The sequence below is a fragment of the Calliphora vicina genome, chromosome 1 (assembly GCF_958450345.1).
Source record: "Calliphora vicina chromosome 1, idCalVici1.1, whole genome shotgun sequence".
Lineage (NCBI taxonomy): Eukaryota > Metazoa > Arthropoda > Insecta > Diptera > Calliphoridae > Calliphora > Calliphora vicina.
Genome location: NC_088780.1, coordinates 62365435 through 62437523, shown reverse-complemented (window position 1 = coordinate 62437523; position 72089 = coordinate 62365435). Strand labels below are relative to the sequence as shown.

At 31.2% G+C, this 72089-nt stretch overlaps 1 protein-coding gene and 2 long non-coding RNA genes across 4 annotated transcripts; 2 read left to right on the top strand and 1 right to left on the bottom strand.

Moving 5' to 3' along the window:
* The first annotated feature begins 19298 nt into the window (after positions 1-19298).
* On the top strand, positions 19299-22346 carry LOC135963038 (uncharacterized). Of its 2 annotated transcripts, XR_010576812.1 has the most exons (5): positions 19299-19502; positions 19664-19767; positions 19825-19917; positions 19978-21046; positions 21156-22346. It is a non-coding gene; the product is annotated as an uncharacterized LOC135963038 (long non-coding RNA). The 2 variants fall into 2 exon arrangements; XR_010576811.1 differs by having other exon boundaries at positions 19825-21046.
* Positions 22347-29689: 7343 nt separating this feature from the next.
* LOC135963028 (rabankyrin-5) lies at positions 29690-61026 on the top strand. The gene is made up of 6 exons (XM_065514812.1): positions 29690-29828; positions 29943-30682; positions 54108-54242; positions 54297-54391; positions 54458-56773; positions 60295-61026. The coding sequence occupies exons 1-6, from the start codon at positions 29825-29827 to the stop codon at positions 60431-60433; spliced, it is 3429 nt and encodes a 1142-aa protein (XP_065370884.1). The 5' UTR covers positions 29690-29824; the 3' UTR covers positions 60434-61026.
* LOC135949200 (uncharacterized) lies at positions 39067-39933 on the bottom strand. Its single transcript, XR_010575855.1, has 3 exons — positions 39808-39933; positions 39500-39735; positions 39067-39437 (listed from the first exon to the last, which is right to left on the bottom strand). It is a non-coding gene; the product is annotated as an uncharacterized LOC135949200 (long non-coding RNA).
* Positions 61027-72089: the final 11063 nt, after the last annotated feature.

Here is a 72089-nt window from a genome sequence, read left to right as displayed (position 1 = left end):
AACATGGTGTGAACATACGATGGCGAAATATTAGCAGAATTAACAATCAAAATATTAACTTAGATTTAAGTGGTGTTAAAGTGATGGCGAATGTGATTTTGAAACGGTCGTCGAATGTGATATTGAGGATGACATTTATAATGATTACGTTGAAATAGACGAAGGCTATGATCTTATTAACCGCGTACAAAAATATTTAATGTATCTAATGATAAACACAAAACATTGAACATTTTCGTTTTGTTGCAAGAAAAACATGGAGTCCGTCTTATACATGATGTTATACATCGTAGTGCCAAATTGATGTATAAATATTGCCAAAAATATTTTTCACAAAATAAACCGAGTTTGCGTCTCCTTTTGACACAATTTGTTAAAAAGTAGTGGTAATTCAATTGAAACATACTGCTTCATTTGCTATTAAAATTATTTGCAAATGGCATAATGTGATTATGGTGGCCTCAGGCGGTTTTTTTGTTTTTTATTTGCTAATTTAAGCTTCCAATATTTGCGGATTAATATCTGCAATAAATCCGAAAGTACAAATAGCTGATAAAAATGTGTGTAGGAAAACATAAAAAAATTTATCATTCCAGTGCTAAGGAAGATTTAAGTGACTTGAAAACATATTATTCAAATAGATTTTAATTAGCTTTTTAGATTATCTTGATCATTAATAATGATTAATGATCCAGATGAAAATTATTATATTGTTCAAACTGTATCTGGTCGGATTGATAAATTCGATTTTTCATATTTTACTAAAGTAGATTATAATTGTATTTTAAATGTTCTAAAAAATTAGCAGAGCCTTATATTCAATTAGTTTAAGTTAATTTTGCATTTTAAAATTAATTAGGAAATAACAACAAAGTTTAACAAAAAATATAAATTCAAAGAGCCTACAACGGTTTTTCTTGTATATTTTGTGATAATCACAGAGAATATTAAAAAATATTAAAATACTTATGGTCCTCTTCACGGACGAAAGCAAATTTAATTTGTTTGGGTCCGATGGTCGGCGTTTTGTATGGCGTAAGCGCAATGAGGAATTTTGTTATAAAAACACAAAGAAAACGGTGAAGCACGTGGGCTTATCAGTGATGGTATGGGGTTGTATGGCAGCTTTAGGTGTGGGAAATCTTCATTTTATTGAAGGTATAATGGATAAGCACATTTATCTCGACATCCTGAAGACTCACGTAAAGGAAAGTAGGAGCAAGTTGGGTATTGCTGATAATTTTAAATTTTATCAAGTCAATGACCCTAAGCACACATCACTTGTAGCCAAAAACTGGCTATTGTACAATTGCCCAAAGGTCATAAAACGCCTGCCCAAAGATCTGATCTGAATGTAATCGAGCATTTGTAGGATGAGCTAGGGCGTAGAATGCAAAATCGATTGTGCTCCAATAGAGAACTACTAAAAGATGCATTACAGGAAGAATGGAGTAAAATAAGTCCAGAGGTTCGCAAAAATTAGTTGACTCCATCTCAAAAAGACTTTAAGCTGTAGAAAATCGAATAGGATACGCAACAAAATATTGGTTATTCAATGATAAATTGAGTTTTTGAGTTTGCCCGACTTTCGATGTGAGCATAGATATAGGTGTTGTTAATATTTTTTTGTTTTTTTGGGTTCTTTTTAATAAATCTGAAATATATAATTTTTGTTTTTTAATGTTCCTTAATAAATTCTTTATTAAATGTATTAAACATTTTTTGGAATCACCTACGCGGTTTTTTTATTTCAGGCGTTAAAGATTTTTTAAAAAATAAATTTTATATATACGTAGTGTTAACCGAAAAACCAGTTTTTCTTCGAAATCTCCGGTTAATCATTTTCGGTTAACCGGTTTTTAAAAATTAGGTCTAAAATTAAGAAATCTCATGGTTTTGTGCATTTTTTATATTCATTGTACACACATTATTGGTCTGATTTGAAACCTAAACTGCTGATTTACAATAGTAGAGGACGATGAATTTACTTAAAAACTGTTTCAGAATAAATTTCACATAATGAAACTATTAAAAATTAAATTACGCATAATTCTAGAAGGTAAGCTAAATCTTAATAATGATTCATTATAAAATTAAGGTACGGTCACACATGACAAATATTTACTCAAAAAAACGTAACCAATTTTTTTAGCACAAATTTGTTTGACGTGTTTACTCTTACAAGTGTTTTGTAAGATCAAACAGCATCAAATAAAATAAAACAAAATATTTGTTTTGAATTGTCTTAAGTAAATGGAGTTTTTGACAATAAATAAAAGAATTAAAATTGTTTTATTTAGCGGTTACGTCTTTTTCGTCAAATATTTGTCATGTGTGACCCTACCTTTAGTGACGATTTTACCAAATGTTAAATTAGATTTCATGATTCTTTCAATCAATTTATCTTCAATAGAGTGTTTTGTTCTTAAAATTTTGTTTTATTAATCATTTCGTTATTTATCATAGTGTTCAAAGTCCTTTTCAGAAATATTACAGGAGAGACAAAAAACGTTCTAAAATCAACGATTTGAAATATTTATGAAATCTGATAATGGAGTTTTATTACATACATATTTGGTATGATTTATAATGACAAATATGCACAGCTAAGAAAAGTGCGTTTGCGTCTTATATGTAGGTCCTTTTTTGGGACTTGTAACATTTTCTGTTTCACATCCGAAAGTCGAGGTGATAATAAATTTCAAAATTATCAAATATTTAATTAAAAAATTGATTTACATTTTTTGGTTGAAATTTAATGAATAAACCAATAATTAAAACGAGTATTATATATTTAGTAACATATTTATCCACAATTCCATTTGAATGAGATAATAATTTTGCAATTTTTACAAAATAAAATGGACTTAGCACTTTTGTATATTCATAGTTATTTAATATTAACCATTCCTGACTACTAAATACTACAAATTTTAAAGCTGTGTATACTTTATTGGACATTTTATGTTTTCTACACATAAATGACGGTTAACCGGTTTTTTCGATGTCGGTTAACCGAAACCCCGTTTTTTTGGATGTCGGTTAACCGAAAAACCGGTTTTTAAAAATGGTCAATTTTCGGTTAACCGACAAACCGGGTTTTTATAAACTCTATACATATATACGTCAATAATGCACTGTCTGACTTCATATTAGCCACGTTCACTGACTATGATATCGAACTTTGGACAGATTTGTGTAATTTCCTAAGACCACTTGATTAACAAAGATTTGGCAACGTTGATAGAGCTTGCGGGTATAATACAATCTATATATTATACAAAGTGATAATAGCACACCAATAATTACAGAAGAGCTAGCACAAAATCAATCGACTGTAATTTAAATAATTTAAATATAAAGTATGATACAATAATGTCTCCAAAAAATGTATGGCTGTATAAAAAAACAATTCAAAGCAAAAAATTTTGGATAACAAATAATTAACAAAATCTATTTTTTTACACCTTGACAATTACAATTCCTTATTATTAATAATGCAATGTTTTTTTACTATTTTCCATTGCATTATCAATTATATACGTTTGATTTGTAAAACTCAAATAAATTTATACATTTTTGTAAAAACAAACATTATTATATTAATAATACTAGAGAGTTCCATTGTATATCTAAGTTAATATTCCTTACTATTGTTTATTGTAGTTTAAATATAAGTTTTTTCATTCAATAGACGGAGAAAAAAAAAACAATCTATATAACAATTAAGAGAGCTGTATTCGGCTGTACCGAATCTTATATACCCTTCACCAAATTATACTTCAAAATACAAATTTTAAATATTTTTAGGTGAACAAATTTTTTTTTTTTCAAAATTGCTTTTTGATTTTTTTTTTTTTTCGAATTGTTAATTTAAATTTTCAAATTTTTTTTGGTGATTTTAAATAGCATGTCTGACAGAATTATTGAAGATTTGAATCCAGAAGATATCTGGGGTCTTCAGAAAATTGAAGTTGAAGGGTATAAAAATGGTGTAAAAAATGTATAGTAATTCATAAAATGAGAACGGCTGGGCCGATTTCTGTAAAATTTTTTGTTAGTTCGTTTGGAAAAAATTGGAAAAATCGAAAATCGAGTTTTTGTATGAAATTTTGAAATTATTAATTACACTGTGCTAGTTGAAAAAACTGTCAAGCGGGGACCCGGTGAATTAAACTAATTCGGGTACGCTGAATTTAGTGGTGCTAAACGTTTTTTTAGGTTAGCTCGTATTTCGAAAATGGAGGAGGTTGCATAACATACATATATTCGCGTAACTCTAAAACTGTTTAGTTTATTGTAAAGAAAAAATTCGAAATTCCTTTAAGAAACGCTTAACAGGTTTTGGCAAACAAAAAATTATTTTTTATCAAATTTTTGTTAATTTTTTCTAAGCATATAGAAAATAAAGTTCCAAACAAAACAAGCTCTAAATGATTAAAATCTGTGTACAACTTTTGATTTTATAAACAATATATGAAGCAAATATCGCCTAATAACATTTTAACATTTTTCCCACATTTTTACAAAATGTTTTCTATAAATTTTTTAATTTTTAAAAATTGTATACATTTTTGAAAAGAAGACACAATTTCCTATACGGTGATATATAATATATCTTATCTTTTCCACTAGTCAAATTTATGGATTCAAATTCAACAACAAACAGAAATGTTACAGAATCTTGCCGTTTTGTAAAAACGGCATTGCATTGCCGACTATTGCAGTACTAAACATAGAAAACAGTGCACGATGTAGCTAATTACCAGGGAAACCAAAATATGCAAATGCATGTTTTTTCTGGTGAGTCTAATAAGCGCATTGATAAGATATTTACACGTTTCAGAACTATTTAAGAATTTTGGCATCGATTTGTTAGTGCATATTTTACCCTTAAATGCATATTTTTGCATATATTTGTTTTAAGAGCATATTTATGTTATATTTTTGCGTTTTTAGAGCATATTTTACTGTTTAATAGCATATTTTGACTTTATCAAAAACAAATTTTGTCTTACTTATTATACCCTTCACCATGATTGGCAAGGGTATATATAAGTTTGTCATTCCGTTTGTAATTTCTACAATTTTCATTTGCGACCCCACAAAGTATATATATTCTGAATCGTTATATATAGCGGAGTCGATATAATCATGTCCGTCAGTCCGTCTGTATAAAATAACTTACATACACGAATGATACATCAATATCTCCGGCTCGGTTGCTATTTAAAATCGAGAAAATCGGTCCACAAATGGCTGAGATATAAGGAAAAAACCACGACACCTCGATTTTTGACATATTTTTGACCCATATCTGGATTACTAAATCATTAATATAGACAATATGGATATCTAATGATAGATATTTCAAAGACCTGTGCAACGACGTATATAAGACCATAGTAAGTTGTACTCCATCTAAATATCAAATTTTAGTTCTAATTCAAACTTAACCGTTCTAAGTGTTCAAGAAATATTGTATTTTAAATTTGCTCCTGTAACATCAGTTGATGTCGAAAGAACATTTCCTATGTATAAAAATCTTTTCATATCCAAAAGACAACGATTTTTAATTGAAAATTTAAGTCAACATTTTGTAATTTATTGTAATAATAACCTTAATTGAAGAAGTGACTTTATATTTATATAAAATATCATCAAAAAATACCTCTCGAGGCCTTTTCAAGCTTACTATTTTTATGTTGTATTTATTTTTTGTTATACTTGTTTTAGTTCATGTTATTTTTGTTTATTTTATGTTACTTTATCTTTTTAGAAATGAATTGTATTGATTTTTTTAAATAAAAGTATATTTTTTGGTTAAAAATTATATAAAAGTTTGTTTTTTTAAGAGCATATTTTTTAAATTTTAAGAGCATATTTTAAAGTTTTTACTGCATATTTAAAGCGCTTAAAACGTTTTTTTAGAGCATATTTCCGGTTTCCCTGCTAATTACTATGAGTTATGTATCATACACATGCAAGTAACAGTTGCAAAAACTCTACACATTCATATTTTTGCACTAAAACAATTCTGTAAATTTACACATGCATAGTGATTGGGTTAGTGCAAACGTATGAATGTGTTCATCACTGTTACTTGCATGAGTAAACGCCAGGTTATATTTTGTGAATAAAATTAATTAAGTTGTGGGCAGATATTAATCATTAAGGGCTTGTTTTATTCCGAACTTCGTTTTCTATATGCGTATATGAATTTTCCAATTTTTAACGCGGTTTTAAAAACCAAAAATTTCGAAATTTTTCTAAAAAAAATTTTTTTTTTGTCAAACAAATTTACATTTCTAAAACGTCTGCGAAGATTTAAAAGGTGTTAAGCTTTAAGCTTAAAAGTAATTTTATTGCGGTTTTTTCAGTTTATTCAAGAAACTAAACCGTTTTTGAGTTACGCGAATATATGTTATGCAACCTCCTCCATTTTCGAAATAACGGTATATCTCGAAAATACGAGCTAACCTAAAAAAACGGTTAGCACCATTGAATTCAGCGTACCCGAATTAGTTTAAACCACTAGGTGCCCTTTTTGACATAAAAATAGTGTAAATTTTGACCACAGTGTTATTATTCCTTAATGGCTTTCCAATTCAAACAATAGAAAGTTCTTAGTGTAAATCATGGAAAATTGCGAAAAATGTGAAATGTTGTATTATTACTCTATTATTAGTTTGTTATAAATAATTTAGAAAAGCGAATAATTAATTTATTAAAGAATTAGTTACTCATTCTAAAACTAGAATTAATGAACGACGTAAAAAAGATCTTAATACGTTTGTATTGTACTTGAATTCTGGATCATGTCCAAGTAGCTTAATTTTTTTAAAGCATAGCTCGATAACGGAAACTAAAGAGTTTTCTAGTCAGCTCCTTTTTTGTCGATTGTGCAGAAGGGAATCTCAGAATATTTCTGATGAAAATTTAATGATGGCTTTTGAATTGTTAACTTTAACGTTATTTTTGTTTTGCTTTACCAATAAAATATTAAAAAACCTACATCAAAACTTAATTTTTACTTTTTAAAAAAAAATAAAATTATTCGAATAATTCAATTAATTTTTAACATGTGATCGAAATATTCGAACTAGTTAAAAAAAGCGAATAATTTGAATACCCTAATGACGCGCCATGACGATCAACTATTCGGTTATGCAGAAAAAGGGTTTTCTTCTTGGCGGCCTTCGTTCGCTCTTAGGAACTTTCTCCTCCATTGAACGTGGCAGGCTGCTTCGCTAAATGAAGACTTTCTTGCAAATGATTATAAAATATTTGTTTCGTCGCGGCACTGCCTGTCTCGCTAAAATAACTATACATACATATGTATGTAATTATAACAAGCAATTTTACACTGATATAGCTATTTATACACGGTTGTCAGACCTTACAACTAGAGTTTCAAAATTCCCGGCCTTTTTTGATTCCCGGGAATCGGGAATAAAAATATCGTATTCCCGAGAAATAAAAAAATCCATTTCAACGGTTTTTTTTTCAAAATTTTATTGAATTTTTTAACAAAAATGAAATATATAGTAAGTTATAATATCAGGTAACTCAGAAATATTATAATTAAAATAAAGTAAATAAAATAAAATCAGGTAATTCATAGATATTAATTTTAAAATAACATGTAAATGATAAATTTAATTAATAAAAAATTTGTTTGTAGTCTTGGGTAAAATTGATAGATAAAAAATACTATTTAATTTTGCATATTAGTTTTTATTATTTTCAATAAAATAATATTTTAAAATCACCAATGCGTTAATAGATTTATCAGACAAACGGTTTCTAATTTTGTTAACAATATTTCCAGAAACAGAAAAAACACGCTCACTCTCTATGGAAGTAGGTCTTATTGTCAATAAAGCATTAAATAAATTATCTAAATTTTCAGTTCTAGTGCCAGTTACTTCCAACATTAAAAAATCTTTTTTTAATAGTTGATTATATTATGATGACTTTGACCTTTTACCTTCAGACATTACATTTTCGATAGCTCGGTTAAGCTTATCTTGAAATGGTTCCATTTTATCATCAAATTCAATTTCAGAGTCTGATTCTGTATTTGGTACTAAATTATTTTGGAATAATCTATTATACAAATTTTCCCCAAAAGATAATGTAGTTGCTTTCTATGAGTTTTTAAAAATTACATTTTCGTTTTGGATGCTTTTAAATAACTCGGATTTTTTTAAATATTTTAATAGCGTTATGATTTCCACGTTCCTACGTTCCGAAATTCGTTTCGTAAGAGCATCAATTATTTTTTTTGATATAAGATTATTTTCTGCAATTAATTTTTTAAAAAGCTGCTCTATAATCGCATCTTTTTTTAAAATATTCGCATCACGACGACTTAAAGCATCTACGGATATTTTAATTGGGTATAAAACATTGTACAATGATTTTAAATTGTCGAAGTTATCATCCCACATATGAGCTAAATTATAATCTATCAACGTCTTTTTAATACAATTTTTAATTTTTAGAAATGAATCCATCACTGCTAACAGCGAATTATAATCTATCAACGTCTTTTTAATACAATTTTTAATTTTTAGAAATGAATCCATCACTGCTAACAGCGAGTTCCACCGTGTTTTTATATCTAGACAGAGTTGTAATTCTTTAACAAATTCCGCTTTAACATAAGTTTGCAACGTTCCGTTTTTTAAAGGACTTCGTTTAATACATTTTATAATTTTTCTCACATTGTTTTCTTCAGTTTCGTCGAAATTGACAGTGTCGCTTTCATTACTGGAACTAGAACATTCAGCTTTAGTGTTTTTTTTTTGGTAAAGAACGTCCAAAATAGCTAAATGGATACAGTGATTGAGACAAAGTATTCCACATGCTGGACTTTCACTAATGAACTTTTTCATTACGTTTGGTCCATCTGAAATTGTAAAAACAATATGTTCTTTTAGGGTTAAATTGTATTCATCAAGTTTTGTTTCGACCATTTTTCTTAATTCCAATGCGCCGCATTTTCCTTCTATGTTAATCATGCCGAGATTGAATAGCTTTTTATTTGGTCCATATAAAATTATATTCAGATAACGTCTATTTTTCAAGCTAGTCCATTCATCCAAAACTAAACTAAATCGTCCATTGTTTTTTACTATACTATTAATACTTGCGATCATACCATTATTTATTTGTTCGAAATAATTCAAAATGAATTTCATTAGTGTAGTCTCACATTTCGGAACAATAAACCCTTTTCTTGCTAATGATTCTCGGATGAATGAACTTCGTGTTCTTACTGAAATTCTCAGTTCTACATAAACAACAATTGGTCTTAACAAATGCCAAAAAACAAAAATGAAAAATTAAACAAATATTTATTAAAACTTAATATAGTGCAGATAATTGAATAGTGAGAGCTTTACTTATTTATGCAAAATATAAATATTTTGTTAATTAGCTTAGAATATGTAGATATTGAAGTATAAAAACAAGCTTTGAGAGGTATTAGAACCAAACAAGCGAAAAAAGAGTAATCAGCTGATTGACTGACTCCACCTTGTATAAATTCGCCTTGCTTACAACGTTTTCAAAAAATGGTTGTTAACCATTTACTGAACTGAACCAACCCTGTGAACAAAAGTTCACAGGTTTGGTTAACCATTTTTTGATAATGTTTTAAGATCTGGCTTTATTTCCACTTTGACCAATAATTGAATATGACTTTATTTCACTCCCTCGGTGGTAATAAAGTCATATGGTCTTATTTCTCAACACAATTGTTCAATTCACAAAGTCTCCTATTATGTCATATTGTCATGATGCCCTAATATTTCAGGACTCGGCATAACCGACTCTTGGCGTTCTGCGTAGGTCTCTGCTGGTTGGTTACGATGGTGCCTTGAAATAAGGCCATATGGGTCTATTGCTCAAGGAGTTGGGAAATAAGACCATATGACCTTATTTCCCATGGAAAAGTGCAATAAAGTCATTATGGCATTATTGCACTGTATTTTTTTTTTTTTTTTTGCTTAAATGATTTATGTATGTATTTTATATGACAAAAAAATAAAGTTCAATCAAAAATTAAATAATACTCGAAAAATATATTTTCAATCATTTATTTACAAGAAAGGCTTTATTTAGCGAAGCCGCCTACCGCGTTATATGGAGGAGAAAGTCCCTAAAAGCGGCCGCAGGGAGCCACACAGGAAAACTTTATTTGTGAAGACAAGTTTTTTTGTACTCAGCAGCATGGCGAACAACTATTCGGTTTCGCAGAAAAATGTTTTTTACTGGCGGCCTGTGGCCGCACTAAGGGGCTTTTTCCTCAAATGAATATATTTACATTTTTTGTTTTTTATATACTACGATCGTAACATACCATATATCAGTGTTTGTGGCTTGACGGCAGCTATATTTCACTCTTAGACGATTTTTTAATTCGTCATATTCTATGCGCGACTTCTGATATCTCGGATCCTTCCCCAAAATCAGTAATTGTGGCTATTCAAAAATAAAGAGCATTTAATTGTATGAAATATGTGCTTTTAAAATGTTCACTTTTATGCATTAACAGCTATTTTACAGATATTTCAAATGTTCTAATATCAAAAACAATAAAGTCCATTTATTCATTCGAAAGCGGCACCCTTGGCTAAATTATATAAGGATAGTGAACCTGATAGACTAAACAATGAAAATCGTTTTTCTATTCTGGAATATGAAACAGATGAACCAGTAAATAAAATCCACTCTACAAAACCACACCCATTTACTTGAGAGAAAATAATTCGAATTCACTGGTTCATAGCCTGATCTCATTAATAGGAGAGAACTCTTTTTACGTTATTCCAATCAAGAAAAGCACGATTCACGAAACTAAAATACAGGTCAATAGCGAAAATTATTATAGAAAGGTTGTAACATATTTTGAAACTCAAAAGAAACGTTTTTACACTTATCAGCTGAAAGGCACAGCCGAATCTTAAATACCCTTATAGAATACCATGTATAGAATCTCCTCGTCAAACACTACAAAAAACCTTGTCTTAGCTATCCATTAACTCTTTTTACCCACCCTACTTCAGTTTTTTGATAACAGCGTGTCCAAATATTTCCCGATTTTCTCCATTTGTCTTTTATTGCATTCTCAATAAAAAGTCTTAAAAATCCCAAAAATGGGATTTTTTAGTTTTTTGTCTATATTATCCATAATAGGGGTGGGGAGATCGAAACCCTTTTACAGAACATATTGGGCCATCTAAAATGGACTACTATATTTTAATACCGACTATGCGATTTGAGAATTTTTGCCATAAATTTGAATTTTACATAAAAAATAGGCGTATTTTGGATGGACCTGGTTCCCTCGGTATAGAAAATTTTATTTTTTTTTTTCATTTATGATATTTGGTGTAAAGTAAACTTTTCAAAAAGTATAAATTTGTTATACATCTTTAATACAAAACTTTAATTCGACAATACTTCCTCTTTTCGCATGTCAAATTTCATTAAAATCGGACCAACCGTTTAGAAGTTAGAGATTTATTTCGCTCTTTATTTATTTAGAGGGCACTGCACAACGGTCCAGCGCCCTCTAGCGTGAGTTTTAGGTAAAAATAAATATCAAAACTGGATTTCCCGACCCCAAAAATAGTAAGATACCACAACTTTCCGGGATAATAAAAATAAATAGGCATTGTTTTAAATTTTTAATGATTTTTTCTTGTTAGCCAGCGTTCCAAAATCATTAACTTCAAATGCGTGTAAAAAAATCTTGAACCCGGTGACATAAACCTGAAAAAAAAAATTAAACACATCCCATATATAACCTGAAGTACTTATTGCATCGTAAAATTACGGTAGAAGAACCACATAAACTATTTGGCCCCGTCCAATGTATGAATTGCCAAGAATATGGACACACCAAAGCATATTGCAAATTGCCACCAGTATGTGTTATTTGCGGGGAGTTGCATAACACATCCTAATGTAACAAATCCAAAGATGATCCTAAAATAAAAACATGCAGCAAACTACAGGGGTTGTCCTGTCTACTCAATTGTTAAAAAATCACAAAGCCAGAAACCAAAGATTTTCCCCGCTCAGCCATTAAATAACATCAATTTGAACTACCCCCGTTGCAACATATATATGACAACAAAGTAACATATGCAAATGTACTTATAGTGCATTTACACCGAGGCGAAATCTAGTGGATTTTAATTGAAATCTTGTTCAAAATCTATACCGTTTACACCGCTGTTTTCTGACATTTAGCAAGATTTCATTTAATAACAAAAACAGCTGACTAACAAAACCCACAGTAAATAAGTAAATTTTTAGTATTATAATTTATAAATTTAACTTTTATTCATATTTGCATCCATTGAAAATATTTATCAAACGCTAAAATTATTCCTCACTTTTTATATTATTTTTTTTATTTGTATCTGTCAAATTTTACTGGTACAGTGCTGTATTTTTTAGTCAGTTATGAAGAAATTCACGGTTGCATCACTTGGTACTGAGTAGATTTGAGGAGATTTCCCCAAAATCTAGTCACGAAGTAGATTTCATTTTGTATGGGAAATCTCGTCAAAATAACTAGATTTGGCTCGAAATCTCATATGTACTAGATTTCGCTTCAGTGTAAATGCACTATTAGAAACAACCAAACTCAGACGCAAGTCAGTCAACTCCAAAACGAAAATATGAATGCATACGCCAAAACAAAAACGAACTCGAATATTTTTTAAGAAACCTACAAATTGATGTAATGCTGGATTCTGAATGACTCATTTGACGTCCAGAAGTTCATTTCAAATAAATGGATATGTAATATATGACACCAAAGATCCCAGAGGTAGAGCAGCGGAGGCTCGGCAATTTTAATAAAAGCTCGAATCAAACACTACTTAATGTGTGGTTTTTGCGAAGATTATCTTCAAGCTACTACAATCTGTCTTGAATATTTTCATCGAAACTTACTGATTTCATCGATATACTCACCCCCTAGATTTTCAATTACAGAAAGTCAATATAATAGATTTTTAAATCACTGGGCCTCGTTTCCTGGCTGCTGGCGATTATAATGCTAAGCACACATTCTGGGGATCACGACTGTTCGATACCATTTCTAAAATGGATTTGAATTTGCTTTCGAGCGGCCAACCTACTTACTGGCCTACTAACCCACGAAAAATACCGGATGTTATTGATTTTAGCGTGATGGAAAATATCTCCCCAGAGAAATGATTCAAATTGAATCCTCGATGAAACTATCTTCAGATCACTCCCCACTATTGTTACCTTATTGAGCCCCCTAGAAATTGTATCCCCGACTGGTAATTTAGCGATGGCAGGCACAAGAATAAATTGGCTCAAATATAAAAAATACCTCAGTACACATTGCTCGGAAAACATACCGCTAAGAACACCAGAAAACATCGATCACTCTCTTATCAATTTCGATCAAAATCACAATCTGGCTGCTCAACATGCTACCCAAACCCCCCGACAAATCAGATATAATAGAATTAATTCTGCAGATGTCGAACGGCTCTTAAATGAAAAAAGAAGATTTCGAAGAGAGTGGCAATTGCACAGATCCCCCCAACTAAAATCGAAGCTTAAAGATTGTATAAAAAGACTTAAAAAGTTCTTGAAATTTCGAAAAATGGAATCATTGAATAAATATTTAGAAAGCCTGGACGCAACCCCGCAATCGGATTACAGGTCTTAAAAGACCCGTTATATGTAAGTCCCCCTTGCGAAATTCAAGTGGTGGTTGGGCAAGAAATGATACTGAAAAAGGGAATCAGTTTGTTAATCATTTAAAAAAAGTATTTACACATCATTATAAAAAAGTATTTTAATGCTATATTACGACTTGAATATTATCCTCCAGAATGGAAGGTTTCACTGGTTACCATGATACCCAAGCCGGGAAAAGATCACACAAAGGTGGAATCATACAGACCCATCAGCCTATTGTCTAATATATCAAAGCTGTACCCGATGTTAACTGAAAACAATTATATTCCGAATCATCAATTTGGATTTAGAAGAAAACACAGTACTATCGAACAAACCCATAGACTTATAAATATGGTGAGAAAAGCGTTTGAAGAAAAGAAATACTGTTCCGCACTCTTCATCGACATCTCTCAAGCGTTTGATAAGGTATGGCATGCTGGATTAATATACAAATTGAGTCAAAATTTACCCGCAAACACACATAAGCAGTTGGAAAGGTATTTAACTGGTCGAACATTTAAGGTTAAAGAGGGAAACTTTTTAAGTACTGCACAACCCATTGAAGCTGGAGTCCCCCAAGGCAGTGTCCTGGGACCTTTTTTATATTTGATATATTCGTCTGATATGCCAACTAACAATCGCACTCATACATCAATATTTGCTGATGATACTGCTATTCTAAGCATCCATGAAAACCCTCAAGAAGCGTCTCGTTAGTTACAAAACCACATATTTGAATTAGAAAAATGGTTATAACAATGGAAAATTAAAGTCAACGAGCAAAAATGTACACACATAACATTTACATTGCGTAGAGAATCATGCCCCCCTATTCATATCAATAACCAAACAATAATTCAACAATCGGAAGTGAAATACCTCGGAATACATCTCGATCGTCGCCTTACATGGAAAAGTCATATAGATGCAAAGTTGACTCAAATGAAATTGAAATCAATTCAAATTAATTGGCTTATTGGCAGAAACTCTACGCTTAGTTTAGATTGTAAACTTCTATTTTATAACATGATCATAAAACCGATATGGTGTTATACAGTTATGGGGCACGGCCTCAGCGTCAAATGTAGAAAAGATCCAAAGACGCCAAAACAAGTTTCTAAGAATGATCACAGTTGCCCCCTGGTATATCAAAAACGCGAATATACACAAAGATCTAAACGTGCCCATTGTAAAAACTGAAATCTCGAAAAATGTACAAAAATATTTAAAAAAATTTTAAGTTCACCCAAACCCGCAACATATTAGATAACCGAGGCCACACTCGATTAAGAAGGAGGGACACAGCAGACCCAATCTAGAAGGAAGAATGCCAATTTAACCAAAACAACCATGAATACAAAATTTTTCGTCCGGCACTGGCTGGACTTATTAAATAATAATTATTAGATATAAGATTTGTACCACTTATTGTTAGTTCATTAAATAATGAAGATACAATAAATAAATGATGAAAAAAAAAATATTATCCATCAACAATTAAGCCCATTTTAGTCTGTTGTAGTTGTTAATAAGTAAGAACAATTTTATTAATAAATATTTAAAAACAAAATTCATTTGTTTAAATTATTGCATGAACTGCTTTTAAAAAAAGTAACTAAAAGAAAAGTAAATTTATCGTAATAGAAATTTAGCAAATTTATAATTATTATTAAAATATTTAAACAATACAGAGAACTGTCTTAAACTATGCGTTGTATACTTTGATAGATTCGAGCTGTTGGTATTGCTCACGACTTATTAATTTTGCAAATATGTAGCCAACACGCCTATCATCTGTTACTTTACTAGCAGATTCACTTACAACTCGTACAAAACGTTCGGTATTTTGAGAGTGACAAGGAAATTTTAGAATTATAATTTGTATAGTTATCAATTACATATAATTTATAATAATTAGATAAATTTAGAAGAATATTGGTATTGAACCAGTTGTTCATCTGTGTGGTTCGTCACAGGAACCATTATTCACTGCTAATACCATCACGAATTTTCCAATCAGCTATATTGTCAGGCATAGTTCCCATCAAAATGGGCTGAAAATCATTAACGCTGTGCTGAATCTTATATACTACCTTTCACCAAATTATACTTTAAAATAAAAATTTTAATATTTTTTTATTTTTTATTTTCGAAAGTTATTTCCAATTTTTTTTTTAAATTTATTATTTATTAAAAAATTTTTTTGTCATAATTGGTTTATATGACAAAAAAAATTTTTTGGTGAAAAAAACTTTCGGGTTAAAAAATATTTTCATTTTGGTCCCACTTACATCGCCTTATATACAGCGTTACAATGGACTTTGAAATATCTATCATTGGATATTCATATGACTTAGTAATCTAGATATAGATGTTCACAATAATATGTTGAAGGTCTAAATACAAAAAACACTAAAAATAGTAACAAAATCACCAAGATGGTTTTTTGGTTATTATTTTAAAAACAGCTGATACGATCTTACGGAAAAACTAACTACAATATAACAGCATTCAGAACGGCACAGAACAGAAACGTTACAGAACGCAAAGACTAATGGAGCCTTCACTCACTTTTCAATGTCAGTGAGCGAAAGTATGTTACAGAATTGACGAGTAAAGTGAAACATGTGAAACATTGAAACAAGTGCTTGTGCAGCTCTTTCATGAGTACTGAAAGAAACATCAGCATAAAACAAAACCGCTCAGTTCAAAGTAAATTAATAAAGTAGCGACAGCACTACAACAAATACAACATTTACAAAAACCACAAGCAATTTTGTTTTTGGTTTAAGGTCTGAGCTGTCAAAGTTGCCTGTTGTTGTTTTTGCTTTTGGTCTTATTTTATTTTTCGCCAAAAAATTTTTTGGTGAAAAAAACTTTCGGGTTAAAAAATATTTTCATTTTGGTCCCACTTATCTATCATTGGATATTCATATGACTTAGTAATCTAGATATAGATCAAAAATAGGCAAAAAAAACGAGGTTATCCCGATTTTTTCCTTATATCTCAGCCATTTTGTCGATTTTAAATAGCAACAATATACTATCGGTATATTGATGTATGAATCATGTATGTATGTAAGTTTTTTGGGGGCTACGGAAAGTTGATTTCAACATACAGACGGACCGACAGACATGGCTATATAGACTTCGCTATCAATAACGATCCAGAATATATATACTTTGATAAATGTAGAAATTACAAACGGTATGACAAACTTATACACTGAATCAATTAAGTCTCCGTAAAGAAATATTCATAATATAAACTAGCAATTTGTGGTCACTTTTCAATACATATTTTAACATTTTTTTAATTCATTTTATAAAAAATCTTATAAACTAGAAATCAACATAAAAAATAGAAACATTTTCATTAAAAACATAAAAATTTACATAAATTCATTAATTTTACAAAAAGTCTCCGTACAGTTAACCATTTTAATGCAAGGAATCCCAATATTAAACTTAATTGCATTTAATATTTGGTAGGTAGTCCTTTCTGAGCAATTGCAGCATTAAATGGCTGTGCATGGAATGGTCCAGCTTTGTTGTTGTTTGTGTGGATTCAACACCAGGGTTGAATTTATTAGAACCCTTTACAAAATAATTAAGAACATATTAGGTCATCTAAAATGGGTTACTTTACTTCAACCTAAAGTTAAATTTTACATATTCAAAAATTTTAAATTTTTCAAAAAGAATAAATTCCTTATACACTTCTTAGAAATTGTTTATATAACTTAATGTATTTTTTTTCCAAAAAACTAGTGAAAAATCGCCTTTTTAAATTCAAATGCATGGAGTCAGTCATTATTTATAAACAATTATTTTTTTATTTGACATATACATTTTTTGTTAGTCCAATCAAGGAAAAATTGAGAAAATCGGGTAATATGGGCCTTCTTATCAGAGTGGGGTGGGTACAAATTTTGAAATTTAAATTTTCAAATTCGAATATCTTTGATATCTTGACGAGGAGATTATATATGCAGTAGCCCAATAATGTCTACATACAGGTGAGCCTCCATTTACGCGTTACTTTATTTACATGAATTCGATATAACGCAAACTCAAATTAGCAACCATTTTTTCAAATACGCGACTTTTTTTACGCGATTTTTATATAATGTGGCAACAAACAACAAGAAATTAAAAAAACCAGAGACCAAAAATAACTGTTATTAAATTTTTTGAGACTGAAAAAGTTAGGCATAAATCAATGAATAATTTTTACGTTTTCAAATAAGAGTTATTCATAATAAATATTTTTTTCGTTGTTCATAACTTTTATTTTCGATTTATATTTTTTTACGTTGCCTAATAGGTGTTATTCATAATATATATTTTTTTACGTTGCTCATAACTTTTATTTTCGATTTATATTTTTTTACGTTGCTCATAACTTTTTTTTTCAATTTGTATGTTTTTAAGTTGCCTAATAAGAGTTATTCTAAAGAATATATTTTTTTCGTTGCTCATAACTCAAAAGAAGTTTCATTCACCATCTTGGTTACATTTTATTAGTACATACATTGAATTTAACCTTTAAAGTCGCAAAAAATAAGCTTGGTATGAGATTGATGTTTTTTATTGTGTGTTTTTTAATTATGAAGAATTTTGTTTCACAATCAATGTTTTAGCATACGCATTGTCTGCCAAGTTGCACCTTTTCTCAGTCAACATAATACGCAAAGCTGAAAATGCTCTTTCAACAGAAAGCCGTTTAGCCGGCAGTGCATAGACAATATGAACCAATTTATTTAAAAATTGCAAAAGTATCCTTTTTCTCTTCCTAATATTGCAAACAAATCGGCTTCTACGTCCAGTCTCATAGGTTTAAAGCTCTCTATTTCAGCTATAGTTGCTAATAACTCTCGCGATGTATTGCCTTTGTCATCTTCTGAAGATAAATCCACTTCAAGTTCTCTAATTGATGTTCCGAACAACGATGACGTATTTAGATTCGTCGATTCGTCAATCAGAAAATCGGATATTGGTTGAAGTTAGAGTTGTGTAGCTCATGAATGACCTAGTTCAATTGAGCTATTCACTCAACTGAGCGAAGTGAATCATTCATCATACTGAGCGTTTTCAGCTCAGCACTGAGCGTATTCAACTGAGCCAAAGTAAATTAATAAAGTAGACTCAGTAGAACAGCTGACTATTTTTTTTATTCAGTCTGAACTGTCAATTCACTTGTGGTTGTTGTGGCGAAAAATAAAACAAGACCAAAAGCAAAAACAACAACAGGCAACTTTGACAGCTCAGACCTTAAACCAAAAACAAAATTGCTTGTGGTTTTTGTAAATGTTGTATTTGTTGTAGTGCTGTCGCTACTTTATTAATTTACTTTGAACTGAGCGGTTTTGTTTTATGCTCATGTTTCTTTCAGTACTCATGAAAGAGCTGCACAAGCACTTGTAAGTAAGTAAGTAAACACTTTATTGAGACTTTTTTTTTTTTAATATGAGATACAAACGACCGTATAACAAAATATAATCTTAGAACTATTATTGTCTTATTCTAATACACTATGTGTGAGGCAAAAGCAACTTGCTTAAAAAAATGAATAAGTAAAAGCGAACAGCTCAATATATGAAAAAAAATGCTTGCTCCCGGCATTAGGTGTGACGAACAGAGCGATAGTCTGTAAACAAAATAAATAAACATAAAACTAAATAACACTTAAACTAAACAGCTGTTAATAACAATAACAAACAGAGAACATTTATATCACAGAATGTTAACGAATTGTAAATATTACAAAGTGTAAAAAGTTCATAAATTGGAATAATTAAAATTAATTATAATAATATAAAATAGACAATCATTAGTATTCGAAAATACAAATTGTATAATAAAATAAATGTATAAATAAAATATCACATTTTCTTTCTTATTTCCTTCCTTTCAGCCCCTATGGGAGCCTGGGAGTGTTTCCCTGTAGAAATCCGGTAGTATAAGCTGAACGGGATCGTCGTTGTCAATTAATTGGTTCAAAATACCTATTGGAGACAGGTAAGTACATCTTGACCACTCTATTTCCTTCTCAAACTCATACATATCGTTCATCAGTGTATTTTCATGGAGAGCTAAATTATCAGCAAATTTCCTCTGGAGCCGTAAGGCGTATTTGCAGAGTGGTACCACAGCAGATTGTCCATAAATGTATGTATTAGAAAATCGTTTTGTATAGCTTTGAAAATTCCTGCCAATACATTTCCTTAGTATTCTTCGCTCAAAAATTTCCAATTCCCTGGCCACCGTTGGAGAGATAGAGAACCATATGGGGAATGCATATATGAGTGTCGGCCTGATAGCTACTTTATAAAGAAGAAGTTTTGTCGCCTGTGGAAGATATTTGCTGTTCATTAAACCGGAAAACATACCCGATATTCTCTTGGCCCTCGTTAAGAACAATCTGGCATGATTATTAAATTTCATTAACTTGTTAAAATTAACGCCCAGGTACTTAATGGTGTCCTTAAATGGAATATCCATACCGTCAAGAGAGAGCTGCAAAAGTTTGCTCTCTGGAACCACAAATCTGGCACATTTACCAGAAGCATTTCTCAGGCAGATGGCTTCAGATTTGGCTGCATTAATCCTGATTCCCCAAGATTTGTAAAAAGAATTTACAACACCAAGATGGAACGCCGCGTTAGTAAGCGCTTGTATTGGAGATTCATTATGTGAGTAGATTAAACAATCGTCTGCATACAATATAGCCTTTGAGTTCTCAGTTGAATGCGGAAAATCGTGGAGAAATAAATTGAATAGAAAGGGTGCCAAAACACTACCCTGGGGGACACCACTCTTTACGCTATCGAAACTGGAGGATGAACCGTTTATTTGAACACAAAATTTACGGTCGGAGAAATAACTTTGAAATAGCTTTATAAGATAAGGATCAACTCCTAGCTCCACCAGTTTATACAATATTCCCTTATGCCAAGCGGAATCGAATGCTTTTTCAATGTCTAACGATAAAGCTACCGTACATATTTTATCTCTCAGTTTTTTTGTGATGTCACCGTGGAATTTCAGAAGAGCATGTTGAGTCGAGTGAAATTGTTTGAAGCCAAATTGAAATGCAGATATCGGACTAACTATGAATTCTCCTTCCAGTTTATCCTTCAAGACGTGTTCAAATATCTTTCCAATGTTTGAGAGCATTGAAATAGGGCGAAAATCTTCGATATTGTTGCTGTTCTCCTTTTTCCTCAACGGAATTATCTTAGCCGATTTCCACACAGCTGGAAAATAGTAATTGTTAATACAATTATTAAAGATGATGGTAAGTAGCTTTATTGCCGTATCAGGTAGCTTTTTTATAAGGAAATTTGAAATTTCATCCATGCCGCTTGATTTTTTGTTGTTAATTTCACGTATAATATCTTTTACAGACCCAACATTAGTAAAGTGGTATGCATCTTGGTTTTCAACAGAGTTAAATAATCCATCGAACGAGTAAATATGCTGGGGAATGACATCAACACAAGACGAAATACGGGCATCTATATCCGCAATGGCTCCTTCCGGAATACTTTCGCTGTATACTGTTGCATAGTATTCTCGGAAGTGCTCCGAAATTTCAGATTCATTGGAGATAATGGTGTTGTTGACACAAACTGATTTGCAAAATGTTGACTTTCTTTTTCCCATTAGTTTATATACTTCCTTGAACGCAGATGGGCCTGGTTTAATTTTCTCAAGTTTTCTATTAAAACTCTTCGCTTGTTCGATAATTACTAGTTCTTTTATAATCGTCCTTAAAAGCTGGACTTGCTTCGATAGTATAATATACTCCTGACTCAGCCTGTTTCCGGTGCGATGATAAATCCTTTTTAACTCTTTTTGCCATCTATGCTTTACTTTGAAGAATTTTCTTATATTCTCAGAAAGTGGTAATTTGTTGTTCTTTATTTCAATTTTTTCCGTGTGGTTGTTATGAGCAGTTATTAAGTTGGTATTAAACACATTTATCAATCGGTCAATTTCATGATTCTCAATATTTCTATTCTCAGAAGGTAACAGACTGCAAGAGACATTTTCCATTTCGCGCTGAAAAAGGTTCCAATTGGTATTCTTGTAGGATGTATAACGGCGAGGTATTTGTAAAATGAATTCACAGGATTCTAATCTTAATTCCACTTTGATGGGATAATGGTCTGAGAACGAAGAAAGACTTGATGTTCTAAAATTATCAGAGCTGGTGTTAATTACATGAGGACTTAGTAAAAAGTGGTCAAGAAAAGATGAGCCATTCGGATACGAAGGCGTAATGTCGCAAAGCCGAACCACATCTAAAGCGTTATCAAGGAGCCAACTTTTGAGTACCTTTCCGTTGCCATTTTCAATTAAATCGCCCCAAACCGGATTCTTGGCATTTAGGTCACCACCTAATATAAAACCATCAAATCCACTGGCCATATCTAAAATTTTACTTAGTCCATCGGAGAGAGAAGAAGTATAGTTGCACGGAATATATATGGAACCAATTAAAAACTTTTTACGTATTTCATTTATGTTAAAATCCACTTGAATAAAAATTCCATTGAATCCAATGTTGGAAATATCTATAAGATTGTAAGAAATTGTGTTCTTTATTGCTATAGCCACTCCAATATGTGAGCCGTCATATATGAAACTATAACCATTAAGTCTTACATTACCAGTTCTGCGTAGATGGCACTCTTGGATGAATGCGATGTCAATTTGGTTATGAAAAAGAGTATTCAAGAGATCAATTTGTCTACTTGTATCAACAAGAGATCTGACATTGAAGGTAAGAAAATTTATGTGTCTAGGGCCCATAAACGCTTTTAACTTTGTTAAGGAGGCTCAAAAATAAAGATTTGGCCTCAGGTTTTGACATAGATTTATATTCACATAGAAATTTATTTATCTCACGATCCAATGACTGTTCTTCTGGTTCCATAAAAAATTCAGCAAGCTTTAAAAATTCGTCTATAATGGTCGATTTTTGTTTCTGAGGATTTACGATATTCCTCTGACTATGGTGGAATAAACTCGCAAAAGACTTTCCTGGAGAAATTAGAGGGGAGTTGATAGCCCTATGGACGTTTTTCTTAGCAATAGTTTTTACCTCCCGAGCTTTATTAATCCGTTCATTTCTTCCCGACACAAACTTCTTATAGGCTGAACAACCTCTCCAATTTGCTGGGTGGCCAGATTCGCCACAGTTGACACAAGTGGGCTCAGTGTCATCATTAAGTTGATTGCGGGGGCAAGCACCAGGATCATGTGTCGCATCACATTTTACACATTTAAAAGCAGAGTTGCAGTTTCGGGAAATGTGACCCCAATGCTGGCACCTGTGACATTGTATTTCCTTTTCCTTCCTTTTCGGTTTTTCCCACCCTATGCATTGGTTTAGTAAAAATTTTATTGATGAGACATCACCCAATTTTTTACCGGGTACCAGTGTAATAAGAAAAAGACCTGTGTCCAAATTATTTTTTTTGGAATAAGTTGTCGTAAATTTAGTTACTTTAGAAACTATGCCAGGAAATGTTTCATCCAATGCGGCTTTTATGTCATCTACTTCGGTACTGTAATATAGACCACGGAGAACCAGCGACACTTGTTTCATTTCTTTTGGGGTAAATGAATAAGAATTAATTTTCTTTTCCCTCAATAAATTCATCATTTCAGCATGAACGGATGCATCTGAAAGATAAAGTTTGGCTTTATGATTATTAACATTCTTTATCTTAAAACAAATTTTAGGTGTTTTTGCTTCCAGCTGCTGACACAAAAGTCCAACGTTCACATTATATAGAAAGATAGGCGGGCAAAAAGGTTTATCAGCAGGTTTCACAGGCTGCGCCTTTGCAATGTTGTTGCGTTTAGCAGTTGTGGCAGTGTTGTTGCATTCAAATTCTAAGTCTGCAAGAATAGAAAATCTGTTTTGCGATGTCGGGAACCTTCCGTTCAAACTTGAAACGTCAATACTAGTTGGTGGAGTCGCATCCAGTCTCTTCCTCTTCACACATATGTCCTCCAAACCATTCTCGTCATCAGTGGCTAAAGGTAAATTAACGGCAGGGCCATTTTCCTCACATTCAGCATCCATCCCAAGAGAAGAAAAACACTTCTCCATACAATTACGGTTGTTGCCAATACAGGTTTACTGATCGTAATCTCCAATAAATTAAATTCAGGTAAAAAAATACCAAAATTCGCAAAAAAAAAAAAATTAAATATATAAAACAAAATTTTGTTATAAGCACGTCTATCCAGCTCAACGTCAAGCTTGCAATCCAGTACTGCTACAGTTTGTAAGTAAATTTCATAAAATAATAATGAAAAAGGGAAATACATAATAGCGGAGTTCGATTGGCGAGGGTATGGGAATTGCCGGGTTAAGTGCGAATGGTCTAGCATCATTGCAAAATTTTACCGTAATCCAATAACAAAATACACACAAAAACCTTTACAATTTCGCATTTGCACTGATGCAATACCATTCGCACTTAATACTGAACTCCGCTAATAATTAAAATAATAAATGTAATTGAAAGTCATAGCTGTAAATTGTGAATATTTTTATTCAAAATATTTCCAAAAACTTAATTATTTTTGAATTTTAGTTATATTTAAAAAAATAAATTTATATAGAAATCATTCTATATTATTGAAAATAGGATACTAATTAATATACATCTATTTAGAATATAAAGCATTAAATATTATTTGATTTCAATAGAATACGATATTAAATAAATTATACTTAAAAGTTTTTAATAAACTTTTATAAAATTATACTAATAGTATTTGTATTTTAGTAACAATAAGTTGTATTTTATTTTTTATATAATGAATAGATTTTAAAATATTCTAATCAATATGAAAACATGTAATTATTTTCAAATTATATTTTTATAGTATAAATTAAATATTAAATTAGTTTATTCAACTAGTTATGAATAAAATATTATTTTACTTATTCGAAAATTTGTTGATAGATTTTATTCAAAGCAATTTTCTTTGAATAATTTTATTTCTCCAAAAAAAAGAAAAATATTTAAATATTCAACTAAAAATTTTAGAATACTCTTTTATTCATAGAAATTTTCTTTGAATAATTTTATTTGTGAAAATAAAGTCAAATATTTTAAGAAAAAATTTTTCAAAAATTTTATAAAAAAATATTTTTGTTTGTGAAAATGAGCTCGGACGATAAAGATTTTTCTTCCGAGGATTATGAAAAAGATCCTTCGGTCCTTCGAACAAAAACAATGCTCAAAAATAATTCAACGATATTTTGAACGTCTAATTTCACTTAGACCTAGGAGGAATGCCATGTAAGACGATCATTTTGAACAACTAGTTACAGTTAAAAACAGTTTTTAAAAATAATTCATGAATTTTGTTCTTCACAATTTAAATTTTATTATTAAACCTCCAATTGAAACCATTAATCTGTGTCCATATTCTAGTGATAATCAATGATTAAGTAGTAGTTTTTAAAAATAGAATATTAGATATCAGAGAACTAACTTTTTCAACTCAGAATGCAATCAGAAGATATTTTACATCAGTATTATTGTATTAAGTATCAATGATTAAGTAGTAGTTTTTAAAAATAGAATATTAGATATCAGAGAACTAACTTTTTCAACTCAGAATGCAATCAGATGATATTTTACATCAGTATTATTGTGAAATAAAAATAAATTTATTTGTTTCAAATTTGTGATAAATAAAAATATTTCTAAAGTTTTATTAGAATTATTTCTATTCAATAATTTTTTGTTTGAATAATTTTAGTTTTTTGTGTTTTGTTTGAATAAATATTCCAAAGAAATTAGTTGATGTTATTTGTATATAAATGAAATAAATTTAAATTTTATTCAACTTTGTTTTATTTGAATATACAAAATTTTACTATTTTCTAAAAAATATCAATATAATTTAGTTAAACTAATATAAAATGATTTTATTTATAATTTATTTGGTTTTAAAAGATATAAATATGCATAAATTTAACTGTAAATATTATTAATAAATTAGACAAATACTTTATTTAACTAATAAATAATTTGGAAAATAAATAATTATAATTGCAAACAAAAACTATAATAATATAAAAAATATTTATATTTTGTATTTTATTCACAAGTTACAGCTATGTTGAAAGTATATAATTAGTAAAAAATACTATTTCAAAAATACATTAGTGGGATTATATCTAACAAAACACATAGTTAAAAAAATACAAAGTACTGATATTCTTAATTAAATTAGCAATATTATTTCAATCACTTTTTTTAGAAAACATATATCTTATGCACTTTTTTACTATACTGCTACATCAACAGAACATTTGTCAGTTGCCATTAGCGACCTATCGTGGGTTTTTCGCTGTTTTTTGGAATGACAGTTTAGAATTTCTGAATTTAAGGAATAAGATTTATAAAATCTTATTCCTTAAATTCAGAAATTCTATTTATATATTGTTATATCATAAAATAATTAAGTAAATTTTGAAAATATACAAATTGTATCACAAAACTATTTTTCTGTCGTATTTTTAGTAGAAATTTTATTGATCATACATGTATATATAAGTAGTAAAAGTCAGGTAAAAAATATATATTTTGCCAATTGATAACTAACATTATGTAAATGGGAAAACACCCAAAAAAATTGCAACAATATTCATTTTGGTTTAGTTATTGTCACATTTTTATTTTGGATCACAATTATCAGATCATCAAAATATTTTTCCTTCTTCAAATTCCAGTTAATATCTTGAGTTTTTTGGTAATTTTATTATTTTGTGGTAAAAGAATACCTTATAGTTAGTGAATGTTCTGCTTAACAAATATTGTCTAAACATTTGGTTAGCATCGGAAATTAGAAATAATAAAAAATTAACTCTTTTCCGCAAAAATATTAGCTTAAATAAAATTTTATTTTTTAAAATTTTAATCAAACGCATAAATCTCTAATTGTCAAAAGACTGTGTGTTTTTACAACTAACAACAGAAATAATTGATTTAATTCACTACAAGCAATTCTCAAAATGAAATGGTCATTATACAACATACTGAGCTAATGAGCTAAAAGAGCGACCTAGTTCATTTCAGTGAGCTGAGCTGAAAAGGGCGGTCACTTCACTGAGCTAATAAACCCAACTTCAACGTTTTAACTTCAGGTGAAGTTAAAACGAAAATAAAAGTTATGAGTAACGAAAAAAAATATTTATTATAAATAACTCTTATTAGGCAACGTAAAAATATAAAAATCAAAAATAAAAGTTATGAGCAACGAAAAAAATATTTATTATGAATAACACTTATTGAAAAGCAAAACTTATTTTCATTGAGAATAACTATTATTTAAAGAAACAAATTTTTTTAGATATTTCTTATAACAGTTATGTCTCTGAAAAAAACACAAGCGAATAACAGATTTCTTTTTTGAAAACTGAATTTTATGTTATGTTTTGATCTCTTTTATGTATTAGAATATTTTGTTTTTTTAATTGAAAATTTTTCCTTAATTTTCGATAAGAAATATTTTTTTTAGTTGAGTTTTTTTTACTTTACTTTTGTTTTAAGTAAGTTTTTAGAAATACAAATAAAATAAGTATACTTAAATTATATATCGTCGCCTTAAATGCAAACGGACGTAACTACATTTTTATTGTTTTTACAGGATACGTTATAAAATCAATAATAATAGAGTATTCTTGGCAATTGTTTAATCAATCAAAAACTCGATTTTATCAAAAACTAAATTTTTGTGTAGTTACGTCCGCTTTCATTTAATGTGACGATATGTATGTATGTTCATTTGTGTTTTCTATTTAACGCGATTTTTATGTCCCAATTTCTTTTTTGTTATGTGACTGACGTATTGTTTTACGCGAAATAAAAAATTATTGACCCCTCAAAAGCATTTCGTTCTAAATTAGAACCTCGTTTTACGCGAATTTGATTTACACGCTATTTTTTTTGGGCCCAACAAACCGCGTAAATGGAGGCCTACCTGTACAGGAATTCAAATTAAATTTCTTTCATTGAAAGCTGTATTTGTTAGGCTGCGTTTACACATGCAAGTATATTGATGAAAGTAGAGAATACGTATTATTATCGAAAATGTCGAAAATACATCGAAATGTCTACAAGTTGCAAGAGCGTTTACACATGCAAGTAAAAGTTCATTTTGTAAATGTTAGCGAAGGAGAATGATGTCTTCAAAATGCCACAAATATAAGAAAATTACAGCTAATTTGATAAATAAACCTTTAAGCTAGGTACTCTGTTCAAAATTTCGTGCGAAATGCTGTCAAACTACATATAAAATATTTGGAATGAAATATATGCGAAATAATTTCGCAAAAGTTGTACTCTGTTTTTACTGTTTATATTGTAAACATGTGAAATACATCTGGCAACCTTATTTTTCCACACGAAATAACATACGCAGCACTTCTTTCGCACGAAATTAAAAGCAACAGCGAGCTGTCAAGCTGCATATAAAATGTTTCGCATGAAAAAACCATGATTTTTCGCAAATACGAACAGAGTACTAGGCTTTAGCTTGAAACCAAATTTTATTATTTTTATTAATAACAATAAAGTGTTACCATGGTATTCAAATACAAAAATTTCTGTTGAAAATGTTAGGTTAACAATTTTTATAGATATTAGTAACAATTTTATTTATTAAAACTAATGAAATTGCTATTTTTACGAAAACGATAAGCATTAGTGGCAATTTGTACTATTTTCTTTTACAAAAATACATAAAATAAGTTAAAAATATAATTATTATTTTACCACCTTCTGGTAAATTTTTCAAAAAATATTTATTGGCAACTCTATTTGTCTTCACTTGTATGAAAGCAAGATGTATTAACAAGGTGGCTTCGTAACTACAACAATACAAGAACAATAGTCATTTTTGTTTATGTAAAACCGTGTAAACTGTCAAAAAAAATTCACAAAAACACACTTTTATAAATGAAATAGTTTTTTTTAACACTTTTAAATATTTTATGCACTTAAAGCGATGACAAATGCTCACTTTTTTAAATATAAAATAATCGTTTGAATCTTATAACAAATTTAAAAATGTTTGTAAACAAGTTTTTGACATTTCACAAGGCAAATCATGAGTAGAGCAAAAAATAGTCAGCTGGCGTTACGCTGCCACCTGGTTAAATATGCCTTGTATGAAAGTGTCGAAAACCACTGTCCACAAAAATTCAGTAGGCAGTGAGCTGCAAGTGGCTGCATGTGTGATTGGGTTAGTGCAAAAGTGTGGATGTATTGTGTTTTTCGAACTGTTATTTGCACGTGTAAACGCTAGGTTAGTTAAAAGTAATGAAATATAGTTGTTAAAAAATAAATTATACTAAAAAAATTAAAACAACATCACTTAAGTCGAGTTTAGCTACATTTCCTATCACGTCCAAAATTTCACCGTTATTAGAATTATTGATTCTGAGTCAAATAACGAAATAGTTTTTTGGATTTTTGGACTTTAATGTTCAAAATATTATGAAACTTAAATAAATTTTTCGTTATATTACTCAGAATCAATAACTCTAATAACGGTGACTTTCTCGCGTTATTTGATTTTTTTTGCTAAAATCGACATAAGACGTATATTATTACATATTTCATTAAAAAAACTTAAAAAACTGCTTTAAATTATAGTAACACAATTATTTTTCCTGTATGTGGACTTTGTTGGCTACTGCATGTAATTTTTTTTGAAATCGGAACACAAACGAAGAAATATGATCGTTTTTAAAAATAAATTTAACAAAATTACCGTTAATACAGTAACGTTTACTTTTGATATGAAAAATGACACATAGTTGTATAACTTCGCAACAAATGCATTTCGTGGGAAAAACGGCAACACTGTTCTAATTGTTGACATTTATTTGACAAATAGAAACTGTGTAATGAATGAATGCATATTATACTTCGTAAAAAAGAAAACAGAAAAAAACAAAAATAGTTCATCACCTGAAAACAAATCTGATAATATATAATTTCCATCATTAATTCGATTCAATTGCAAAGAAATGGGTAAAATAAGAATAATATTGTGAATGTGAATTTAATTTCGTTGGAATTAACTATAAACTAAAACTCCGCTTTGTGGGCGTTGCTCTGACGTTTCTGTTCTTGACTTCCGTTTAGGTTCTACAGATGCAGCTACAATGCAAAAACTGGAAAAGCACTTGATGTTGCTAAAAGAGGAGTATACAAAATTGCAGAGAGGCTATGCTGAATTGGAACGTAAATATAGCAAGGCGATAGCCTCCAGCGATAGTGATGCGGCAGGCGAATTTAGTAGCTTTGTATCACGATTAGTGTTAACAGTGGCATCATTATATGGTCGCACGGTTTACTCCGATCTAACCATTAAAATGACTTCAAAATCTATGCCGGCTCATAAATTTGTTTTGCATGCTCGTTCCGAGGAATGGCGGGAGGAAATTTTGGCAGATGTCAGCGAGTTAGACTGGAGCGATATGGAAGAGGACATATCGATGGCTCTGCTGCGATGGATATACATAGATGTGGTTGATCTGCAGCATGATCGGCTTGCTTTGGGTTTATTACGAGCTTCACATCGCTTTCATTTACCAGGACTACTGGGTCTATGTGAAAGGGCGTTAGTAGCTTCAGTTGGAGTACGTTCGTGTGTGCGCTTTTATTGCGTAGCGGAAGAAGTGGGTGCCGGTAGTCTACTTGACTACTGCTCTGGCTTGATATCGACACATTGGGATGATTTAACACCACAAGATTTTGAACATATGTCGGGTCCACTTCTATTTAAAATGTTAAAGAGTAAAACCAAACACCCATTGCATGCTGCCGTGCGCTTATTACGTGAAGATGTAGTATTCTTGTGTTTGGTAGAAAATGATGGAATGGTAAGTAAAATCTTAATATTTCAAGAAAATTTGTTACAAGTGAAGGATATGAAAAGCTAAGTTTTATGATGTTTCCATAACATTTTGAGTCTAGGTGTAATCGTTCGTTAGCTGGAGTCTTTAATAAAATATTTCTTTTAGTTTTTTTTTTTAAATTATTATATGTAATATGCGGTATAATTTGATAGGTTTATTCCAAAGAATCATATATGGGGGTAGTGCAGTTTGCACTAATACTTAGTGATAGTGCAAAATTAGTGCAATCATTTTGTTCATATTTAGTGCTGAGTTGAAAATTAGCAGCCTCACTAAACATTAGTGATAGTGAGTTAAAAAATTTTGCACTCAAAATTAAATTAGTTGATTTAAAAAATGCAATCATCAGTTTATTGCAACTTTTTTGTATGCACTAATTTGAGTGCAACTTCAAATTGTGCACTAAATTTTTACATCCATTTGTCGTGCTCAAGATTGCCATTTATATTGTTATATTTCATAATTTATATTTTACTAGCTTAACCCGGTGCGCTTCCCTATTCCTATCATAGTAAAATAAAAATGTGATTTTATAAAAAAACTAGCATGCAACCCGCTACTTCGTTAGCGAAAAAATGTGGAAATAACAAAACAACTACGTAAATTATTTTAAAATGTTTATTATAGAAATTTTAATTATTGCGTAAAGTAAATACACCTTACAATTGTTTGTAGTCCATGATATTTTGAAGTATTAAAGCATCTCAAAACTGCTTGCGTAATTGAAAATTCATAATAATAATTGCAAATATTAATAGTAGATAGATAAAGATATACTAATTTAATAATGTGTGTGAAGTTAAATTTCGAAATTTATAACCCTAGACACAAACCAGTTGAGTTAACAGAGTTATGTTTAAAAGTTTACATGACACCGTTAAACATTGTAAATCAAGGAAAGTGTATTCAAAATGGAATAATAACCACACGGTTGAACCTAATGTACCACTAATGATTGAAACGGGAACTAATCTCCCGTTTTTTCCAAAAACTAAGTCAAATCATAAATGTCAAACATAGTTTTATACTTTTGCGGAATTTTTAAAATTTAATTATTATGGATGGACGAATCTAAATTCATGGAAAACGGGAGAAGATGGGCAGATGGAACTTGCTGGAATTTATAGCCAAGGTGTTTTTCTATCATAACCCATGGTCATAACCCTTAACAGTGCGAGTTTTGATAGAGAAATTAAAATTTTTCGGAAATTTAAATTTCTTGGGAGGATGATCTAAATTTCTTGGAAATGGGAGAAGATGGGCGGATGAATCTTGCTGGAATATTTAGGTAGGGTGTTGGTCTATCATGGTCCGTGGTCATAACCTTTAACAGTGCGAGTTCTGCTAGAGAAATTTAAATTTTTCGAAAATTTAAATTTTTTTGAGGATGATTCTAAATTCTTTTATAACGGGAGAAGATGGGCAGAAGGAACTTTCTTGAATTTATAGCCAAGTTGTTTTTCTATCATCGAAGCGAGTATGACTCAATCTGTGGAATTCTGCATTTATTCTATAATTCAAAAATATATTTGAAAAAGCACAAAATATTTTTCTGATCTTCTTAGGAAAATTAATTTCAACTAACAGTCGGACAAATAAGTGTTCACCAATTACCAATAAATATTCTTACTTTAATCATATATGTATATTTACAACTGTCTCAATTTACATCCATTGTTTAAGCCAAAATAAAAATTACAGCCAGAAGATAGATAATTAATAGTAGTAGTAATTGGTTTTTAAGTCTCATAGAAACTCACATTCTAACTTTTAGAATTTTCTATATTTATGAAAATCAAAAATACTATTAAATAACTGTTAGTTCAAGCGTCATTTCGGAAATGCTAAATCGCTTTTCAAGGTATCTGTCTTCGATTCGTATGGTACCCAATTTGCCTTTTTTTTTTGACAAATCCTGCTGCTTGCAAACGTTTTGCTTCTTGAGTATCTCCCTATGATATTGCAAGCTCATGTTGAGTTTGACAACAACATTCACTGATTAATGCCTCCAAATCTTGGTCTTCAAATTGTTTGGTTGTCCTGGGCCTTCCGTTTCAAAATCATCACTTCTGAACATGCACCATCTCTTGCACGTTGAAACCGATGGAACACGTTCACCATAAGCTTTGGTGATCTATGTGTACTTCTGCGGCACGTTTTTCAAATGAAAGAAGTAAAGCAAAACTTTCCACATATGACGCTTTGTTGTTTACACTTAATGTTCAATAACTAAGCGAGGATGAATGACAGATATATACCCTTTAGAGTGATATAAAAGTTATTCAAAATTAAAAAAGGGGTTCAAAAGATACGCCACCTATAGCAAATCCCACATTTTTAAGTCATATACCCAATAGTTGAAATCAAATTTCAGTAAAAATATTTTTTTAAACACACTTTCAACATATTTGGGGTATTCAAACGGTCTGATTGTCCTAATATGTATATTATGATAGTTTAAACAAATTGTTGTTGTGCTTCAAAAAAAGTGTTATTTTATGACAAAACAATGAACATAGTTCAAAGAGTCTTATTAGTTTAGAACATTATTGTTTGAAACACAACAAAAATTGTTTAAACTATCATAATATATTAGGACATTATGACAATAAGGACATTATGACAATATGACCTAATAGCATATCATTTTTTAAAATTTTAAAAATTGTGGTGTGAATGTATGTACATATACATTTTATTTACACGATAAAAACGTAATAAAACTTAAGGAAGATTAATATATACAGCCATAGTCGTATATATTTACACACACTAAAAAAATTAAGTAAGCTAGGATAAAATCAAAATTTTGCGGCCTTGTAAATAAAATTGGAAAAAAAAAGATTTCTATCACAATCCATAGACTTTATAGATAATGATAGCTAAGAAATTTTATAAATAAATCTACCAATTAGAGCTAGTTTCTGGGATAGAGATAATCTACATTCTTCGCTTAAACCTAAATTAAACTAAAAATTGTGTTTCTCACTTATTGTTTATATGCTATATAATCTAGGTTTAACTGAGCATCATTGGTGAGTTAAACCTAGGTATAAAATGCCAAAGCACAAACAGATGGAAAATAAAATAAACAATTCAGCACAGCAGCTCTTTGTTTTTATTTGCTTTATTAACATCAATATAATTTTTAATATACATTTTATATACTTTTATGTCGCTTTTTCTTTTAGAAAGTTAAAATTTACAAAAAAGTTATGTAACGCGGTTGCTTTTTCTTATAAAATGTATAGTATTGCCATATTTATATGAAAAAAATTGAAGAATAAACATGTGATTTGACTGAAAAGTATGGCAATGCTAACAAAATTAATCCACTAGTGAGAAACACAATCATTGGTTAAATTCCGGCAAAATATGTTTCAGGATTAATATAACAGCGTGTTAAGCTGAGTTTAACTGACAAGTAAGAAACTAGCTCTTAGTGGTTCAAATCGAAAAAGAAGTTCATACCATTAGTTTTCAAAATTATTTACTCATATTTATTTCCTTTCAAAATTATTTACACATCATTAAAAATAAGATAAAACAACAAAAAAGTAACGTTTTTTTTTAATAACCAGATAAATTTCCATCCGCGTCTATAACAGCTTGTAGTCTATCTGGAATTGAATCAACTAATTTTCGCACAAAGTCAATTTCCAGGCTATTCCATATACATTTCACTTCTTCAATTGTTTCCTCTCGTTTACGGCCATTTTTCAATGTTCTCCTCCTTTTTATGGCTGCCCAGACATTCTCAATTATATTTAGGTCAGGACTCTGTGGTGGCCACGGAAGAACATCTTGTCCAACCCTATTTAAAAAGGTAGTTGGTAACCATGCTTTGTGGCATGGAGCATTATCATGCTGAAGAATCCAATTTTCACTAGCAAACAGTCTTCGTGCGGATGGAAACACATGGTCATTTAATATATCCAGGTATCCCGATTGGTTTAGTGTCTCTTTAATTGGTATTAGATCCCTAATTTTCTAATTTTATAAAACGAAACGACAAACGTTAAAATAAAATTCTATGGAAATAAGTTTTAAACTTTTTTCCCAGTATTCTTCATACAAATTGCTTACGCTTCCAAACGTTTTGTTTTATAAAATGAGGACCTTAATTTACTGAAATTGTTATTAAATTTTGCGAGAACAAAATTCTTATTTTAGCGAATAGGAATAAACACGTGATTTTTTTTTGAGAAATGCTTTAATGAATATATTTTTATGAATATTTTTTGTTTTGTTTCACATTTCAACAAAATAATTTGTTTTGTAGTTTTTTATCAAATAAAACTATAACATTTCAAATAGCATTAAACCAACTATATTTACAACACTGTTATTAATATTTTCCCTCATAAATTCCCATATACATTTCATATAACTGTATGTTGAATAAATTTTAAATTTATTGAATAAGGTGAAAATAATAATTTTTACAAAAAAGGTTAAGGTTTGTGTCTGTACTATTGGAATTTTCAACACCATTAGAATTCAACTAATGGTGAATAGGGTGAAAAACTATATATTTTAAAATAAAATTAGTATTCTAAACATGAAAATAAACATTCTGGTGTAGGCTAAGGGTTTAGACTACTGAACTGTAGCCGAACTACATCGGTTCGAATCTCAGTGGAGGCAAAACAATTTTATTGAAAAAAAAAATAAAACTACTTGAATAGAATAGTAGAAATGAATTTCAAAAAAGTACCAATATAAGTGTACTGAAATTTGGCCCTTTTTACCCATTTGTATTTGACTTCCGAATAGCATGTTGTGGATTCTTTTTTGTGTGGTTGGAAGAATATTTTATCTTTTTTTTATTTTTAAATTGAATAAATAATATCAAATCTCCGTTTTTATCCCGTTTTTTGTCCCCTTTTTGTCCCCCGTGAAGAAATAATTTTCAAAAAAGTACCTAGTAATACGTACTATTTGAAAATAATAGTTCATGGAATTGTTAGTGAGAAAATACATTTTGATAAAAAAGTACCAAAAAAGAAAACAATTTTGAGGCCTTAGGAATTCGAATTTCAAAAAAGTACCAAAAAGATTTCTAGTTTTTATTGATCTGAGCCAGATACATTCAATATAATATTTCTATGTTTATTTATGTAGGAGATATACATGTTAACAGAGGGTTCTACGGGGACTATTTTAACCCCATATGGCCACTTGAATTTTGAATTTCAAAAAAGTACCAAACACCTGTCGGCTCTTTTTTTGATTACAGGCGGACGCATTTAAAATATTATTTCTAAGTTTATTTGTTTTGGAGATATAGAGGTACAGGTTTTACCCGTTTTTGCCCCATTTGTCCCCCTTAACGACCGAATTTCCAAAAATCCCTTCTTAGTGGATCTACATATTGTAAAAGGAACCCATTACCCGAATTTCAAGTTTCTAGCTTTAGCGGTTTGGGCTGTGCGATGATGAATGAATCAGTCAGTCAGTCAGTCACGTTACTCTTTTATATATATAGATATATGAATATAATTAATATCGGATTTTCTTGTTTGTGTTTAATTGCATGAGATCTACGTTCAATGGCAACAAAATTACTCACGCATAGTTTTGAGAATTTCGTTATTATAGATATTCGATAATTAATATTTACTTTGTATGGGAGGGGGCACGACACTCATAAATACATTCACTTGATGTTCGATAATTACAATATGTATGGTATGGAAGATACCACTCCACTGTTCAGTTCGTACCTATTTTTATAACTTTTATGTACAATGGTAACAAAATAAATCATTTGAAGCATTACTTCACCTATTATAATTCTCCAGATTTGCAATTATAACTGTTTTCTATATATGAGAGGGGTCATTCATACTAATTCATAATTTTCTTTGTAATGGATTTCCCACACCTACTGCTCCGATCTCGTCCATTTTAGCTAAAGAATTTTTCTCCAAATATTCGATAATAACTACGTACCATGGCGACGAAATAAATTCTTCAAAGTTTTACGGCTTTTTCTAATTCAGTTCAGCTGATAATAAAAATTTGTGAAGGTACCAATTTCCTCATTTTTATAATTTGTATCCCTTTACGGTCCAAGTTATCCGTTTAGTATTGATTACGAACTGAAGGTATCAATTTTACCGGTTTCCCCCTGTTTATCCCTTTCTGGTCTATGTATTAAACAAATGTTTAGCCTATTGACGGATCTATCCATGTTCAAAATTTCAATAAAATCGGATCGGCCGTTTAGGCGTGATTGCGGAACAAGTAAAATTTACAAACCGATTTATATATTTATATGGGTCTAAAATCAAATTCCCGCTTTTAAGGCGAAACATTTTGTTGAGCATTTTAAGAAACTTGACTATGTTTGAGCTTGTTCGAAACGTAAGAAAGGCAGAAAAGATGGATCTTTGCAAATGTTGCAGATTTACAATTAACTTCACCCGAGAGTGGTTAAAAAATCTCATATCGTGGTTGTGCGAGAACCTAGCATATTTAAACAAAAATATTAGAATTCGTCTTAAGGTAGGGTCACACATGGCAAATATTTGCTCAAAAAAGCGTAACCATATTTTTTAGCACAAATTTGTTTGACGTGTTTACTCTTACAAGTGTTTTGTAAGATCAAACGGCATCAAATAAAACAAAACTAAATTTTTTGTTTTCAATCATCCTAAGCAAAATAAGTTTTTGAAATAAATAAATGAATTTAAATGTATTTTATTTAGTGGTTACGTCTTTTTCGTCAAATATTTGTCATGTGTGACCCTACCTTTAGATTACGATTTTGGTAAATTTTTTTTAATGCATATGAATTGACCCACTCTGATATACATACAATGAAAAAGTTGATATAAAAATTGGTTTTCTTTCGTTCCTTAACATATTTTTTAACATCCCCATAAATGTAGAAGTCTGGGAACTGAGCAGGCCCGGTGTTGACCCGAAACAACTCCTTTGTCAATTTCCTCGTATGTTTCGTGTCATTTTCTTTTTGGAAGGCCCATTTAAGTTCCATATCCAATCTTACATTTTTGGGTCTATGACTTTGTACCAACGCCGTTCTATGAAAAGCATCCCCATATCAATTTTTCCGCGCCACCTTGTTTAACTGCCGATCAAGGAACACATCGTCATGTTGACGCAACAGTTCCTTCTGGAATGTCATCCATACTTCAACATCACACAGTCGGAGTCTCCCCCGAGGCATCTCAGACAGGACCTACGGAAATACGAGGAGAGCAGAACCCCCAGAACTCCCAGATTGATTATTGTAAAATTGTTTATGTTGCTACAGCAACAACAACTGCCTTTCTTGTGTACCTAATTTGTGTTTTAACTTTCTGTGTTCGAAAAGTTGTGTTTTTTAAAATAGAGAGTTTTGAATATAGGCCTCGATATACTTTATTTGTTAATTTTTATTGTTATTCAATATATGGGCAAGTCCCAGAAACAGTCTAGCAACAAAAAAAATTTTAAATGAATCAAACTTGAAATTTTTAATTGTAATATTAGACTAGATATGTATATTATATTTTATATATAAACAAAATTTATTTCGATCATCATTCATACAAAAATGATTACCAAATCCAACACTAGCTCAGATATCATAATTTTATACAAACAAAATTATTTTTTTAATGTGTTTTTATTATTACTTAAGTGTTAACAAGATGCTTCGATTGACAGCTATATTTTTGACCATACAATTTAAATACAAATTAATTTTGAGTAATTTCACTTTGAATAAAATTTTTAACAACTTCTCATGGAAAAGGAAATAATTTTCAAGCATCTGGATAATTTGTAACGAGCGTCACGTAACGTGCGTCACAAAATGTTCTCGGATTTTTATGAAAACGGCAAATGTTTGTTCATGTAAATATGTTATATTAGAATTCTCTTTCATTCATCTTTCTTTTAGGAATAAGATTTTGTGTGCTTTATTATGCAAAATTCGCTAAAATTACAAAAAAACACTTCAACTTTTAATGTTACTTCCATTTTTTGTAACGTGCGTCACAAAACTTTGCAATCAATTATTTCGCAAGAAATGGTAATTAAAAGGTAATATCTTATGTCATTTGGAATTGCACTTAAATCACACTATAGCACGTTGGAGGTATCTTATTTGAAAAACCACAAAATATTCATATTTAAATATGAAAACGTGTACGAATGAAACGTTCGTCACGCAGGATTTGCCCATATATTAAAAATGGTACTGTGAAGGTCTAAAGAATATATTTATATAGTGATACCAAATTCAAAAAAGCTATTTTTTCTTCCCTGATAATGATAACTATCCCCAACAATTCTACCAGGTTGATTGTACCATGAATAATAATAATAAAATAACATTTAATTTATTTAAAAAAATAATTTACTTTAAGATTTATTTTGGTATGTTCATTCATATATTACAATGTAACTTAAATTTAAACCCTGAATTATTAATTATTTGTAATCGTTTGACCTAAAAAAATAATTTTATTATAAGGAATGGCAGTAAGAGATTGTAAGCATTGATAAAGGCATGTCGTTGATGTGCAGAATTGATCAGACTGGCAGAGGCATGTCGGTGATGTTCAGAATTGCACAGATCACCACGACAATAACAGTACGTTTTTGTTGCACCTACTAAATTATTATTATCATACATCGCCTTACAGTCTTCGGAATAAATTTCTTCCACAGAATATTCTGGCATCCACTTGCCCTTGTGCAACACCTGAAACAAATTAGAATAAATATGAATATTGTTGGGAAGAACATATTGTATTGCAATCGTACGTGGCGTAATCGTTTTTGTTGAGCACACCCAAGAGTTGTAGTTTTTTGTTCGTAACCATTTTGCAAGTGCCTTGTGGAAATAATTCGAGAACACATTGTTGAATATGGGCAGTCGATAATGTATTTTGGAGATTCATCAAAATTAAAGCAGGACGGTATAACAATTTGATCATATCCAATAGATAAAACTTCTGGTGTTACAGCACAGCTAAAACACTTGATGCCAGTCGCTAGATCTATAATTTTAATTTCAAACATAATTTATTTCAAATTGAAATTATTTTTGAATTAAAAACAAACATACTTACTAAGTGTACTAATGATGGTACATGCAATAAAAATGCCAGCCCAAGCCATACTTTATAATGTATCTAAGCAAATTTCGGCCTTCTCAATGTAAATATATATAAGAAAATATTTCTTCCTTGTAATATTAAAAGCGAAAACTTGCGCGTAGAACTGCTTACTCTTCAAGTTTCCAAATTGTAATCAAAGAATGCCATCCGTTGCTGAAGCGATTTCAAAATTTTAAAATGTATGTATGCGTCTTGTTGTGCGGGTATGGTGGTGACGCATATTCTGTGATATTCTTATCCGGTTAGTCGTTGTTATTTAATTCACATTGTGTTACATTTACCTCCTAAGTAATGTATGGCTATAAGAATACATTTGCTTTAAATAAATTAATATATTTAAAACCACAATTATTTAAATGTGAATTTTAATATTTAGTTTCCACCATTTTAGTATTATTTAGAAATTTATTTTAAAAACTTATAGTGAAACTTTACCACAAATTCTTTTATCTAATGTCATTTGAAATATATTTGTTTTCTATTGAATACGATATATTTCATTAAATAAATATAATTTCATAGAGGATTGATATGATCATATATGAGTTTAAATCTTTATTTAATGAATACAGTAAGTTAATAGTTGCAATGTTTTTTCCACCATGTCATGTCATTCTTTAGAAATTTATATTAAAGACTAAGCGGGAAACTTTACCAAAAATTATTTTATCTAATGTCATCTGAAATATACTTCTATTGAATATGATATATTTCATTAAATTTCCCTGTCCTTTCTATTTGGAAAGACTTAAATGACTTTCTTACAGAAAGGATTGACACACTAGACTGTCTTCACGAATTTAATTCTGCTTTTAAATCTACTGACCAGAATGATTCTGTCCATTCTGAAGATATTACTTCTTATAGTATTTAAAGTATTTTATGCCCAATGGCCATAGATATTAGAATGTTATTTCTGAATAATTATGGAAAAGATTTGATATCCCAACGTTTTCTAAAAATGTTCAAGTCTCCGGCATAAACAACGATGTTTCTGCTGTTTCGAAGAGGGTTTTTTCTGTCGTAATAGGGTCTAATATCGATTCCACTATTTTATTAACTACAACGGCACTCGTTTTGCAACGCATATCAGGGAATTTGCCGTCGATTTCGATCGATACTGACATTGCAGGATCTTCATTTAGCAGATTCCAGTTCTTTCTGCAGTAGACCTGTCGAACTATTACTATGAACTGATTTGTACCCTCAGATTATTTTAACTGAACATATTTGTATCATTACTGGCCCAGAAAATAAATATTGAATACTCACCGGTCCTGTAAATACTATAGAATTCTGTTCACATTATACGAAAACGAAATTTTCTACTTCGTGGAAAATTCCCCATTTGACACAATCATCAATTTCCTATGCAAATCGAACACATTTGAATTGTAAGTCCCGGTCCACATTGTGAAACATTTGCTGTTTCACAGGATGGATGGGGGCTAATGAACAAAAACACAAATGATTTTAATTGATACCTTTTTTGAATAATCTTAAAAAATGCCCATGAAATATATTTACATTTAAACATATAACCTTATTTTAACGACAATGTCTTATCGGTGTTTTGAGCCGCACAGAAGTCCTTAAAGACCTATTCAACAGGGGGTCCTTTATGACTCTCATAACATTATAACAAGTCATCAGGAGTCCTTACTGGCTCAATTAGATTCACTCATTAAATTTGTTATTTAATAATTGCAACATGATTTAGTGCTGCAAGGGGGCCGGCAATGTTAAGTTAGAATTGTTGTGAGTTCCTTTTTGCGAATAACTTCTTTAAATAAATTATACTATTTTAATCATCGTTAGAACATGATATTGCTTCCCTTATTTATGCAACTTTGTTGGAAATTTTGACACATATTCTAGCGAGTAAACCGTTAACGGTATCTTAAATGGTGTTTGCCTCCAACTTAGGTTGTTTGTAAGCCATTTAATTACATATAAATTCATCTGCAACTCGTCTAGGCACTACGTGCGTTTATATGTTTTTTATAACAACACACTACGTGTGCACCTTCTTCGGGGTAATATTTTCTTTTAAATAAAGAGATCTACTTCTCACTAAAATTTTAATATATAATGAAAAATAATTTTGACTTAAAAAACTAAATAAAAATAATGACTTGAAGAAATTATAGGACATTACAAGATTTAATTTGTTAAAAGATACATATCGCCATCTAAAATGCAAATTAACGTAACATCACTTTTCATAGGTTTATAGTAGAAGCAAAAAACGGTACAAAATGAAAACTACTTTAGATATTGAAACCAAATTTTCAAATCTGAATTACATTGAAACTAGAATTATAATGTATACAAAAAAACTAGTTTTTTCAATGTACACTTTCTGAAACAATAAAACGTATCATCAATACAAATTTTTATGAAAAAATAAAAAGTTAAATAAAAATATTTTTTATTTTAAATAAAAGCAGTTATATGTATATACATTATTAAATTTATTAGGTTTTTTTATTTTAATTACTAACAACTACTTTTTTAAACTAAAAAAGGTTCTTCATTAAATTTTCATAAAGACTGCAAAAAATATTCAATTGCAACAAATTTAATAATAAAAAATTAGGATACTACCTAAAATAAGGTAAAAGCGATTTATTAATTAATTACTAAAAGTGTATACGTTATTTTGTTTAAGAAAATCATATACTTGAATATACTTTAGATTCAATTTTTGTTATAACTTGGTCATTTTTGATAGTAAAAGTTTAAAATTTTGTACACATATGTAATATGATGTAGTGAAACTTAATCAATAATAAAATCGATTTCCAATTTTTTGATGATACGTTGTTTTGCATTTTAGGTGACGATATATTAAAAATGGAAAATACAGTCTCAACAAATCCAATAATAAATTTAACACGCCTTTGGCTTCTGCTCCAGTAGAGCGTTTATTTTCTTTTAGTGGAATGGTGGATTCTAATCGGAGAAATAAATTAAGTGATTCGAATTTGGAAAAGCTTATTTTACTTAAAGCCAATATTCGCTAATTATTTTCTGTGTTATGCATTGCTTATTTCTCTTTTTATTGTAATTTGTGTATTTATATACCGCTTTTACGTTTTTTCCTAAAATATACAGTTTGTCAAAAATATCTTTGCACAGTAAACAAATTTTTAAAATTTTATTTTCATTTAAGAATTCCAAGAATAAATTCATTACATTTTTGTTTTTTTTCACACATTCCGTTATTGGACCTCTTACGACTATCTGACACCACCAACATATTTAAAATTGACAAACGCGTTACAACACCAACAACAAAAATATATGTTTTTTTCAATATGAATGGTGTCAAAAAAATCTTTGCATACTGAGTGAATAAAACAAAAAATTGGTTAAATATACTCGAATTTTGTGCAAATAGGCCTTTTTATGGATTTTGGATAAAATATTGACGAAATAAGTTTATCTTGATGTTTTAAAAACCGATTTAACCGCTATCATTCTGAAATTCGGTTTTGTTGACCCGGTAAATTCAAACAAGTTTTAATACAAATATTATTAGACAATGATCCCAAACATAACTCTTATTTATTTGGTCGTGGTTACTATATAACTGTACAAAAGTTATTGATACCCCTGCCCGAAGTCCTGATATTAACCATATCGAAAATTTGTGGGTACATTTAAAGAAAAAAGTGGGAAAAATATCGCCAAAGAATCAAAACGAATAAATTAAAGAAGAGTGGGACAAAATACCCTTGGAATATGATATCCCTAAGCTAATTAACTCAATGGGCAGCCGTAATTGATGCTCAAGTTGGACACACAATATATTAGAAGCTAAAACCCTGGAAATGTATCACAAACTTAATATTTTATCGAATGTGCAAACAATTATTTGACAGTATAAAAATTGATTTTTTTGTCCTTTTAAATTATAAATATGAATGGTTTTATTGAAATTGATTTTTTTGTTATCTATTATATTAATAAACATATGTTTATAAAAAATGTGTTGAAAATAATAAAGAAGTTGATTATTTATATTAGTAAATATAGGTTTCGGCTACACCATTATAAGTTGAAATTGATAAAATACCAATTGTTATTGAGAAAATCAAATTAATATTGAGAAAATAAAAATTTAAATCAAGAAATCGAAATTAATGCTGAGAAATAACAAATTGAAATTCAGAAAAACAAGTTAATATTGAGAAAAAACAAATTGGAATTGAGAAATACAATTTGATTTGAGCAAATACAAATTAAAATGAATAAATCAATTTAATATTGAGAAAAATACAATTGAAATTTAGAAATCGAAATTAATATTCAGAAAATGAAAATTTAAATTCATAAAATACAAATTGATGTTGAGAAAAACTAAATTCGAGAGCATTATTCAGAGATTATAAAGATACAAAATGGTATTGAGAAAGAACTTTACCACTTATAGAAACAATGATTCTTAAATATAGAAAATAAAAAGTGTCGAATTTACACTTCTTCTCATACGCCGTCTGTCGAACAAAAACAAAACGAAATGCATGCATCTCACGTCCCTTAAAACTAATGTGTAAATTTATGTCCAATTTTGTGCAGTAGTTCTGGAGTTTATCGTTATTTATAAACATATTATTATTTTATTAATAATATTAAAAACTTAAGCTACCATTTTTACCATAACCAAAATGTGAATTTATATTTGTTGTGATTGTGCGAATGTTCGCATTTTCGGAAAGGTAAAAACATGAATTACCTTAATATACAGTGGAGAGCTCAAATGAGTACATGTTTCTATTTTGTGCACAGAAAAAATGTTTGGATTTGCTTTATTAGTTTTATTTGTATTCCATAAGAAGTGCACATAATAGAAACATGTACTCATTTGAGCTCCTCACTGTATAAGGAGCAAATATATGTATGATAAATATGGAGTAGCGTAGTAAAACTTTTGAATTTATGACCAGTTTTGTTTTACACCATGTTATTCAGTGAAAAAATTACGCATTTGTATTTGAATCTTGGAATATAATTCTATTTAAAAAAATAGGGCCAATAAATAAATTTTTAACAAACAAAAATACCAAAGCCTTAATCCATACTGCATTGCCATAGTAATAAGATATAATTAAAATAATCTGTTCTTAAATATTTAAGTTACACATTTCCATTGTTAAGACAGTTTCAATGTACTAATTTCGGATTTTTTTTTATTTTATTGAAAATATTTTTTTAAATTTTGATTGTTAAAGTCTCATATCTTTCTTGCACAAACCGAACTAGCTATTTGGTGGTTTTCAAAAAACTTTTTATCAATTGGTTGTAAACATTCGGAAACATTGCACTAATATATGAACATTATACGCTGTTAAGTCAATCTGATTACGATTGATTCAATTAATTTTTTGTATCTATATAAATAAAAATCAAATGTGGTTCGTTGGTAATTGCATCAGTTGAGAACGGCTGGACCGATTTGGACAATTTTTTTTGTCAAATGTTCGTGATAGTCCAACTTAGGACCAAAATTGACCATGCCTACTCTTACGACCACTTTTTTCGATTTATCTAAAATTGGAAAACGGCTGCACCCATATGGCTAAATTTTTTTTAAATGTTCGTATTAATCCAATTTAAGTTTTTATTGAAAGAAAAATTGACCACGCCTACTTTTTACGATTTATCGGAAAACGGCTGCACCAATTTTGCTAATTTTTGTTAAATAATCGTAGTAATACAATTTAAGTTTTTACTAAAACAAAAATTGACGACGCCCACTTTTTCGATACATCTAAAATCGCAGAACGCCTGGACGGATTTGGGTAATTTTTTGTTTAATTGTTCGCAATAGTACACACAAATGTTTTACAGAAAGAAAAATTGTACACGCCCACTTATCAAAGACATTTGTTAATTTTGTTATTTACCATTAAAAGAATATTGTGGTATTAATTTTAAACGATTTTATTAATTAATACAATAAAGTAACTTAGGATTTAAAGAAATATAAAAGATGAGTGAGATCGTGTACACGGCTTATGAGCGAAGGAATAAAGTAAAAGGCAAAAGTAAAAAGTAGTAATTAAAGAGAATAAGAAAGTTATAAAATGAGTTAACGAAAATATTATAAATGATGACAGGGTGCCACAGTACTCCCCGGCTAGATGAAAGCTACCGGGATTGGAGAGTTGCACTGTGGGAGAAATCAACAATTTAGTGGCGCAAAATAAAAAAAAAACTTTCACATATTTGATTTATTGTTATGTAGTTTCAATCTATAGTTGTTGCTGTACTTAAAAATATTTAACATTTATTAATAACTTCAGTGGTTTGGTATTGACAACTATTTAAATGTAAAAAATATTTCAGAAATTTTTTTTATGAAGAATTGGTTTCAAAGTTGTTGTTAAGCTGGATATACAAGGTTTTCTTTAAGTTGTATTTTTACTTTTTTTTATGTAGATGGAATATGAGGCTTGGTAAATCAGAAAAATAAAAATATATTTTCCGCTATTTGTGATAACCAGGGAAACCAAAATATGCAAATGCATGTTTTTTCTGGTGAGTCTAATGAACACATGGATAAGATAATTACACGTTTTAGAACTATTTAAGAATTTTGGCATTGATTTGTTAGTGCATATTTTTGCATATTTTACCCTTAAATACATATTTTTGCATATATTTGTTTTAGGAGCATATTTATGTCATATTTTGCGTTTTTAGAGCATATTTTACTGTTTAATAGCATATTTTGAGTTTATCAAAAACAAATTTTGTCTTACTTATTTTTCGCTGTTGTGTTACAGGTTTTTACTTCCTTTGTTTAAAATTCAAAATTGAAAACAGAATTTTTTTTTTTAAATTTAAAATAACAATTCGAAAAATTTTTTTATCCAAAAAATGAAAAAACTGAAAAAAAAATTTTGTTCACCTAAAAATAATTAAATTTTTTATTTTGAAGTATAATTAGGTAAATATAGCTCTCTTACTTGTTTTAATATAAAATAAGCACTATTTTAATAATAGCTCCATCTAAATATCAAATTTTAGTTCCAATTCAAACTTAACCGTTCTAAGTGTTAAAGAAATATTGTCTTTTAAATTTGCTCCTGTAACATTAGTTGATGTCGAAAGAATATTTTCTATGTTTAAAAATGTTTTCAGATCCAATAGACAACGATTTTTATTTGAAAATTTAAGTAAATTTTTTTTGGTTAAAAATTATGTAAAAGTTTGTTTTTTTAAGAGCATATTTTTTAAATTTTAAGAGCATATTTTAAAGTTTTTACTGCATATTTAAAGCGCCTAAAACGCTTTTTTTAGAGCATATTTCCGGTTTCCCTGGTGATAACCAATGGCCATATTCTTATAGAATTTTATTTTTTTACTTTTTGAATTTTCGGAAGGTTGCCAGTTACTAATGCTGTGAGATGCAGTCCTAATTTTTTTTACCAATATCAAGGCCATATTACAGACTACATATGGTAAAAAATTTAGCTGCGAAAAAGTGCGAGGTGAATTTATATAATTTTTTTAAGAAATTATTATCGTTGGGACGACGTAAAATCTCGTACTAAATTTGTTCCTTATTTTTTTAAGATTGTATATAAGAAGTGTTATTGGTAATTACATTATATAAAAATGAAATTTATGTAATTCTAACTACTTACAAGTTGCTAAAAACAAATGCCCATATACCAAATTTGACTTAAAATTATGAGTCCTTTTGCTTTATTTAGATTAAAAATATAACATTTGCGTATTTCGCCTTTTATCCAATAAAAAAATACTGAAATATCATTGGATAAAAGACGAAATGCGTAAAATAGGATTTGATTTGATTGACCTATCGTTTCTTTGTTTTTTTTTCGTCAAAAAAATCGACCCACCGTAATGTACATACTTTATTGTTATTTGTTCTTATATAATGTACTCATGCAAGTATGCAGCCTCTCCCGCTCATTCTACTGAAGTAGCAGTACCCATTTTGCATTACTTTATTAGCTTACCTCCTTGCCTGCAATATTTCCATATAAATGAAATTAATTTGGCCAAGCGTTTAGAAGATACGAATTTAGTTCCACTAAATTAGGGTTTTCTCCCACTGTGAGTTGTGTTGATTTGATGACGGTTGATTCGCTTGCAATGGATTGCTTTGTGCCGGTGTTGAAAGCTGAGGAGTTTGTGGTCGTTGGTTTTCGTTAACATTCGGTTGTGTCGTTTGATGTTGATTTGTTTGGTTTAAAATGTTTGTATTGGAACACTCGATAAAAGCTGGTTTGAGTCTGTCGATGTTAATGTTGACGTGACGGGTACCCATAATGATAGTGAAATACTTTGCTGTTTTTCGCACAATGCTGAATGGGCCATCATAGGGATGCGTTAACGAAGGGCGTATTGAATCGTTCCGTACAAAAACATGAGACGACGAACTTAGCGAAGGACTCACGAATGTTTTCGGTTCCACATGGTGTGATATGTCTGTTGGACGAAGCTTTTGCATTGCTGCACGAAACTGAGCGACGACTTCATTTGTTGCTACCGACGGTTTGGTGTTGCAGGAAAATTCGCCGGGAATTCTTAAATTCGTCCCATATACGAGTTCGGCTGGGGAGGCGTTAATGTCGGGCTTAAAAACTACGCGTAGACCAAGTAATATCGATGGAAGGCTATGAACCCATTTTGCTGGATCGCTGCAAAGGATTGCGGCCTTTAATACGCGGTGCCACCTCTCTACTATACCATTCGACTCAGGATGATACGGCGTCGTACGGAGATGAGAAGCACCAATTAAAGTTGTTAACTTAGCAAAAAAATGCGATTCAAATTGTCTTCCTCGATCGGATGTAATTTTTGCGGGGACGCCAAACCTGGCAATCCAGCTATGCAAAATTGCTTTCGCGATAGTTTCGGCTGCCATGTCAGACATTGGTACAGGCTCAGGCCATCTCGTAAACCGGTCGATAATTGTCAAACAATATCGTTGGCCATCGCACAACGGAAATGGTCCTACAATGTCCACATTGATGTGTGAGAACCGTTGCTTTGACGGATCGTACTTTGATGTATGAGATCTTGTATGGCGCTGGAAATTTTGCCGTATCTTTACGCATCGATGGCCAGACAACACGGGCAGTTAATAATTTTGTCGTTGCTCGAATTCCAGGGTGAGACAGACCATGAACGATAGATAAAATCTTCTTACGAAACGATTTTGGAATGAAAGGACGGACGTTTTTTGTTGAAGTATCACAAACCAAATTTTGCTCTGAATCTGAAAAATCAAAAGATGATAATTTGAGAGAGTTAGTGGTTCTACCTGATTGTAAATTCTTTAACTCTTCGTCATCTCTCTGCGCTGCGGCAATTCTGGAGAAGTCGACGCTTTGATTTAATAACTGGATACGAGATAGAAAATCCGCTGTTGCATTTTGTTCACCCGGAATGTAGCGAATATCCGTGGTGAATTGCCCGATGTAGTCTAATTGCCGAGCCCTGTCTGGCGATGCTTTTTCAGATTTTTGATGAAATGCGTAGACTAATGGTCGGTGATCAGTTACAATGTAACACTTTCTTCCTTCCAGCATGTATCGAAAATGGCTAATACCTTGATACATCGCAGTTAGCTCACTGTCGTAAGTGCTATATTTTTGTTGGTAGTTCGTCAATTTTTTTGAATAAAATCCAAGGGGCTGAAGTGCTCCATTTAAACTCTGATGAAGAGCAGCGCCAACTGCGGTGTTAGATGCATCCACATACAGTGCCAAGTCTGCATTTTTCGCTGGGTGTGTCAAGAGTGCAGCGTTGCCTAATTCTTTGCATTTTATGAAGGCAGCCTCAGTTTCAGGTGTCCATTCAAGTACTGTGCAATCATTTTTAACATTGCCTTTTATCAGTGCTTGAAGTTTCGCTAGATTTATAGTTGCGTTTGGCAAGAACCGTTTGTAAAAAGTGTTGCGATAAATCGTTTTAATTCCTTAGCCAGTGTAGGTTTTGGAAAGCTGTGGATCGCTTCAACTCGCTCGGGAAGTGGTCGTATACCATCTCCGGTAACATAATGACCTAGAAATTTTAGCTCGGTTATACCAAACTCGCACTTATCAACGTTTATGGCTAAATTGTTAGCTCGTAATCTTTTAAAAACTTCTATTAGGTCGTTTCGGTGTTGTTCGACTGATGTTGACGCTACACAGATGTCGTCAATGTATGCGAAAGCAAAATCCAAACCCCGCAGCACCTCGTTAATGAGTCTTTGAAAGGTCTGCGCCGCGTTGCAGAGTCCAAAAGTGTTGTTATGGCGGTTTTGGCAACGTCTTCAGGGTGGACCGGGACCTGATGGAAGGCCTTTTGAGGTCTATTTTTGAAAAAACTTTCTTACCGTAGAGGTTACTAGTAAAATTCGACAAGTACGGGAGCGGGTATCGGTCACAGATGGTTTGTGCATTTAATGCCCTGTAATCGCCACATGGTCTCCATGTGCCATTGGCTTTTTGCACCAAGTGCAACGGACTAGACCAGTTATTGCTAGACGGTTGGCAAATTCCAGCTTTTGTAATTACGTCGAATTCAGCTCGTGCTGCAGACAATTTTTCGGGAGATAAACGTCGTGCTCGGGAATGTACCGGCTGGCCTGTCGTGTCGATTCGATGAAAGATTGTGGATTTGGTAGTAGTTCCATACGGAGCGATCTTCGTAATGTCGGCAAAATCACGTAAAATATCATGAAACGTATCAGATGTATTAATCTCTGCAGTCCTCAACTCGGAGAAGGCTACTGGAGTCGGATTGTTCTCCGTCATTGTTTCGATTAGACGATTGCGGCGCAAATCAATTAACAGATCGTAAAATCGCATAAAATCTGCACCTATGATTGGAGTCGTGACGTCTACGATTAAAAACAAGTAAGAAAGTATGGTCGGTCAAGCCCGACCATATAATACCCTACACCAAGTAAATGAGTAAAAATATTTTTCTTTTAAAATATCAATAATTTATATTCGTGAGTGATTTTCGGAAGTGGGCTTTATATGGGAGCTATGACCAATTATGGACCGATCACCATAAAATTAGGTCGTGTGATTTATGTCTATATTAAAGTTAACTATGTTGAATTTTGTGTGTATACCAACATTTTTAAGCGATTTATGCACGTTAAAGTGATTTTCGGAAGCGGGACTATATGGGAGCTATGACTAATTATGGACCGATCGTAACAAAATTTGGTGACATGAATTTTGTATATATAAAAGTTATTTGGAGCGAAATTTGTGTAGATACATATATAAATTAAACATTTATGACCGATAAAGTCCAATTTCGAGGGGACATTTGTATGGGGGCTAGGTGAAATAATGGACCGATTTTAGCCAGTTTCAATAGGCTTGGTCCTTGGGCCGAAAAAGTAATATGTACCAAATTTGATCGAAATATCTTCAAAATTGCGACCTGTACTCTGCGCACAAGGTTTACATGGACAGCCAGCCAGCCAGCCAGCCAACCAGACGGACGGACGGACGGACGGACATCGTTTAATCGACTCAGAAAGTGATTCTATGTCGATCGGTATACTTTAAGGTGGGTGTTAGACTAATATTTTTGGGCGTTACAAAAATCTGCACAAACGCATAATACCCTCCCCACTATGGTGGTATAGGGTATAAAGACCACTCGAAAGTTCGCTTCAGTCTAAGATTTAAAACAATTCGCTTCTGCCCGAGAACTTTGATAGGTAAGCCGTTTGCTGTGTAGAGTTTCGTGGCGGTAGGCTTAATATCGGCAGATTTTAAAGCGAGGGGTAGGACGGACACGTCCGCACCTGTATCAACTAAAAACGTTGGTTTAGTTTGTAGGTCTTTTACCTGTAGGCGGAAAAGTGTTTTCGTAGTAGAATCTCCGCTGCTTTCTACCACGATCTTCTGGGTTCAGGCTGACTGTTGAACGGCACTGGATGTTACAGTGCTGACAGAACCACGTTTGTGGCGGCATGGAGATCTACATCTTTGTGCATTACGGCCATGTTTTTGGTGATACCAGCATTCGTTGGTGGTAGAGTTAGAGCTGTCCTCACCAGCTGCGTTATTAGGGTATTGATAACGGGCACGAATACGTGATGGATTACGAGTTATGTACGGCAGCACGCAATTTGAGATTACGTTAATTTGCCTAGCTGACACGGCATCCACAATAGAATCTGCGATTCTTGTAAATTCAGTTGCCGGTCCACTCGATGCAGCAACAACAGGTTGCACAACGTCTGGAAGTCGTTTTATCCATAAACTTTTGAGCGCGGTATCTCCAAGAGTAGAACCAGCAACGCGTTTCATTTCGTAGTAGAGTTCCGATGGCTTTTTGTCCCAAAGAGGCAACTCGGAAGCAGAAGATTAAGTCTTCGCTGTTCGCTGTCTGCGAAATGATAAATTATTTTCTTACGGATGTAATCGTATCGCTCGTTTTGAGGAATCTCAGCAATGACCTCGGACAATTGTGAAATGACGCTCCGATCTAAAGCTGCCAAGACGGTTGCTGTTTTTTGTTTGTCGCTCGAAATTTCTGATGCAGTGAACCAGAAGTCCATGGTTGTGAACCATGATTCAACGTTTGAACTGGCCATCTGTGGTAATGAAAGCCGTTCGTAAACCACAGCAACATTAGCGGAGGCTGGTGATTCTGCACGTGGTTGAGATGTATCGTTGGTCGACTCGGATAATGCAACAGTTGAGGGATTGCCACTGTCGTTTAGATCAGTCATTTTGTAACCTTAAAAAATTCGAAAAATGTCGATATGTACCGTTATGGCAGAATGGCGTACAGAAATCACCAAATGCTCATCAAATACGTATATTTCATATTGAGAAAAACCGACTTCTTAGTGAATTAAGTACAAAGATGCCATGTGTGATGATATTTTGCATCAGATGCGTATTAGAAATAAAATCCATATTTGCAACTGGACGAGGAAATTTTTCAACGAGGCTTTGATATTAATTGAGGACATGTGATTGATGATGTCGAAAAAGGTATTATCTGAGCTAGGCATGACAGCTCCCAATCGTCCGATGCACTACGCATTTAATCAAGAGTTGTGACGCGAAAACCTATATGATTGCGATGCCTTAAGGGAATCAGTTCGAACAAACGTTCCAACGATACGCTCGAAGAATGATATTGCACTTGCTTCATCAGGAATTGAAGCTTCGTTGTTGGAAGGCGGTCGAACTGCTCATTAAGCACTTAAGTTGCCATTGAATATGCAAATCAATAAAAATCCAACATGCAACATTTCCATGAACAGTGCGATGGCCAAAGATTTGCAGCAAGCAAACTGATCGTTTAGGATGAGTCTACAATGGTGTATAAAAAGTCTTTGGTGGCATTAGACAAAACGTTGCAATATTTACGAAACAATCAAAGCTTTTCGGCAAACATTGCCAGTGATTCCACGGTCAACGCAAACCGATGAACTTAATGCATGTTTGAAGTCGTCCATTTTGTGGAAACACGTCAAGAAACTCAAATTGACTGTGAACATGTGTGTCGAGCTGCAGAACGATCAATCTGGAGAAGTATTTTCTAAACATCTGCTGGATATTGGCAACGAAAAATCCCGATTGACATTTCAAACGGCTGCATTTAATTTCCCATCCAAACATTGAGCTAACGTGCTATATTGGCTGCGAAAAACATTGATGTCGACGAATTAAATTTTAAGATTGAAAGTGATATTGCTGTCGAATATGTCTAATGATGACATTCAAATCGGTGGATTCTATTACTTCCCAAGACGATGTCGTCAACTATCCAACTCGCTGGAATTACCAGGATTACCGCATCCAACTCCTTTTCCGTGTTGGAACACCATCAGCATTATTTGGTTACGTGTCAGATAACAACAAAAAAATGTCGTGTATCATAGAGCATTGCAATGAACAAAATTATGATATCATAGCAAAGCAATCGAAAAAAAGTATTTCTTTATTTTAATTGGTTACCTAAACATCGATATTTCAATCAAAATGTACATACATACATATTTTAAAATCAAATGTAAATCAAACATTATCATTCAAAAATCCTCTTTTTCGCTTTTTAAATATTTTTACACATTTTAAACAGCTTCTCACAAATTCACAAATCGAACTTTTTTCTAATTTGGACAGGACAACGTCTGTCGGGTCAGATAGTATTACATAAAATATAATATATGTATAAAAATTTCAATAATTTCAATAAACTTGTTTTAATAATTGTTTCCTATTTTAATTTAGCTTTCAGAATTAGTAAACAGCCTATCTGAGCAAGGATTTTTACCTCTGCAAATGGCGTTAATGGCTAAAAATTTACCAATAGCTCAAACACTAGTGAAAAATGGATCGGCCAATATAAATGCTTATGACTCTGAGGTTTGATTATTATATGTTAAAATTTTATGTAAAACTGCTAACCATTTATTTTAGGGTTCGACTATACTAATAGATGCAGTCAAAAGGGGTGATAAATTCTCAGCCGACTTTTTGCTAGAACGTAATTGTCAATTAGATTTAACCTCTAGGTAATCTCTCTCATTTTTACGAATTTAATTTTGCAATAATTTTTAACATCTGAATATTTTATTTAGATCAACCGCTGATACGGTTTTACATTTCGTATGTGCCTATAATCCAAAAGAAACTGATGCTGAAGTATTCTCGAATATGATAGAAATTGGAAAAACTATTATATCTATGAAACCGAATATTAACTTGCAAAATCGCCTGGGCCAAACCCCACTGCATTTAGCCATAGAGTCGAACAACCGTGATATGGTTGATCTTTTACTCGGTGTACCTAACGTCGATATAAATATTCGTACCAATGACGAAAAGTGCCCTTTGGAATTGAGTCTCACGAAAATGACTGAGAATGACTTGGAATTGGCAGACAAATTAATTAAATTAGGTGCCAGACCGAACCCCTTGAAGTCGGAAACTCATGATAATCTTTTGCAAGTGTTGGCTGATCGTGGCCTGGAACACTCAGCCGTGTTCCTTGTCGATTATGCCAATTTAAATCATATAAACAGTCGTGGACTGACTGCTTTGCACATATCCGCAGAGCAAAACCTTTCAAAATTGACGGACAAGTTGCTTAGGGCCGGTGCTTCTCCCAATATACAGTCGAGTGTATCTGATTTGAAATCAGCATTGCACGTCGCGGTAGAATCAAACGCTGCAGATGTAATTGAGGTATTTGCTAACTTCGTACAAGGGGACAATGGCAATTTGCCGCAAAATAAGGACAATCAGGTAGCTCCCAACTTTAATTGCAAAAATGCTAACGGTGATTCGCCATTAAGTCTAAGTTTATTGTTAAACCGAACAGATTTAGTGCCCATATTGATAAGAGGAGGAGCTGATGTTAATGCTCGAAATGGTCAAGATATGACTCTACTGCACCAGGCAATTTTAAATCATGACTCTGACACGGCGGTATTTCTCTTACAGCAGGGAGCGGATATGAATGCGCTAACAGGCGAACAAGAGTCACCATTACAGTTGGCAATTCATTGTCATATGCCACAGGTAGTTGATGCTCTATGTACTCGAGGCGTCGCCTTAAGTGCTCCTAATAACAAAGGCGATGCTCCGCTGTGGACTGCATTGGAGCTGGAATACGATGATGTGGCACATGTTTTGGTACGGCATGGTGTCGACACTGACTGTTGGGGTCCGGGACCGGATGAATGTCAGCAAACATTGTTACATCGAGCTATAGATGAAAACAAGGAGTCTGCTGCTATATTCCTAATACGCAGCCAATGTGACCTTGATTCTCCACGCCAACCAGGTATAAATGGCGGGGGTGGAGACGAAGCCAAAGATAAGGCATCGCCATTGCATTTATGTGCTCAATGGGGGCTTACAAAAGTACTTCAGACCTTGATTGATCATGGTGCCAATGTAAATGCTTTAGATGCCGAAAATAAGACTCCCCTACATGTTGCCATCGAAAATCAACACGAAGAAATCATAACTATTTTAATGTGCCATCCGGGCATCGATTTGAAAATTCGTGACAAAAATGGAAACACTCCGTTTGCGGCGGCTCTTACGATTCGAAACCACCGGGCAGCACAACGAATTCTCGATCGTTTGCCAAATGCAGCCGAACAAATGGATTCACGAGGCAGAAACTTCTTACATTTAGCCATTATGAGAGATGATCTTGAGAGTGTACTTTTCCTCTTGGCCATTCAAGTTGATGTCAATTCACGAGTTCACGACGCGAATCAATCGACACCATTGCATTTGGCGGCAACATCTCGTAACGAAATGATAACCCGAAATCTTATACTCGCCGAAGCTCGCATTAACGAACGTGACGCAGTGCATAAAACTCCTTTACACATAGCCGCAGAACGTGGCAACTTGCCTGCCGTTTCAGCGCTCCTCCAGAACGGCTCTGATTACGATGCTGTCGATGGCGAGGGAAACAACGCACTGCACATTGCTGTTCGTGGTGGTCATTTGGCCATCGTAAGGGAGCTGCTAACCGAATCTAGTATTAATGCTGAAGCCGTTAATCACAAAGGACGTAACCCACTACACGAATTGTGTCGTACCGGCGAAGACAACAATGCCGCTGCTATATGTGACCTTTTTATTGAGAGCATGCCAAAATATCCACTCAACGCCCCCGACATGGATGGCAATACACCGTTATTGTTGGCATTCATGCGTGGCCAAGCGCCACTTTGTAAAGTGCTTGTAAAAAACGGAGCTTGTCTAGGTACCGAGAATCGCGAAGGCATAAGTATATTCAATTTCAAACTGGCCACCGATCAATTGTTGCACAAACTTCTTGACCAATTACCCCAAGAATCACCCTGGTCAGAATCGGATCTTTGTCAGGAATGCAACACTAAGTTTTCCCTCACAATGCGTAAACATCATTGGTAAGTAACAACTATACATTTACATTATGGATATAACTATTGACATTTTTTGCAAATATGCAAATTGGCATAACATAGTCGAATAGAGCGGTACTATCTTTTCGCGGTTGTTAAAAAAGTCCACGCACCAAACGCAATAATGTTTTTCATTAAATATTTTCAATTATTTTAAAATTCAATTGGGGTATTCACACGGTATGCTATAAGTCATAATGTCCTAATGTATTATAATAGTTGTTTGTTGTGTTTTAAACAAAAAAAGTATTTTTTTATGACAAAACAATAAACATAGTTCAAATAGTATTATTAGCATAGGGTACAACTAGAGGCGCAACTGAGAGTAAGCTGAGAGTAACAATAATTTTCTCTTCACACGTACTTGTGATATGTGAATTCAACATACTTGTGAGAGAATTAAACACATCAAAATACTTCAAATTTTAACATTGATTTTCCAACTAAATACAGACCGAACCACTTTGTTATACTTCTACACAATATTTGGCAATTTTTTTGAATACTTTGCAGGACACTTTTATTTCCAAAACACATTATTTTTGCTCAAATGAAAAAAAAATATTTTTTATTTATTTTTGACACTTTATTTTATTGTGGTAGAATTTAATTTATAGAACAGAGTTTAAATTTTTGGTATTGAAAATAGAACAAAATTTAAATAAATCAAAATTTATACATTTTTATAGAACTCTGTGTGTCTGGTGAAAATTAAAAAGGCACCAATACAACCTCAAAACTATGTACTAATACATTCTCACGACTTAGGTTTTTTCCCTCTCTGTAACGCTTCTATGGATATATTATTCTATGTTATTAGCAAAGTATACCAAGTAGTCCAACTCTCAATTTTTTAAAATTACTCTCCCACATATACGGGTACCGTGTGAATTCAACACCCTTGTGAGAGAATTAAACACATCAAAATACTTGAAATTTTAACTACTATTTTCCGACTAAATAAAGACCGAACCACGTTATTACACTTCTACACAATATTTTACGAATTTTTTGAACACTTTGCTGTACACTTTTATTCCCGAAACCAGTTAATTTTGCTCAAATGAAAAACTTATTTTTTTATTAATTTTTGACACATAATTTTATTTGTGGTGAATTTAATTTATAGAACAGAGTTTCAATTTTTGGTATTGGAAATAGAAGAAAATTTAAATAAATTAAAATTTAAACATTTTTATAGAACTCTGTTTGTCTGGTGAAAATTAAAAAGGCACCAACAATGTACATTTTTGTTACTAACACATATTTAGACTTAGGTACTTTTTCACTAACACATGCTTAGAGTTAGGTACTGCTGTCAAAGAGTTGGACTACTTGTTATACTTTGGTTATTAGTTTAGAACTTTTTTGTTTGAAAAACAACAAAAATTTGATTAAACTATCATAATTTATTAGGACATTATGACATTATGACCAAATAGTAGACCGTGTGAGTACCCCAAATATATTTTATTTTAATAACAACTGCGGACATACTTGAAAAAAAATTTAAATAAGGGAAGTATCCCTCACACTTGCTAACAAAAAAATTAAATTATTTATATAATTTTTCAGAGAAAAAAAAATAGGTTTATTTTAGAAATTGGTGTTGGTGCGTGATGTTTCTGATTCCTAAAATTGATGACTTAAAAAATGATTTTCATTACTTATACAACATTGGGCATCACGTAGTGGTATGCCAAAAATATCGCCAAAATTAGTTATATCCCTAATATATGTACGTAAATATTAATAATAATGTCTAATGATTCATGATGCTATACTTTTTAAATATGAGCCGACCATTTATCGAAATATAAGAACTCTGTTGTGAACGTTGTTCCTTTTCTGGGTATTTTTTCAAAAATACCTTTATAACTGATTGATTGAAAGGTGAATATTTTTTAGAGAAAAGTTTACTTATAGATCAATTAACTATTTTATATTCTTACGTTTTTAGCTTTTAAAAACTGTGGTTTATTTCCTTTAAATAAACCGGATACTTTTGATTGCAAATGAATGTAGTTTAGTAGTTAAAAAATTGGAACAACTCTTTATTTATTCAAATGTACAACAACACTTTAAAAAGTCACTCAGTGTTTTTATACACGTTTATAAATTCGCAGAAATAAACACACTTTATAATGTACAAGTATACACTGGTAATACAGCTGATGTCTTTACTTAACGATGCTTCAAATTAGACTGACTCAAAGAATAACAAGAAGGGAAGCCTCTCAATTTTTCTACAACAACAACTTCTCTCTCTTCTCACATACAAGTAGTATGTGAATTCAACACACTTGAGAGAGAGATTTGACTTCAAAACTTTTTCTTGAAAATTGCAATAAAATTGCAATTCTAACACACTTTTTCACAGACACATAATATTCTTTTATTTTTTTTCACACATATAAACCATTAAAGTAACCGAAACATGTACATATATTTTGCACAAACGAAAAATATTTTTTTTAAATTATTTTGACTTTTAATTTTTGGGTGTTGAAATTAAAACTGAAAAAAACACACTTGTAAAATTTGGTATTGAAAATTAATAAAAAGTTCAAATAGATTTAATTTTTGCAGAAATTATGGAAGAAAAAGAAGAAAAATCGAATTATATAATCTTTCCAGTTCAAATATACATTAAATAATTTCAGAATTGTTTGAATTTTTTAAATTTAATAAAATTTTGTTATAATTTTTAAGGTCGCTTTTTTACAACTCTGTGTGTTTGAGGAGTGTGGTGAAAGTGGTTTGAAAACTAATACATATAAACAAAATGTTACCAATACATGCATAGAGTTAGGTTTTTTATGACAACCGACTTAGGTTTTTTTTGACAGTGTTTCACTTCTTGTTATTATTCTTTGGACTGACTCTTTTGGGTTCTCACGGCCAATTTATATACACTGCATTACCATCTTAGAAAGCTCTATTTCTACAATGATGTTCAAACTAGAATATTCGAATTCTAGAGCTTTCGATGTTAATCAATTTCGTAACAATATTATATTTAATTAAAATTACTATACAAATAGAAATAATTCCCATGTGAATTGGTCAGAGTATTTTATGGTCTCCACTATAAAATCTCAGTTTTAGGTAAAATGAAGTCACGCAGTTAATGCAAACTAAGCTTAACCCAGATATGCCGACGGGCCTACTAGTGCAACAATCTTCGTAGTTTTGCAAACCAAAAGACAAAGGCATAGTCATTGGAGTATCGAGTAATAAATTGCAGCAAGTAACCATCAAACAATTTTTCGAAAAATTCAAGTGGTGTCCTGTTCACATGTTATAACAATAGGCTCCGTTTCTTCCATTCAAACCATTTTATTAAACGCTAAAAAATTTATTACGATATCAAGAAATTTATATTTTGTATAGTAATCGGCAAGTTCTAAAGGATGGTCCTGTACAATTGATACCAACATCTCAAAGAATATTAATTAATTAACGTGACTTTATATTAAATAAATACATTTAATTTTTATTTGCAGCCGCCATTGTGGACGAGTAGTGTGCTCAAAGTGTTCCAATAACGATGTACCTATATTGAAGTTTGGTATTAATAAACCAGTGCGTGTTTGTGGCGTTTGTTTTGATGTATTACAAGGTGTAAATGGAAATTTGCAATAAGGAAGAGGTGGAGGATAGAAAAATTAAGAAGATTACAATATATTTGCGCGAAAATTTTTTAGCCATATTTCTTTTACATTATTAATCGTTTTATACGCTCAAACACAACACAATGTGAAGCTCGATGATCAGTGCATTCCTTCGACATCCCTAAACATGTTATATAAAATTAGTAATTCATTTTATTTATGTTATTTTATATATGTATGATTAATTGAATCATAACAAAAAATATTACAATATTTAAAATGTTGAATAATTTTAAGAGAAATATTTAATATTTATCCAAGTCCAAGTTTGTATTGGCGTGGCCGTACGACAACATGGAACATAAAAAGTTCTTCATATTTTGTTTTTTTCCTATGTATGTACAGATGTGGACATACAATTAAATTATCATCTGCTGTTGCCTTTACAAAAAATTTTAATAATTACAAAGAAATTAAATAAAATTATTTTATTTGTTAACATTGTAACCCATTAAATTTATTTACATATACATAACAAAAAATCAATATAGGCCTCATTTTTATGTTGGCCTCATAATTAAGTCATTTGAAATAAATAAATAAATTTATTTAATTTTATTTAAATTAAGATATTTTTAATTGGTACTATATTGTGTTTTTAGTTCTTAGTGGGATATTATTTTTAGTGAAATATTTGTGTACTCTTAGATTGGAAACACATGACCACAGGTCAGCAGTCTCCTCAAATGATCTTTCAGTTCATTATCATTTGAAGCGTTATTCACCAAGACTGACATTTTAATATTCCCCATAGATCAACTATGAGACTTAATTGTAGACCAGGACCTTACTAAACAACGCGAATTTTAAGCTCAAACTACTGAAATATCTATGATATTTATAATTCATCGGCATATTTCGGATAATTAAACAGAATTTTCCAATACTTTTCACTTGTGATTTTTTTGTAAAAATTCATTGTGGGATCCACCACGAAATTAGTGAAAATCACCATAAACTTACTTTCGACCTACCCACCATGTGTAATAATTTCATCGTATATTAAAGCTTAAAATTTCAGTAGCAGTAAAACCAAATAAAATATTGTTGAATATTATTAAAGGGCTTAAGTCCAATGACCACTGAACAATCAATTAAATCCAAAATATACAGAGAATTTACTAGGGATGCCAAACGGAACATGGTTTTAGAAATCCCGGGATTCGGGATTTTATAAATGTAAATCCCGGATTTTTATTTCACATCACAAAACATAAAATGTAACAATCAATACTTTTTCATAAATATATTTACACCCAGTAACACAAAGGCTGGTTATGTATTAACTAATAGTTATACTGGCAGTTTTCATACAAAAATAATTTTAACCGACAATATAACTATTAGTTAACGCATAACCAGAGTTCGTGTTAATGGGGTTTAAGCAAAAATATAACAAAACAAAAACTAATTCATAGAATTAAAATAAATTTGACACTTTATGACAGTGACAAATCTATAACAAAAGTTTCAATTTTACAACTTTTGTATGGAAATTGTTATTCTTTGATTGATGAAAGTTGCAAACATTTTAAAGCAAAAGAGTTTGTAAATTTTGTAAATAAAAATACTAAATATGTATATGTGGAAAATAAAATAGTTCTACTTTTTTATGTAATTTAGATTAATATATATTCACCCAAAAAAATAAGGAAACTACCTAAACTAGTGTAAAATACTATTAATTAATTACTCAAAGCGTAAACGTTGTTATTTTGTTTAAGAAAATCATGCACTTGATGATACGTTGTTTGTATTTTGGTAGTTTTTGGAAGAAAAAGTTTAAAATTTGTATATATGTATGATGTAGTGAATCGTAAACAATAATAAAATAAATTTCAAATTTTTTGATGATACTGTTGAAAATTATTTAAATATTTCAAATTATAATAAACACGTATTATGAATTCCTTATTATTAATTCCCAATTAGATTTGACGACACTGGGTAACACTTTGATTACTATGTAAATGACAACTCTTATAATTTCCTTTTGATCTATTTTCTCATTCTCGAATTTGCAGTGTCACAGTTCACATTTAATTTCCAATTAATTAATAAACCTTTAAACTTTTGAACCGAGAAATTATTTTATTTCTAATATGTTATGGGCCTCTCCCTATTTTTCGTTTTGTAAAGAAATGAAAAATTCCATTGTACAAGGAAACACGCAAGACTTCTGATAACGAAGTTAAATCGGGACAATTACGAACTGTGGAAATACAAGATGCAGTTGCTGTTGAAAATAGAAAAGGTTTGGGACATTATTGAGGATGAAATTCCCGAGAATCCTTATCAAAAGTGGAAGGAACGTGACACAGATTGATTGGTTTGGCTGTAGAAGAGTCGGAGGTTTTCCGCATTGCGAGTAGCAAAAATGCCAAAGAGGCATGGAACATTTTGAAGGCCTACCATGAAAAGTCATCTTTAAGTAACAAGGTAAAATTGATGAGAACCATTTGCGAGTTGAAACTTCAATCTGGTGGCGACATGGACAAGCATATAAATTGTATTTACTAAATAAGAATTCTGAGGTCTTCGAGAAAATAAAAATATAGGTTGAAATGGTTAAGAACAAATTTGGTAGAGTTCCCAAGAGTATAAGGTCAGATAACGGTGCCGAGTATAAATCGAAGAAGATGTTGACTTTTCTTCAGAATTATGGTATCAGATCTCAATTTTCTGTCCCTTATAACCCAGAACAGAACGGTATCGCTGAAAGAAAAATAGATATCTTGTTGAGATGTCTCGTTGCCTTCTTTTGGAAGCTGGTTTACCCAATATCTATTGGGGTGAAACGTTTATGTGTTCAAATTATTTCCAAAATAGGTTAGTTACCAGTTCTGTACCCTACACACCTTATGAAAGATGGTCGGGTAAGAAACCTGATATTTCTCATTTTGAAATTTCTAAGGCCTATGTGTTGACACCTAAAGTAAAGAGAACAACATTTTATAATAAGGCTGAACTGTTAACTTGTATGGGATACGATGAGCAGTCCAGGGGATTACGTTTTGTGAATACCAATGACAACAAAGTTTATTTAAGTAGAGATTATAAATTCGTTTCTATGAAGACCGTGATGAAATCTAAAGATGATCGAAATTCGTTAGCAGACAACAGTTTGGAAATTCATATTTCACCTGATTGAGCAAATAACAATGATTCCGATGCCGATTCTTCCTGCAGCATTAGCACTGATATTGAGAATTTTGATGATAATAGTGCGCTTGATGAACCAGTTGATCGGCTAGGAAAAATATGGATGTTCCACCTGCGAAATCCTGTAGCAATGTATCAGTAGAGCAACATGTTTTTCTTACGAAGAATAGAAATTTAAAATATGTTTGTGAACACTGCTCAAGACTACCAAAATACTGCAACATTCAAGAAGAACTAAGAAATGGATTTTCGGCTCTTATGTCCACCTTAGAAGAAAAGTTGGAACAAAAATTCCTTGAAGCTAAACGTAAACTTGAGGAGCAACTCGAATGCAATCTTAAGTTACTGGAGGAGAAATCTAAGTCTGCTAACAAAAATATCTTGAATTGTGATAGTAGTGAGCAAATTAAATCGGATATAAAAAATTGTTTTGACGTCATTAAGGTTGTCGATAATGCAGCAAACGATAGAATATTATATTTAGAAAATCAAAACATCATTCTACAGAGGCGCTTAAACCGGTCAAATATTATTATTTCGGGACTGCCTAAGAAAATTAAAGATTTAAGAAAACCTATTTTAAAAATTTGTACATTATACAATGTTCTATTATCGTACACTGACATTTAACACTGCACATATTTTGCTGGTGGGAAAAAAGTCCTTGTGAAGTTCAACTCTGTCCAAACTCGTGATGCGATAATGATAAATTATCATAGGAATCGAAACCTTAAGCTGAATGATGTGATTGGTGGAACCTTACAATCAAATGTGTACCTTAATGATCACTTTACTGAAGTTGCTAAGAAGCTGATTACTGTTTGCCGAAAGTTAAAAGAGAAAAGTAAAATTATGAAATATACATTTTTGAATTATGACGTTCCCAAAGTTATAATTAAAAACACGGAAAATGCGGAAGAAACTCTCACATATGATCAATGTTTAAATTTACTTGAGGGAGACGAATTGAATGACTGCTCATTATCTTCTGCAAATAATCTTTAATCTGGAGATAGCACAAGTATATACCTATTTATTTACATACATTATATTCATCATGAAATTTTTATCTTGTCGAAGCTTTGTAAAATGATTTTTTTCTCTCTTTTTTATGAAAATATTGCTTTATAAAACTTTGATAATATATGAATTTCATTTTGAATAAATGATTCAATCCATATATTTCATTGTTTTATATAATAGTAGAATGTTATGTTCTCTCTATTGAACTTTGTATATCAGCTTTTAGTTGCAATTTATATATATTTTTCTTATTTATTAATTTATATTAATTATTCATCTCAGAAGTTACATTTTTTTTTAACGTCAGATTATTATATTATTAATTTGCATATAGTTATCAGCTTTTTTCTTATATATATTTATTATGGATTCCTTTGTTAATTTGGGTCCAGTATGTAGCAACAACTCTGTGCTTCGTACTAATCTTTTAAACTTTGTGGGACATTTAAAGATCGGTCATTATAATATTCAAAGTTTTAGTACGTCCTCATCTTCATTTAAATTAAATGAGATAAGAAACATTCTTAGTGGTAATGTTCTTGACATTGTGGGTCTGAGCGAAACATGGCTTAAGCCGGAAACTTTGACTGAAACTGTCAATATTTCTGGTTATGATATGTGTAGAAGTGATAGACCTAGACCTGTAAGGGCTGGGGGAGTAGCTTTGCTTATATCTAAGAATATTAAATATAAGGTGGTTTTTAAATCTGATAGGTATGGTGTATTTGAATCAATACCCAGCAAAAAAAGTGAGGAAGAAGATGCAGAATTTTCACAACAAATAGCATGCTTGATGTACTTCCAATTTTGGTGAAAAAGCTATTAATTTTACATTAGCTTGTCATTGGAGGGATGTTGGTCATTTTTGACAACTTTTTACTTAATAAATTCGATGCTTTCGATGCGATTAAATTTCGATTTTAAGGTGTTATTTTAATGTAGGTAGTGGATACCTATATTTTTTGGCATCTTGGATGGAAATATAAATAATAGAAAAAAAGTGATGTAATTGAGCATTTATGAATTGATTTTAATGTAGTTATAAAATTTATGAAACAATGGTTGATTAATTTTAATGATTAAAAAAAAGTAAAAATTGTTTGTATACCAATTTTTACAGGTTTTAATAAATTTTATAAAATTCAAAAAATGTAGGAAACAATTACATCAACGAAATATTTATAATTCAGTGTCAAATACCCATATTTAAAATCACATCTTCAGAGGTAGAAAAGATTCATTTGCAACTTTAGATGTGATTAAAATGTCATATGTAAAGATGCACTTCCATTATTTTTTGCTGGGTATTTATTGAAATAATCTTACGTGGAATAAAGATTCTAATAGGTGTGGTTTATTTACCTAAGGGTGATTTTAATATTATGAATGAAATTGTTGGTGATATAATTGTTAGGTATACTAATGTTTGTATTATGGGAGATTTTAATATAAATATGTTTTGTTCTAGAAATCCTTATATAGTTAGACAGATATGTCATGGTATGGGTTTGATTTGTCATCATAATTCGGCTCCTACTCATTATGATGTTAATAATAATTCTACTTCTCTTATCGATTACTTTCTGTTGAGCCCCTCTCTTGTTGTTGGTACATCTGGTCAAATGCAATGTCCAGGTATTTCTCATCACTCTTTTATTTATATTTCTCTTGATATTCCTACTCAGTCATTCACAAAATATGTCTCATATCCCGATTATAATGCACTAAATATGGAAGCATTGGAACATACTGTGGATTCGTTAGATTTTTGTGGTATGTACTCGACTGCGGACGTAAATATTCAATTATCAGTTTTTATGTCGAATGTTGATATTTTGCACTCCTTGGTACCAATTGTGCGGCGTAAGATTTGTTTTAAAACTGATAATTGGTTTAAGTCGCCTAATATATTATATCATATCTCATTACGGGATATAGCCTATAAATATTATCTCCGAAATAGGAATCATAGAAATTGGACAATATATTGTGAATATAGAAATCGAGCTAAGAGAGTAATTAAAGTAGCTAAGGAGCGTGCCTATTCAACTATGTTTCAGAACTTTGGTCCGAAGAAAATGTGGAATTTCTTAAGGAATAATGGTTGTTTAGAGACTCGAGATGATCTCATTACTGTAAATCCTAGTGAAGTTAATGAATATTTTATTGATGGTAACTCATTGTTACATTCAGCCCAATCTGGGTTTCGATGTGGCTATAGTTCCAGTGCACTTCTTGTTGGTTTAACGGATTCAATACGAAATTTTGTAGATAAAGGCAAGAATGTTGTTCTTATCTCTCTTGATTTATCGAAAGCATTTGAGAGGGTTATACATTCAAGACTTGTGGTAAAATTATTGCGGCATTTTGATTTTTCGTTTTTGGCTTGTAAGCTTATATATTCTTATTTATGTGGTAGAAGCCAGTATGTCTCGATTGGAGACTCCAACTCCCCAATACTTCGTGTAGTAAGTGGTGTATCCCAAGGCTCTGTTATTGGGCCATTACTATTTATGTTGTACTTGAATGACCTTATGAATATAGGAAATGGTCTGCCTTGTAGGCCTTTTGTCTATGCAGATGACGTTCAGTTTCTTTACTATGCAGACTCACAGTTTCCTGATGTCTTAAAGGAAGGAGTTAATTACATTATTAGTAGAGTTTTAACTTGGTCTTCTGAAAATGGATTTAAACTTAATTCAAGAAAGACTAAATTAATGGGATTTGGTTTCCGAACTGATAATATGGATATTACACTTGATGGCACATGTATTGAATTTGTAAATAGGATGACATGTCTCGGTGTCTTGATTGATGATCACTTAAATTTTAAAGCTCATATTAACAGCATTTCTTCCAGAATATCATTTTTATTGAGAAGGTTATATTCACTTGATATATATCTTCCATCTTCTATTAGAATGCGTGTCGCTAATGCTTTATTGATGCCACATATTTTGTATTGTATAGAAGTATTTTCTGGTACTACGGGTCGTGAATTTGCTACATTTAAAATAATTTTCAATAGAATCGTGAGATTTGTTTTTCATTTGGGAATACGTCACCATGTAACTCCCTTTGTGGACAGATTCCTTCGATGTTCATTTCATAATTATGTAGCTATAAGGTTATTAATATTTTTTTACAAGATTTTTGTAAACGGTTTCCCTGATTATATAGTAGACAACTTTCATTTGATAAACTCTGATAGGAACCCTCAATTTTTATATCCACTTTTTCATTCCGCAATATTTGAAAGATCATTCCAGATAAGATTATCAAGAATATGGAATACACTACCTAGGGATCTAAGATGTTTCTCATCTTCGCCTTATGCCTTTCGAAGAAAACTAATGAATTATGTAATTACACATGATTTATAATTTTTTCTCCTTCTCTTTAACTATTCCTCAAAATTTAAAAGATATGCACTATAATTTAAAAGATTGCATTATAATTTTTTTGTTTTATTTTTATATAATGATTTAAAAAAAGGGTCTGATAACTATATTTTTTATTTTTTTTATTAAATTATATATACATTTATATTTATTTAAATGTTTGCATAAAAGAAAAAAAATGTTAATAATTTTGTAATTACTTGTTTTTAACTATTTTTATTTATACTATTTTTGTTAAAAGTTAATATATTTAATCATTTTATTTAGTAGCTTTTATTAGCCATTAATGGCCCCTAGGCTTGGTTATATAAATTGAAGAAAAATAAATAAAATATTTATTATACAAAAAAAAAAAAAAAAAATTTTCGAATCTGGTAGAGTCGGATGATATCGTACCTAAAACATACAAACAAGCTGTCGTGTCAGAACAAAAACTTCAATGGAAAGCGGCAATGCAGGAGAAGATAAATTTTCTGAAGGGAAATCAATCCTGGGATTTGTTTCATGCTGCCCCTAATGTGAATATCGTTGGCTGCAAATGGACGTACAAAATTTTGCGTGGTGTGGATGGGAAAGTCCAAAGGTACGGTTGCGATTATGACGAGGTCTTTGCACCAGTTGTTTGGTTCGTATTTTGCTGTCTGTTGCTGCTGCTAGAAAAATGCATGTCGAACACGGATATTAAATGCGCGTTTTTGAATGGTTGTTTGAAGGAGACAGTTTTCATGAAACAACCGTCTGGTTTTGTCGAAGGTGACGACAACCTAGTATTCAAGCTTAATCGGAGCATTTATGGTTTAAAACAAGCTGCAAACGTCTGGAACAAAGCTCTTAACGACGCTTTGATTGATGGTAGTTTCATTCACAGTAAAGCTGATCCATGTTTGTATCACAAAGTCGTAATTGGGGAAGATGTTTACCTGTTAGTCTACGTTGACAACTTGGTGGTTGCTGCTAAAAATAGTCAATTAATAAACAGCATTTTCAGCATGTTGAATAAGAAATTTGAAGTAAACAATCTTGGAGCCATTTCTCAATATCTCGGTATTATAAGAACCGGTGACTTCAATTATAAAATCAGATAAAAACAATATATTGAGAATGTACTGATCAGATTCGGTTTGCATGATGCAAAACACTCGAAATATCCATTGGAACCATCTTACGGAAAAAATGAATCTGAATTATTGCTACGAAATGATGAGTACCAAAGTTTACTGGGTTCTTTGCTATATACAGTAGCCCAAGAAAGTCTACATACAGGAAAAATTATTATATTACTTTAATTTAAAGCATTTTTGTAGTTTTTTTTATGAGATATATAATAATAAATGTATTATGTCGATTTTAGCAAAAAAATTCAAATAACGCCCAAAAGTTCACCGTTATTAGAGTTATTGATTCTGAGTAAAATAACGAAAAATTTATTCTCGGTCACGCCTACTTTTGGGTGGGCGGGACTATAAAGTTTCATAATATTTTGAACATTTAAGCCAAAAAAAACAAAAAAATGTTCGTTATTTGACTCAGAATCAAAAAATTTAATAACGGTGAAATTTTGGAAGTGATAGGAAATGTTGCTAAACCCGACTTAAGTGATGTTGTTTTAATTTTTTTTAGTGTGAATTTATTTTTTTAACAAATATATTTTACTACTTTTAACTTACAAATACAGCTTTAAACGAAAGAAATTTAATTTGAATTCCTGTATGTAGACTTTATTGGGCTACTGTATATCATTAAATACACGTCCCGACATTTCCGCGAGCATCTTCATATTGGCAAGAAATACTAGTAACCCCACCTGTGAAGACTGGAACGAATTGAAACGCATAGCAAAGTACCTGAAGGGGACATCCGAAATGTATTTAAACCTCAATGGCAGTTCAGATAATCGAAATCTACTGGTCGCCTATGCAGATGCCAACTGGGCGGTGAGCAGAATTGACAGAAAGTCCAACTCTGGCTATATACTTTTATTCAATGGTTGTGCTGTCAGATGGGTGTGTATCTTTCTGTATCGCTCTGTCCGAAGCTGCAAAGTAAGTCGTTTGGATCCGAAATGTCCTTTCCGATTTGGGATGTCAGCAAACTCATCCAACTACAACATATGAAGACAACAGAAGGTTCCTCAATTTGGTCAAACACGAGAAACTAAGCAATCGATCTAAACATATAGACACCAAATTCCATTTTGTGAAGGACTACGTCGACAAGAAGATAATTAGCTGTGACTACTGCCCTTCTGAGGAGATGATAGCCGACATGCTAACCTTTAGACTGAAATCTGGTGTTTACTAATTTGAGGAGGAGTGTTGGAAATTATTTAGGTATTTCAAATTATAATCAACACATATTTAGCCCAATTATGAATAAAAATTCCCCGGGAGTTTTTTTTTCCATTTTTCCTATTCAAATTCAATGGGAAAAAACTCCCGGGGAACAAAATCCCGCGGAATTTTTTATTCATAATGAATTCCTTATTTTTAATTCCCAATTAGATTTGATGACACTGGGTAATACTTTGTTTACTATGTAAATGGCAACTCTTATAATTTCCTTTTGATCTATTTTCTCATCCCAGTAAGCACCAAAGCCCCAAAAATTCAAGCACTTGAACATTTTGTTGGAATTTGACTTGAATGCAAATGTAATTATACTTTAGACATGAAAAATATTTGAAAATTTTTTTATTTTTCAAACAAAAAACATATGGCTTGAATTTATGTTTCCTTTTTACTGGAGAATGCTATTGAAATAAAGTGTAATACAACTGTAATTCAATTGCTTGACTATAATTCAAGGCTTGAATTACACTTGCTTTCAACTTGAATTCCAGTAAAAATGCTTATTGGGATTCTCTAATTTGCAGTGTCACAGTTCACATTAAAATTTACATTTAATTTCCAATTAATTAATAAACTTTTGAACCGAGAAATTGTTTTATTTCTAATAGATACGTTGTTTTGGATTTTAGGTGACGATATGTACATATGTAGGACTGAATTTAACGTTTCTTTATTTTTTATGGTATTTGTTTTACCTTTCTTAAAACAGTACTCTTGTCACACAGCAATCAATGGCTTGTCCCACAAGAAACTTCTGATAGAAATGGTTTGGTTTTTGTAAAGGTTCTGGAACGGAGGAGGCTATTGTTAATGTCGTTGAATATATTTGTGGCGGTCTAGATGTTGGTTTTAATGGTGTTGCTGCGGTATTTTTTGATCTATCTAAGGCTTTTGATTTAGTGGATCATGATATTTTAATTAAAAAACTGGAAATAATTGGAGTTTCAAACAGTTCTAATGCCTTATTTAAAGACTTCTTGTCCGGTCGTTCAAAATTTGTACAGATTGGTGACGCTAAAAGCACATTGTTACCTGTTACATGTGGAGTACCGCAGGGCAGTGTACTCGGACCCCTTTTGTTCAAGATTTTTATTAATGACCTGAAGAACATAACATTTAATGGTCAACTTTTCATGTTTGCTGATGATATTTGCCTACTTTACCGTTACAAACATCAACGTGTGTTGCAAACTCAAGTGGAGTACGATTCATCAATGTTAGCTGAATATTTAAGATTAAATAAGCTTATTTTGAATACTGATAAAACTAAATTCATCAGATTTAGACCGTATATTTTAGAACGAGATCAATCTATGACTGTACATATTGATGGTGTTCCAATAGAAGAGTCGGAGTCGGTAACATATCTAGGAATACATTTTTGCAGAAACTTACACTGGGATAATCACATCGAAGCTATTAAAAGTAAAATATCTTCTGCTGTTGGCATTCTATACAAATTCAAGCAGAAATTTAATACTAAAATAAAAATGCTAATTTATGAAAGTTTGATACACAGTCATTTATCTTACCTTCCAATAATATATGGAAGTAGAAAAAGTTCCTCATTAAGGTGTATTCAATCCGCACAAAACAAAGCTTTAAAACTGGTTTTTAACCTACCCATACGATTTCATACACTGGATCTGTTTAGACGATATGCAAACAATATTCTACCCATAAACGGCTTGTA

Coding starts and splice junctions, on each gene's coding strand:
- LOC135963028 (XM_065514812.1), top strand. Junction 54,243..54,296: donor TAAATGCTTATGACTCTGAG/GTTTGATTATTA, acceptor CATTTATTTTAG/GGTTCGACTATACTAATAGA. Junction 54,392..54,457: donor CAATTAGATTTAACCTCTAG/GTAATCTCTCTC, acceptor TATTTTATTTAG/ATCAACCGCTGATACGGTTT.